Source organism: Rattus norvegicus, chromosome 15 (assembly GCF_036323735.1).
Source record: "Rattus norvegicus strain BN/NHsdMcwi chromosome 15, GRCr8, whole genome shotgun sequence".
In the NCBI taxonomy this organism is placed as follows: domain Eukaryota; kingdom Metazoa; phylum Chordata; class Mammalia; order Rodentia; family Muridae; genus Rattus; species Rattus norvegicus.
Window position 1 is genome coordinate 72,106,448 of NC_086033.1, and position 72,089 is coordinate 72,178,536.

Here is a 72,089-nt window from a genome sequence, read left to right on the forward strand (position 1 = left end):
TCATTTTCACATCTCCTGCTATATTTACATTTGTAGCAACTATTTTATGATCTTAAAGAAAGATATTCAAGAGAGAAGTGAGCAGAAATAAATTCCAATACAAAGGATGCATTAATGTGCCATTTAAATTCCTCATCCACAGTCTACATATTGGCACAAGGCCAGTTGTTGTCTGCCAGAAACAGTAAAGTTATAAAGGTGGTGTAAGTTTTCCCTTTTGAGTTTGTTTTTATTTGCGTGTTGTGTGCAGGAATTGAGAAAGCATGCTTTCAAGGAATTTGCTAGCTCATTAAATATAGACTATTCTTGTACATCAGAGTCAGAAAGCCTTCCTTATAAAGTCCTTTGAGCCATAAAAACATTACACTCTTTAGTCATTTGCTTTGGGATGATGTATTCATTTCTGTTTACAATGAAAATGTAAAATGCTATGTTAATGTAAAGACATGACTCCTTTTCATTTCTTTTCTTTTCTTTCCTTCCTTCTTTCCTTCTTTCCTTCCTTCCTTCCTTTCTTCCTTCCTTCCTTCCTTTCTTTCTTTCTTTCTTTCTTCCTTCCTTCCTTCCTTCCTTCCTTCCTTCCTTTCTTTCTTTCTTTTCAAATCAGAAATCGAGTTTATTGAAAGGATTTCAAGGGAATCAGAAGATTGCCAGGGGATACCAATGTAGGCCATAAAGCTGGCAGGGAAGCCTGATGATGCCAGCAAATGGGCCGCTGATATTGCTACTGAGCACTGAATATAAATTGATGAGAACACTAGTACCTGGGTACTGAACGTGTCAGTAAACCCTCTGCCTATCGTCATACTGCATCCTCTCCACTGCCACAAGAGGACCTCATAATCTTTCATTGGACTCATGTTTCTAATTTAAAGACAAGGAAGGTAGTCTGAAAGATTTTTTTAATTCTTTCTTTGTTTCTTTGTTTCTTTCTTTGTTTCTTTGTTTCTTTCTTTGTTTCTTTGTTTGCTTCCTCCTCCTCCTCCTCCTCTTCCTACTCCTCCTTCTTCTTCTTTTTGGTTAGTTTTGAAATACTTTATTTAAGTACACAGATTTAAACATTTCACTTAAAAGTCTTTTTGTCCCTCATTTTTCTTTCCTTTTATTAAATGTTTTCTCTATTTACGTTTCAAATGGAATCCCCTTTCCCAGTTTCCCTTCTCGAAACCCCCTATCCCTTCCTCCCTCCCCCTGCTTCTATGAGGGTGCTCCCAAACCCACCCATCCATTTCCTCACCCATCCATTCCCTCTGGCCTCCCTGCTCTAGCATCTCCCTACACTGGGGTATCAAGCCTTCACAGGACCAAGGGCCTCTCCTCCCATTGATACCAGACAGGGCCATCCTCTGCTACATATGCTGCTGGAGCCCTGAGTCACACCATGAGTCACACACTTTTGATGGTGGTTTAGTCCCTGGGACCTCTGAGGGTTCTGGTTAGTGGATATAGTTGTTCTTCCAATGGGGTTGGATACCCAGTTAGTTGTTTCAGTCCTTTCTCTACATTGGGGGCTCCATTCTCAGTCCAGTGGTTGGCTGCAAGCATCTGCCCCTGTCTTTGTCAGACTCTGGCAGAACCTCTCAGGAGACAGCTATATCAGGCTCCTGTCAGAATTTTCTACAAATGATGTTGGTTCAACTGGCAGTCAGCATGTAAAAGAATGTAAGTCAATCCATTCTTATCACCTTGTACAAAGCACAAGTCCAAGTGTATCAAAGACCTCCACATAAAACCAGATACAGTGAAACTAGTAGAAGAAAAAGTGATGAAAAGTCTCAAACACATGGGCACATATGAAAATTTCCTGAACAAAACACCAATGGCTTATGTTCTAAGATCAACAATAGACCAATGGGACCTCATAAAATTGCAAAGCTTCTGTAAGGCAAAGGACACTGTCAATAGAACAAAAAGACACCAACAGATTGGGAAAAGATCTTTACCAACCATACATTTAGTAGAGGGCTAATATCGAACATATACAAAGAACACAATAAGTTAGACTCCAGAGAATCAAATAACCCTATTAAAAAATGAGGTGCGGAGCTAAACAAAGAGTTCTCATTGGAGGAATGCCAAATGGCCAAGAAGCAAATTTTAAATGTAAATAAAAATTAACCAATAAAAAAAGAAGACAGCCAGTACGAATACAACTGACATATAAAATAATAGTCACTTAAAAGCAGGTAACCATGAGACACATGATTCATTAATGTTATAACACATAATGCCCAATTGCAGAAATGTTCAACATCCTTAGTCATCAGGGAAATGCAAATCAAAATAGCCCTGAGAGTCCACCTCACACCAATCAGAATGGCTAAGATTAAAAAAAACAAAAAACAAAAAAACAACCTCAGGTGACAGCAGATGCTAGCAAGGATGTGGAGAAAGAGGAACACTCCTCCATTGTTGGTGGCATTGCAAGCTGGTACAACCTTTGTGGAAACCATTACTCTCTACCACACATTTGTTAAGAGTTTCCATCACAGTGGTTTGCACATGCTAATAATTAACTTAGAATCAGTAAGAATGTACTGGTGTAATATTAAAGAAATATTTCAAACAATTTCACATGGTATCATATAACTAAAAGTTATATGAGTGTAAATTTGTGCTGCCTTAAATTAGGTAATGTGAGTCTGTTGGGCTAGCAAAAGTTCAAAAAGAGCAAGAAAGCATGAGTTTACTCAGCAGTAAGCATCTGAGATATCAGTTACATAGGGAGAATAAATGTTACTTTTACATCTGTCAGTCCTGTTGCATCTGGAAGGCACTGTTTATATGTGGTTTGCATTACTACTAACCCTCATTATCTTCTTGTTTCCTCTTCCTTGTATTGCCTTGAGAACTGAGGGAAGGGGCTTGAGGAAGACATTTCATTTAGTACTGAGTGTCCAAAGGACTGATTATTTCAAAATTATCTCATTCTCTATAGATTGTTAAATGGTAGGTTTCTGTGTTGGTTACCATTCACTGAGAAGAAATACCTCTGATAATGGCTGAGACAACCTGTATTAATATCCTTATTCACAAATTCATGCCAAAAGTTGAGAAGTGATTTGATCATCTGATAGCAACATCTAAAACCTAAACAATATTTTTCAATCCTCATGGATTAAATAGCAAACTTTATCTTAATTATGATATTTTTATATTAATACTTAAGGTTTCGCACTTCTTCTCTTCAATTTACTGTTTCCTAAACCTGTAACCATATTTCTTTTACTTATTTTTATATCTGTTCAATTGAAAATATGTTACCTAAAAAACTTTCAAATTATCATAGAATTATTTTTCTGATCAATTGTCACTGTCTTCTGTGATTATGTGGATATAGTAAAACACAGAAAAAAATTCAGGATGGCACATCTTACCCACTGGATGGTGCCTTGTGTTCTAGAAGGAAGAACTGAGTCCCACGTGGGGTGAGAGGATACGTTTTAACAGTGTAACTGCTTCCTATTAGTTCTCACCTTTGAGGACACCACTACTTGGACAATGTGGCAGCATAAAGAATTGCAAAATGTTTCACCAACTACTTCTGATAGAGGAATAATATTTCAAATATTTAAAGAATTCAATAAGTAGAAATCAAGAAAACAAATAACCCAAATAAAATGTGGTACAAATCTAAAATAAAGAATTCTCAAAACAGGAAACTCAAATAGCTGAGACACTATAAAGTAAGTATTCAATATCCTTAGCTATCATGGAAATGCAATTCGAAATTGCTTTGTGATTTCATCTGATACTTGTCAGAATAGCTCAGAATAATAAAGCAAAGGGAAGCTCAAACAAGCATGGATGTGGAGTATTTTGGACACTCTCCCATTGTTGTTGGGACTGTAAATCTTAAACAAACAAACAAACAAAATGATCAAGTCCCAGAGGGGTTCTGTGGGCATTCCCCAAAAACCTAGCCTCTTCCCAATACTCTAGGTTCTACTCTCCAAATAAAAGGCAAGGCCAAATATCTAAAGAGAGCACCTACACAACTTATTGATGAGGAATAAATCTAATGTATGCCTACCTAGAACCTTCAGCCCTGTGTTGTAGGGTCATTGATAAATAATAATGTCTCAATATGCAACCCCTAACACTAAACCAACCATAATCCCGTTGAGTTATAATGCTGAATTGTCTGCAATACATGCTAAGGAAATGGTGGCACAAGGATTGTTGGGGTAACCAACAAATATCTGCTTAAAATTAAAGCCCACTCCATGAAAAGAAACACACACCTAACATTTCTTAGATGAGCACAATCCAGAAGACATTTTGCTCTTTTAAGCTAACAGCTGAGAAACTTCCTCCTAAAGTAGATAGAAACAAGTATAAAGTACAAAGGACAAGTACAGAGACACACGGCCAGACTTTATGCAGAGTGGTAGACCATGCAAAGTCACCTGTAAATGGAATTTTTATTTCTAATCCCATCCTTGAGAGCTCAGAGAACTCCATGGAAGAGAAAGTAGAAAGAAAACACAAGCCAGAGGAAGTAGAAAGTGGATGAAGTGTGGGCTCCATGGCCTAATCATTTGTCAGGCAAGACTTCCCTTTTGATTTTAGATGCCAGGAACTCATATAAAAGCTTTATCCAGTATGAGCTGGGACTGCAGTATGAGAAAATGAAGAGATTTGAGACAGATTCAGGACAAGTTCCTCAAGCTTTCAGGCCAACTAGCCTGATTTTCAGCAAGAAATAGCTTGCCTCATAGAATGTGAAAGGGAAACATCACACTGGAGGAGGAGGTCTTATGTCTCATATGTGTGCCCTAGCATAGGTGTGCCCCACTCACAAATTAATAAGCACAAGCATGTAAATATACCCATATATACAGACTTTAAATATACACATACTCACATACCAAATATTTCTGGTGACTAACAGATTATAGATACAAGGTCATTAAGAAGCACACTCATATCTATATGGTTTTGCAAGCATTGAACAAGCTTTAACTTTATTTATTGCAGACTTCAAAGGATGAATCTCTAGGTTAAAGTGTTCAGAATTGGAGCTGTGAACCTACAGTTGCCCTCTAGTAGACCAATACTGTTGTACAGTCTCGTGTTGTTCACTGAGACTGTGAATGGCCTCTTCTTTAAAGGACCCACCAAGATTGTACTTGGAACTGGAGAGATGGCTCTACAGTTACTAACTCTAGTTTCTCTTCCAGAGAACCCACTTTCCATTCCCGCCCCCATATAGTGATGACTCAGTACCAGCAGTAACTCAAGTGTCAGAACATCTTTCACTCTCTCCTGGCCTCTGTTGGTGCTGCATTCATGGGGCACAGAGACACACTGAAAAAAAAATAAAGAAAAATACCCACATACACAAAGAATAAAATTTTTTATTTATGTATTCATTTTTACACTCCAAATTTTATTTCCCTCCTGGTCCAGCCCCCAAGGGTTCCATATCCCATACCTCCCTTGCCCAACACCCTGCCCAGTCTCCACAAGGATGTCCCCACCCCACCCACCCCATCTAAACATCCGGGGGCCTCCAGTCTCTTGAGGGTTAGGTGCATCTTCTCTGACTGAATCCAGACCTGGGAGTCCTCTGCTGTATATGTGTTCCAGGCCTCATCCCAGTTGGTGTATGCTGCCTGGTTGGTGTTCCATTGTCTAAGAGATCTCAGGGGTCCAAGTTAATTGTGACTGCTGGTCCTTCTACAGGGTTGCCCTCCTACCTAGTTTCCTCCAGCTTTTCCCTAACTCAACCAGAGGAGTCAGCAACTTTTGGTCATTGGTTGGGTTCACGTATCTGCATGTGACTCTTTTCAGCTGCTTGTTGAGTCTTTTGGAGAGCAGTAATGATAGGTCCATTTTTGTGAACACCCCATAGCTTCAGTAATGGTGTCAGGTCTGGGGTCCTCTGCTTGATCTGGAACCCACTTTGGGCCTGTCGCTGGACCTTCTTTTCTTCAGGCTGTTCGCCATTTCCATTGCTGCATTTCTTTCAAACAGGAAGAATTCTGGGTCAGAGTTTTCGCTGTGGGATAGCAACCCCAACCCTCACTTGGTGCCCGGTCTTTCTGCTGGAGGTGGATTCAATTAAAGAAAAGTTTTGATTTCATGAAATGAGTTCTGTTTCCCTCAACCCTTCAAAAAGAATAATGAGATCCCTTCGTTCTTATAGTTAACCATTGCAAATAGATGTAAGGTTTCAAATAATATAGAATAAAGGCACAAATAAGTTGTTTGTGCACAAGAAAGAAAGGGAGGGAGGAAGGAAGGAAGGAAGGAAGGAAGGAAGGAAGGAAGGAAGGAAGGAAGGAAGGGAGGAAGAAGGTAAGGAGAATAAGAGAAAAAGGGTCTCTCAGTCAACTGAGCAAACCTCATATGAACTTATAAAGACTGAAACATTAAGCACTGGGCCTGCACAGGTCTGTACCAGTTCCTTTGCATACATTTCATGCCATCCAATTTCGTGTTTTTATGGGCTTCCTGAGTGTGAGAACAAATAGACTTCTCATTCTTGTGGCTTCTGTTGAGCTCTCTTTCTCAGTTTGTCTTATCCAACACCTATCAGTAAATTGTTATTTTATGTTTATATATTATATGTTTATATATAGGAGGATGTTTTCCTATAGAAGAACATAAAGGTATTGTGCCCAGGTAGGAGAGGAGAGAGTGAAACTGGGAGGTGGAAAGGGAGCAGGATCTATAATCAGGAATTATGTGAGAGGAAAAAAACCTATTTTCAATAAATGTAGAAAAAGTAAAGGGAAAACAGTGAGAGTATCATGATGATGATTTCACTAAAAGAATAAAATTTAAAAAAAATAAGGAGAAGAAAATAAAAGTAAGTGCTCTAGCATCATTTCCTATTGTATTATGTGACAAGTACCAAGCTATATAAAACTTCCATTCTCAGATTAGATTACATCTAATTGATTATATGCTGCCACAGAATTGTAATGAGTCCAAAAAGTCATGTTCTCAATTGACTATGCTGTGCATACATACTCACTTTACATAAACAGAATTAGAATGAGAACCATTTCCTTCAGTTATTTCAGGAACCGCTTTGGCTCATCCTATCCCGTGTAGGCAGACAACCAATCTATTCAAAATTGTCCAATAACTCCTGCTAAAATCACTGTAAGCGTTGCTGTGCATCTCTTTCCCCCAGTCTGACAGTTTGGAAAGGAAGATAGCACATCTTAAACAACGGATCTGCAAATACATACTGCAGCGAGAGCATAATAGGATTGCAACTCACTGTTCGTTTTACTTATCAGCTTTCTGCATGCGGGTGATTTAAAATCCTTGTTAAAGGAGTCAGGAGATTTATTTATAGTTTTTCATAGTAGAAATGAACGCGGTTTGAGTTCTGGCAGGTTTAAATGTGAAATATGTTAAAAATATGTCTGCTATTTGATCTGAGATTAAAAAAATAGACACAAAGTAACAAAATATTTGAACTTAACAATGTGACTATATTCAGGAGATAAGACCTGACATTGATAACAAAATATTTATGTTAGTGGGTTAAGGCATCATTCCCGACACTTTTTCCATTTCTTTAGGTATCAGAAAACATACTGAGGTTTTAAAGGCTGATGGATGTTCACAGTGAAAGTTATTTTCAGTGTATATTAATTTGAGGCTAATAAAAACTAATTATTTGCAGTTTAATGTTATAATAAACATGTAGATTATAAGAAATTCAGAGAATAATTTCACCCCTGATTTTTTGCATACACAGACATCTGTAACAAAATATATGTTGCATATCTGTGAAAAGAGCTGTAATAATTCTCATAAATATTTGTATTTCAAAAGATTTCATTTCATTAGACTAATTTCCATAGGCTAGTATAGGTCACTTTAAAAATATTTCCCAACTGTCCAAAAGCAAGAGTAAAGTGCTAGCCTCACATTCATCACAAGTAAATCTACCACTACCATGAATTCTTGCTTAATGGTTATTCAGTTGGTAATAAATAATATTTCTAAATATATAATCATTATTATATAACTAAGAAAATCACTTTTAACACATCTTTGCTATAGACTAAGTGACTCTTCAACATTTTTTAAATTGACAATTTTATACATGAATATAACATTTGTCAACTGATTTCCATTCTCTAACTTCTCCCATATGTGCTCCCCCAGTAAATCTATCTATCTATCTATCTATCTATCTATCTATCTATCTATCTATCTATCTATCTATCCATTTATTTATCTATCTTTGATTTATCATCTATCATCTATTTTATCTATATCTACTTACACGTATCCATCTACCTACTTATCAATAATCTATCATCTGTCTACCTATGTATCAATCTATCGATCTATCATCTATCTATCTGATTATAAGTCAAAGGGTATACTTAGTGTTATCTGTATGATCATGATTGTAAGACCATCTACTTGAGCATGGGAAACATTTCAGAAACTGCATCTTTATTAAAACACAATTATTTTTTCTTTCCCAGAAGCCATTAATTAACACTAGTGTCTCAACTTTTGCTGGGAATTTATTATTCCATTCATCATTCATCATCCATCCTGATATTTTGAACTTCTACAGGTTTTCTTGTAATCATACCTATGATTTCCTGGGTCAAAATGTCCTGTAATTGCTGTTTCAGAAGATCCACAAGTATTATTTTAGTAATATTTATAGTTTTGTTTAAACCAATCTAAGAAAAGTAAATTCTAGGGTGGCTTATTGCCTGGAGAAGTCACACATGTCTGTACTCCCAGTATATAGGGACTAAGGAACTAACTAAAGGCTAATCAGTGCTACATAATGAGAACATTTTCCTTTTTTTTAATTAATCTTTTTTTTGTTTACATTCTAAATGAAATCCCCCTTCCCAGTAACCCCTGCCCACCCACCACGCACCCCGTTCCACCAATCCCTCCTCCCCTTTGCCTTTATGAAGGTTGTCCTCTCCCCACTCACCTACTGCTTCCTCACCACTATATCATTCCCCTACACTGGGTTATCTAGCCTCCATAATACCAAGGGTCTCCCCTCCCATTGATGCCAGAAAAGGCCATCCTCTGCTACATATGCAACTGGAGCCACGGCTCTCTCCATTCATATACTTTGGATGGTGGTTTAGTTCCTAGGAGTTCTAGCTGGTCTGGTTAGTTGATATGGTTCTTTCTATGGGTTTGTAATCCCTTCAGAAACTTCAGTCCTTCCTAGTTTTTCACTTGGGTTCCCAGTACTCGGGTGCTTGAGTGTAAGTATCTGCATCTGTAATGGGCAGGTGCTGGTAGAATCTCTCAGGGAACAGCCATACACCAAGTCTTTCTTGGCATCAGCAATATCTGGGTTTGGTTATCTGCATATGGGATGGATCCATAGGTGGGACAGTCCCTGGATGCCCTTTCCTTCATTCTTTGTTCTTTTTTTGTCCCTGTCTTTCCTGTTAACAGGAACATTTCTGGGTTAAAGTTTTTGAACTGTGTGTGTGGCCCCATCCCTCAACAGGCAGCAGTGTCTATCTACTAGAAGTGGTCTCCACAGCTTTTCTCTCCCCTTTATTGTGTCTTTTGGCTAAAGTTACCCATAGCATCATTTATGATAATTAAAATCTGGAAATAACCAAAACGTGTCAGTAAGAGATTGTTTGGATAATCTATAATCCAGTTACATAATCACTTATCCTGTAGTCAAACAGCAGTAAGGACACACTGTGTTGGACTGCCAAGAATCAGGATTATTAAATCAAACAATAAAATAAAAAATAAGGAATCTGGAAGCTGAGTGTGGCACCACTCAAGAATCTTTTTCAAACAAAAACATACACCATATACATGGGGTAAGGGAGCGAAAGAATGGCTATTAGGTTGTCTGCTTTGCAGGTTTAATGATCTCAGTTCAGACCCAAATTCCTCACAGAAAAAGCTGATCTTTGTAATGTGCACCTGCACTTCCAAAGATAAAGACAGGTGGTCCTAGGGTTTTGCTGCTCAGTTGTTTAGATAGTGATAGATGTATAGATGATCTATAAAGTCACAGTGTGGATATAGGAATTGACTAATATCCCCTTCATAACCTAGAGAATAGGCATTTTCTTAACTCACAAGAACTATTATTGTACCTCAATGTCAACTCTTATCTTAATCACAACATCTTCTCCAATAGAGAAAAAAAATCCTTCAAATTAGCTCATAAGTACCAAGTACTTATTGAAAACATAGATCAATGGACTAGAATTGAAGACCCAGAAATGTACCCACATATCAATGGTCACTTGATTTTGATAAAGGAACTAAAACCATCCAGTGGGAAAAAAGACAATATTTTCAACAAATGGTGCTTCTTCAACTGGAGGTCAACATGTAGAAGAATGCAAATTGACCTATTCTTATCAGTTGTACAAAGCTCAAGTTCAAGTGGATGAAAGACCTCCACATAAAACCAGATACACTGTTAGTTTCTAATAGTTCTTTTGTGTTTTAAAATTTATAACTTTTTTCTCTAGTGGAATTCACTTTTTTTGTATCTTCAAGACATATTCTTTCTTTCCCATGAGGAGAGTTTTAATGAAAGGAAGAGACAAGGGAGAGGGACAAGAGAGAGAAGACTAGAAGAGGAGAGGAAGAGAGACCAACCAAGAACACATGGAGGGAGGAGGGGAGGGGAATGGGGAGAGAAGGGACAAAGAGGAAGAGGGGAAGAACAAGAGAGTTCAAGACATATTCTTAACATTTACACATGGATTAAAATATTTTACTTTTAAATTGGACTGATTGACTAAATGTCCAATTATAGAAGATAAGTTTGAGCCACTCCATTAAAAATTACCATACAGTGTTTCTTTTTTCCAGGTGGCTTGTATTTTAATATATTTCCTATTAGTTTTACTTGGCTTATTATACTTTTAATGCACATTAACTTTCAGAAAACATTTTAAAATATTTTGCATATTTTATATAGACACATGGTGCGTTTTTTAAAAGTTATTTATTTGCTTATGTTATGAGTACACTATTGCTGTCCTCAGACGCACCAGAAAGGGAATCGGATCCCATTACAGATGGTCGTGAGCCACCATGTGGTTGCTGGGAATTGAACTCAGGACCTTGGGAAGAGCGGTCAGTGTTCCTAACCGCTGAGCCATCTCTCCAGCCCCACATGGTGCGTTTTGATGATGCCCATTTCTTATATCCTATAGTGCAATTCTTCCCCCATCAATCCACATTCTTCATTCTTAGGTTTTCAAAATCCTATTTAGTTAGGGTCAGTGTGTGTGTGTGTGTGTGTGTGTGTGTGTGTGTGTCTGTGTGTGTGTGTGTGTGTGTTTGTGTGTGTATGTCTCTCTTTATGTCTGTCTGACTGTTTTCTGGATCATCCTGTCCTCTCTGGGTTTCTAACTATAATGACAATTTAGTACTTTGATAGAAGTTTCCATCTGGTTATTATACTCACCTTCATACTAAAATAATTATGCAATTATCACTTGGTTTTGAATTCGCAAAGGTTTTCATAAAAATACATAAATTTCCATAAAATAAATAAATAAAATAATACATAAAATATTTTAAAAACTTATGAAACCTTGTAATAAAGAATTGCCATTCTTAATATATACCCTTTAAATGTACAAACAAAAAAGCTATCAAAATAACGGAAGAATACAGGAACATATATTGAAATGAATGAATACTTAAAAATGTATCAAGAGCCAAAAAAATTGGTTGGTGGGTACAGGTACCTGCAGCTAAGCCCAACTACCCATATTTCATCCCCAGAGACAACAGGGTTAGCCAACAGAAACAACTTACCTATAAATAGTGCTTTGACCTTTAGACACAGAATAATACAGAGACCTACAGAAACATATGCACACACACACACACACACACATACACACACACACACATACACACACACACACACACACACATGGAGAGGGAGAGGGAGAGGGAGAGGGAGAGAGAGAGAGAGAGAGAGAGAGAGAGAGAGAGAGAGAGAGAGCAAATAAATGCAACATTAAACCTCTTTGAAATAATCTAATAGGTACTAGGGTGGTGAGACAGTGGTGAAGCATATGCACTACTCTTGTAATACAATTCTCTTACAGAGGACTGAAGGTGATTTCCAACTCACATGGTTGGCATACAACTGTATAAAAATCTAGCTCCGGGAAATACAATGACCAATTCTGCCCTCACAGAGTCAACTTTACACATCTGCATATGCAATCAGAAAGGTACATACGTACACGTAACTAATAAAGAAAATAAATCTTAGTCAGGAGGGAGAGCTTAGTGATTAAGAGTACTTGCTTCTCTTCCAGAGTAGCTTCTCAGCATATGGTGGATTACAGACCTCAATAACTCCATTCACATGGGATCTGATATCCTATGCTGTGCACAGTGTGCTCAAAACAAATACTCACTTATATAAAATAAAAAAGTAAACTGATTCTGAAAAATATTTGAAATGTAAGCAGTAAATCTTAAAGTATTTTTTGTTCAAGAGTAATTAATGTGTTAGGCCTGTTACAACAACATGCTCAAATATCATGAATACAAAAGTAAAATATATTATCTTTTTTCATAATATTTATATATATAAACATTTACATATGGATTATATGACTATATATGTCATATATGAATATATATATATATATATATATATATATATATATAGTCAAGGACAGCATGAGCAACTTTGTAACAGCCTGTTATCTAGAGATAAAATTGATAAAAATGGACTATGGATACGGATCACTTCTAGAGTGCCTATGTAGAATGTAAAAAATTCTGTTTATTCATGAATACATAATAAAATTGGAATTTTTACTGACAGCTTTATATAAGAAGAAAATCCTCATAATTTATACATGCAAATATAAAAAGAAGAAAGCTAAATTCATGGAAATGCTCATTTCTACAAATCTAGCTACACATATCACACACACACACACAAACACACGCACACACACACACACACACACACACACACACACACACACACACACACATTGGCATACCTGAAAACTTCGTAGAATTGATGCTACATCATAACAATGAGGCCAATTGTCCAATGATTCCTCACTGTGTATAAAGTAGTTTATTTCCATTCTGTTGTTTAGTAAATGAACTCTCAGTCACATTGATGCTTGTTGCTAAAATATTGGTGTCTATAAGATATATTTAATATAAGAAAATGAAGTGATTAAATATAATGTACTATTTGGACATTTCTTTCACTAAAATTCTTTTTGCAATACTATTTAATAGATATTTGTTCATACTATAATTCACCATATTATACTTAATTAATTTTAATATTTTTTAATTATATAATCATATAATTATTTCAATTGACTAAATATATTTAATTAATTAGTATAAGTTAGAAAATACTGTTTAATACTACTTTGTTCACAGTATAATTTATTTTCAAAACTTAAGGACAATCTTTTTAAGTCTTGTCATTATTTGTAATGTTAATTGTTAATCTCTTACTATATTTCCACAGTGATCAAAGCATCTCCACTGATGTAAATTCCATTTAAAAAAGTCTCTTTCTTGTCTCTCCTTTAACAAGCTATATCTATTAAAGTGAAGATATATAAACAGAATATCTGTAATTATCTTTAGCCACTAAGAGAATATGAAACAGAAAAAAAAAAAACTCACAAATTTATAACAGGATAACAACAGCCAACGGTCCCATTCCTAATATGTAGTTACATATTTGTATCTACCAGATCTGTGTGCCACCTGCAATGTAAGTCTACAATTCTTGACGTTATTCATGATAGTTGGGACCAATTTACTTTAAACTTTTGCTAATGTTGATATTCTGGCCTCTTTCTAAGTTTATTAATAAGAATTCCTCTAAGAGTTATTTTACTTTTCTTTTTACAAAATATCAAAAGTCTCATTGGCAGCTATTGCCTTATACAAAGAAATTTTTAAGGCAATAAACCATAAAGTTTAAATTATGTATTGATCATTGGCTATAGAATGGACATAATGTTGTCAAGCTTGAAATTGGTATTAATCTCATCCTGTATTTAAATTTGAAATCCTAAGTAATCAGATATTTTTATCAAGTAGCAGTAAGATTTTTATCGCAATAATTTTTCATTCTGAGAAGTAGGTATAGACATTGGTTTTTAAAATCACTATGTCAATTTTTTTAAACAAATGGGTTATCCTCCAACCTCTGCTGTTCCACTCACAGGACGGTGCAAATTTAGTTATGTTCTTCAAGGGTCTAGCTCGAGTGAAGTGGGAATGATGCACTGGTTTGCTTAATCTCATCAGCTGCATTAGCAGCTAAGCAAAGTGTCAGGCTGTCTGGGAACACCGTGGAGCCAGGAATCGACTTCTCTCCAGCTACGAAAGTCTTAGAATAAATTTCTTCAAATATTAGCACAGGAACTTTGAAAAGCTGAACCCTCAGCTTTCACGTTGACACGAGCTGCTTCACCTTGCTTTCACCTTGCATTTTTGGGATGGAAGAAGTCAACTTCCTCAAATTTTATACTCCAACCTCTTCTGCCCAATTTCTTCTGCTTAGTACTTGTTCTGGAACTTTCATATAACTCTCAGCAAATAAATAGAGCCAGGCCCCTGGTCGGTGTCAGGCATCAGCTTAAAGAAATATTGGAGATGCTCTGATCTTCGATCCACACCACTAATATATTCTTCATATTACAAAGTAAAATGAAATATGATATTTTATGGACACTGTGGTAGCACTTTATTTTACTTCAGGAAGTTCTTTTTTCATGTGTTTTGACTAAACATTGCTAGTTATCGTCTTTCTCCTATTTAACATTTCCATTCATATATTTGTTACTGCCTCTGGTTGTAAGCAGCAATCACATATTTTCCTTTCATTTCAACTTAGGTCATTACAAAGTTACACATGGACTAAATTTTAAGTTTTTGGTGTTTTAAGGAGAAGTTGAGTGTGGGAGCTGCTGACCAGTAAACTATGAAAAGTCATAAATTTGTCAGTTGACTATGCTACCTCTTTGGATGTGCTTAACAGCCCAAAGAGTTGCTTTAGTTGCCTTAGCTATCCTTGACCATAGGACCCTCTAGTAGTTAGAGTGATAATGGGAAGACCTGACGCATTGTGAAAATTATGAAACTCTTATAAACAATCATAAAGAAATAGTAAGCGTCTCCTGTAGGAAAATTAAAAATAATAGACAGTCCGAGTTTTGGTTTGCCATCAGCAGAGTCCTCATAAAGTTACAATAGGAAAATTAAGACACAGTAAAACAGTAAGTATGGAATGTAAAACAACCAAAAATACTATGTCCAGATGCATACAATAAAATAGAAAATGTCATCGGAAAATCTGGGGATTAATTACATCCATAAGCACTGCAGTGAAGGATAAAACATAAAAACTTGGGTAAGGACATATTTTAGATATATTTTAGAATTGAGAGTGGGAAATCAGCATGTTGTAACTTAGGAAACTGATTAACATATAATAAGTTTATATATTTTATCATGTTTTTCTAAATATATTGGAAATCTTTCACAAATTCAATTTACTTTTGTATTGCAAAAGTATTTATCCAGATACCAAAATGAGTCACAGCTCACAGACTTGTGTTTCTTCATCAATATTCAAATTTATTTTATGTTGCTTTAAGGTATACTAAATATATTTTAAATACTATTTCATAACTTACCATCAAAATGATACTTATGTGTATTATTGAGGAAAACAAAGTATTCAAAAATGCTATAATATTAAGCAGACATAAAATATGTGGAGAAAATAGGACATATGAATTAAAGTTATGGTTGTCCCAATTTCTGCTTCTACTCAAAAGAATTTATAGATGGTTATGGCTTTCATTGCTCTGTCCTTAATCTGTCTCTTAAACAAAACAGGACCTCAGTTGGTCAGTATTCAATTACTAACAATTACATAAACCTTCATTCTTGAGATATGTGACTGGATGTTCATCACGCTTTATGGATTTGTGAGAGTGTTTCATTATTTTTTATAACCAACTATGACATAATGGAATGCACCATGACCTAAATAATTGTCTTGCATTCCCAATTGTCTCCTAGTCCCATTTTAGCAGTCATATGAGTATCTCTTTTTGGGAGATTGTTCATGCCAGAAACAGCTCATTTTCACGTACTTTTCTCAGAGGTAGAAACCATAACATTCACTTGCTAACTAAAGGGATGTGGGGGGAAGGATTTGTTTCATTAGCTGTAATACCTCTTTCATATCAGCTGAACTTGAATTGCTGAATGAAAGGGAAGGGAGTGTATTCAAATGATGATTAGAATGACATGCCCTAAACCAATTACCCATTTATCTTTTATTCATTTATCAGAGAAAATTTCTATGCACGAATTTAGAAGAAACAGTTTCAAAGCCTACACTCTCATTTAAAGACGTTCTTCTAGCAAACAAACAATTGAGTTTACAAATATTTTCTAAAGCATCTCTCATTTCTCTAACATTTTTATGTTGAAGCATGTACAGTGCTCCTTATTTTCAAAGTAATAAGTTTCATGGTGACCTCATAAAATGTCAGAGGATAAAATGCTTGTTGTCTATACATGAGGCAATGCATCTAGATCCTGAGCAACTATGTGTTATAAAAATTCAACCTTGGCAGTCTAATTAAACAACTCAGGACTTTATAAAAGCAGAGACAGTAGGATTCCCAGGCCAGTCAGTGTAGCTAGTAAGTGACATCCATGTTCCTATAATGTTATATAAATGTTCTCTGTTTAGCAATTCAAACAATAAATCAAATAATAGGAACTTGACAGTGGAAGACATTTGAATTTGATCTCTGTTCTCTCCACGTGCACATAGGTCATATATACCAATAATGTATGCTTGCGGATATATAACCAAAGAAAGTAAGATTCATGAGTAGAAGTATGACTGGATGTATTTCATAGGAATGCCATTAGATTGTTTCAGAAAATAATCTGCATTTGTTTTGTCCCTATATCACATCTTTCCATATAATTAAAATTATCATGTCTGGTAGCACCATGATTCACTCTCTCAGAAGCTTATGTCATTTGTTGCTCTGGGCTCAAGTCTCCTGCTAATCCAGAATCTCATCAGTATCTCTGAGCATTCAGCAATACTAAAATAATGATCATTTTGGAGATGATCCAATGCAAATTTCCCCTCTTTAGCTTTCTGTAAGTTGTCTGCTGTCATTTGCAATATTTTACTCAGATTTTTTCTGCTTTCTTCCATGTTGGTGTGGTTTCTCTGTCTCTAGTCACATATAAATGTTATTTTATTTGCCAGATATAATTGATGTTTTTAGAGGCTTATTTCTAAATAAACTCACTCTTTGCAGCTCTTTCTAAATTCTGTTTAGCTGTTTCAATGCCGTTGAAACTCCTCAGTGCCCAAACTCCTTAATATGCTTACTGATTCAGATTGCCTTCTCTTGGCTTTTGGCCAAATTGCTCTGTTTGGGCTCAAACTAGCTGTCAATCTCTTTTAATTTTCTGGCTCCTTCTCATTCTGTGGCTCATTCTTTTGCCACCTGCAACCTGTCTTTCTTAAACTATCCTGGTAAAATCATACCCTTCTCCCTCTCTTTTACATCACCTCTTTTTCTTCTGCTGTTCTTGGGGAAGTTGGACATTAGTTATGTATGATTCCTTTTATCAAATCTTTCTCTGATTCATCACCTTGTCTTCCCCTCAATTAGATATCAATTTGGTGCAGCATCCACCTTCTTTCCATATGTGTTCTTAACACAGGCATACTGCTTGCTAAATTAAACTGCTCTAATGAAATTGTAATAAGCAACCACAGTTCTAATGTATCTTTCAATCTTCAGAGTGATACCAGTCATACACTTTAAATATTCCTTTTAGAATTAAAGCTGTATTTAACCTTTACAAATATGAATTCAACTTTGGTGCCATAATTTCACATATATGTTCTGCTGTGTGTGCCCAAATATTCAGTTATTTAATTAGTAAAAGATCTTTAGGAAAAAAGTATCTTGTTTATATCTCTTTTTTGATTAAAATGAAATGAAGGCTTTCTTCTAAATGAAAACAATGACCGAAGTTAGTCTAAACATATGATCTTTTTATATTAACTTCTAGACTTGGTATTCAGTTCCAATTACAATAAAAAGAACAACTACATTGTAAGCTTCATCATACATATACTTCACTAGTTCTACTGTAAGTATTTTCTGATGCTGCAATAACTAAACTAAACCAATGGTGCTTCACCTAAATAAAGCAATCCAAATCCCTGCATTGCAAGAAATCTGCTTTCATACTTCACCAAGCAACTTATAACTAGAGAGAGAGAGAGAGAGAGAGACAGAGACAGAGAGAGAGAGAGACAGAGACAGAGAGAGAGACAGAGACAGAGACAGAGAGACAGAGAAACAAAGAAACAAGATAAAGTGGAATAGTCAAACACATAGATTTAAATTAGTACAGTGCAGAAATTTTAATTTTAAGTGTAGAAAAAGTAACTGAGGAGAGATTAAACTTCTTCAGAGAAGTGATTCATATTGATAAAATATATACACACTTTAAATATGCATCAATTCTGAATGTAACGGAATACTTATAATTGACTTTAAGATAATATAAATAATTAAAATGGCTTTTAAAGTAGGGCAGTAAATAATTTTCCAAGGAGCATGAGAAAATATAAAAGTTATAAATATTTAGCTCTTAGTAGAATAAAGAGTAACTCTTTGAGATAAACTGTGTAAAGATCTTCAGGGAAACTTTGAGCAACATATAGGGGCATTAACATCAAGCAGGAATAATACTTTTGATGGTACCCTAAGTCACATGAAAGGAGTTGAGGACCTGACTAGTAGGTTGAGAAAAATAAATGGTAATGTTAACTTTAATAACATAATATTCATTGTAATTTCACAATTGAAAATTTTGATTAATAGTTTATAGAAAATATTCTAAAAGTAAATTTTAAGTCAAATATATGACCATGTGAACATTGAAGACAGAGGAACAAGTGACACAATTATTGATGTTATGATGTACTTACATACAGGAGCCCAGCATGTCTGTCCACAGAGAGGCCCAAGAAGCAGCTGGCTAAGACATAAGCAGATACTTACCTCCATCCACTGAACTGAGTTAGGGGACTCTTATGGTTAAATTAAGAAAAGGCTGGAACTAGATGTGCTGTGTCATTTGTAAGAAATATATGAACACACTTGGATATGACATTATGTAAAATTTTGACCTAGAAATATCAATACTGCTTACTTAGGTAATATTAAAATGTAAAATTTAAGTCAAATAGAAGAACATATTCAATATATCTGTTGTACAACATTATAGGTAATACTAATGCACTTTATTAATGGAAGTCTCCAAGCAATCATTTTTAAATGTCCATGTTCCATGTGACACAATATTATATGTTAATGCATATAAATTAGCTTAATTTAGCTCTTTAAAATCTCTAAACATTATACAGGATAAATATGTAGAGTTTTTAATTGGTCCATCTACTCACAATAAATTTTTGAAAGTACATTTTTTAAAATTTACTTATTTATTTTTATCAGATATTTTATGTATTTACATTTGAAATGTTATCTCCTTTCCTGATTTCCCCTCTAGAACCATAGTATCCAATTCATTCTCGCCCTGCTTCTATGAGGGTACTCCCCGACCCATACATCTACACACTCCCATCTCACTGTCCTGGCATTCCCCTACACTGGGGAATCAAGCCTTCACGTAATCAAGGGCCTTTCATTCCACCGATAACCAACCAGGCCATCCTCTGCTACATATATGGCTGGAGCCATTGGTCGCCAAATGTGTACTCTTTGGTTGGTGCTTTAGTTCCTGGGAGCTTTGTGTGGGTATATGTTGGGGGGTCTGGTTGGTCTGTTGTTCTTCCTGTGGGGTTGCAAATCCGTTTACCTCCTTCAGTCCTTTGTCTAACTACTTCATTGGTGTCCCTGCACTCAGTCTAATGGTTGGCTGAGAGCACTTGAATTTGTCAGGCTCTGGCAGAGCCAGCCTCTCAGCAGACAGCTATATCAGGCTCTTGTCACCAAGTACTTCTTGGCATCCAAAATAATGTCTGGTTTTGGTGTCTGTCTATGGCATGGATCCCCAGGTGGAGCACTTTTAATAAATGTCTATGCTTATTTCATGCTCATCTTCAATGATATTTTTCAGAGTAGGCAGGATGCTGAAAGCCCTGGATGAATGTTGACAGATTAATGGAGAAAGAATGTATTACATGTACTTAGTCTACGTTGGGAAAGGAGATGCTGCAACTTGTAGCAAAACTGATGAAACTGGAAGACCGTGTGCAAAATGAAATTAGTTGGATATACAAAGACAGCTAGAGCATGATCCCAGTGTGTCATGCCATGTAATTAAAAATGTTGTTTACTAACCAGTTGATGGATGAACATGAGAGGGCATACATTTGAACCTGAGTGTGAGGAATATATGAGAGAGTTTAAAAGGAGCAACAGATGGAGGTCATATTTAAATTATAATCTCAAAAATTAAAAAAAGAGATGTTCATTAAATGGCATACTTTTTATCTTATTGTAGTGAATATGGTTTTTAATATTATATTGCATTCATGGATTTGAAAGAGTAAATTACAAATGTTCCTCCATACAAACATAACTATTCAGGCTGATGGATATGTTTCTTGAAAATCATATTACTTCACAAGTTGAGCATTTATCAGCTATCGAACAAAGATTATTCTAAAGTATACTCAATCTAGCCAAAAATCCAGTATAGTCAGGAAAAAGCTTAAAATTTCCACCCTTGCTGACAGGAGCCCGATGTGGATGTCTCCTGAGAGCTTTGCTGATACAGATGTGGATGCTTGCAGCCAACCATCAGATTGAGCACTGGAACCCCAATGGAGGAATTAGGGGAAGGACTAAAGGGGCTGAAGGTGTTTACAACCCCATAGGAAGAAAAACAATATAACCAACCAGACAACACAAGCACACAGGGATTAAACCACCACCCAAAGAATACACATGGAGGGACCCATGGCTCCAAGTGCATATGTAGCAGAGGATGGCCTTGTCTGATATCAATGGGAGGGGAAACCCTGGGTCCTGTGAAGACTTGATGCCCCAGCTGAGAGGAATTACTAGGGTTGTAGGGCTGGAGTGGGTGGCTGGGACGGGAAGCACCCTCATGGATTCAGGGAAGGGAGTAGAATGGGAGGTTTTCCTAGGGGAAACTAGGAAATGGAATAACATTTAAAATATAAATAAACAAAATAACCAATAAAAACATCCACACTTAGCCAAGGAGCTACAGAAAGTTGACAGTGCCTGAGGAAGTATATAATGTTGGGACGACAACAAGGTAATCTATCCTTCAAGAGATGACCCTATACCTACACACACACACACACACACACACACACACACACACACACACACACACACAGTGCTAACTCTTATCAGAATTTGGTAGGCATTGGGGTTTTTACAGAACAGTTGAAGGAAAGTGGGAAAAACAAATGATCATGATACAGTCTATAGAACTATAAAATTAATAAATTTAAAAAGTAATAGTGAGGAATGAAAGACTTTCATACAGATCAAAGGTGAATCCTAAATAAATAAAAATTACATTAATCATAACCACTGGGAAAGATGGTTGAAAAGAAGCCATATACAGGAATATGAAACACATGAAAAAATAAAAGAACACCATAAACATTTGTCAACATCAAAAGTTCTATCAAAATCAATGAATATGAGTATAAAATGAGGCCAGTTAGCATGGCTTGAAGCATGTAGGCATCTTCTGAACGCAGATGCAGAAGGAAGTTGCTAAAAGATGGATTTTATCAACATTTCATACCCTAATGGTTAAACTTTCTACATTGAATAAGAAGAAAGATACTTGAATACACTCTAAATAGAAGGGAAAATAGTGAAAATGTCAAGAAATTGCCAATCATTTAAAATATGAATATCCTAGTAAGAGCACCAGTGGAAGGGGAAGCCCTGGGTCCTGCTAAGACTGAACCCCCAGTGAACTAGACTGTTGGGGGGAGGGCGGCAATGGGGGGAGGATGGGGAGGGGAACACCCATAAGGAAGGGGAGGGGGGACGGGGATGTTTGCCCGGAAACCGGGAAAGGGAATAACACTTGAAATGTATATAAGAAATACTCAAGTTAATAAAAAAAAAGATTTTCAATTTATTAAGTGTGGTATATACAAAATTTTCAGCAATTTTTGAAAACAATATACTAAGAAATATGAGTAAAAGAGGAAAAGATAACTTACTGCCATCAACATGAAATATATAAAGTAAATTACTTATTGAGGCTTAGGAAGTGGTCTTGAGTCTGACTTATATACAGGAATATATACAGGAAATCTTCACGCTGTATATTTAGATTATTATGAGTTAAGTGCATTTTTTAAAGGTTCAATGTATTTTTAAATAGTGTGGCAATTTCTAATATTAAAGCAGTTAAGAAATATTTTAGACATATATTTTATTGCATTATTATATTATAATTTTACATGTGAGTTTATAATATGTCTATATATTTTGCTATAAATTATGTGTCAATATTTTATAGGTTTTTGAACATCAATATTTTGCAATAAGCAGACACTTAAATAAAGGTATTTTGTTTAATAATTGTGTCCCTACTTTCAAGCACGGAAGAAAACAAACCGTGCTCTTTTCCAAAGGACTTTGTATTTGTTGGAGCTTCTTTTGGATATATGCCCAGGAAAGGTATAGCTGGGACTTGAGGTAGAAATATTCCCAACTTTCTAAGAAACCGCCAAATGGATTTTCAAAGTGGCTATACAAGTTTGCACCCCAACTGAGGCCCATCTCTTCTAAATGAGCCAATCACTGATACTCTGATATGTGTGCACAGCACAACCTAGCATAACTGTCTCCTGAGAGGTTTCATTCAGCAGCTGATGGAAAGAGGTACAGTGACTCTCTCTTATGAGAGAGTGAGGGATGGGATTGAAAGAGCTTGCCGCTGAATTGTCTTCTCCTAACTGGACTACCTGCTTGTGCCTTGGTGGGAGAGGAAGAGTTTAGTCAGGCTAAGGTTGGATGTCCCAGGGTGGGGTGGTACCCAAGGGTGGCTTCCCATTTCTCTCATAGAATGAATGGGTAATAGTGAGGAGAGGAGTGACAGGCCCATGCTCGGGATTAAAGAAAAAAATTAAAATTCAACTTGGTATCAGATTACATTAATTATCATAATACTAATAATTACAGACATGATGGAAGAAGATTAAAACATTGGTTAAAAAGTGAGGAGTGAAACATAAACTTCCTCTGAAGTTCTGATGCTAATTTCACACATATGAGCACAGAAAACAATTTTACATTGTCAAATTTGTGAAAGTAAACTTGACCAAGATTTCTCCCTGTTTTAATATTTTCAAATAAGCTTTTAACTTACTGTGAGCTTCGTTACAATGGTACTTTTTTGTGTAAGTTAATTTTTATGGCTAAAAATTAATCATCTAGAATGATTTATTAAAAGTGCAGATCTGAAATGCCCACAAACTAGTGGATAATCTCATGTAATCTGCATTTTTACAAGCTCCCATATAATATCGGTATTCGAGTAAGTTTTAATACCACTGATAAGAAATTCTCTGACATTCAGAAATGTAATTATGTAAAGAAGTATGAGAATATAGTGCACAATCTCTTAATTCTGTGAGATATGATGTCATCAGGAGCACTGATATTCATAGATAGGGGTAGTTAAAAATAAAAGTATCATCAGTAAGCATATATATATATATGTATATATATATATATGTATATATATATATATATATGTTATGTTTGTAGCTCTCCATTACCATGAAGCATAAGCCAGATGGTAAATGTTCCACTTACAAAAGTTGGGGAATTGAATGATTCTCATGTGAAACTCCCTGGAAAATAATTTGTGTCACTCAAGGCACCAAAACATACTGATAAATTGTGCTCAGTCTTCATGAAAATGATTGGATTCAAACTGAGAAACTTGAGCATGTGGCATTATACAACAGACAACACCTCATCTGTTATAACAAAGTTTTCTTACAAATATGTTGTTCCAGAAAGCCAAAATAAAGCTATTGGATCATTACTCTTTCAACTGTTATAACTTTTAAATAAAAGTGTTGGATTAGTGTTAGAATCTCTATAATAGAAACACACACAAATACACACAAAAGCACACACAAAGTGAGAGGGAGAGAGGAAGAGAGAGGGAGAGAGAGAGAGAGAGGGAGAGAGAGAGAGAGAGAGAGAGAGAGAGAGAGAGAGAGAGAGAGAGAGGAATTATAATTGTTAAGATGTTAACAAGGGGTCAAGTCTTGGCAGGACCAAAGACTTCTCCCATCAGTGCCCAACAAGGCCATCACCTGCTACATATGCATACATATCGGTCTGTCCATCTGTACTCTTTGGACGGTGGTTTAGTCCCTAGGAGCTCTGGTTGGTTGCTATTGTTCTTAAGGGGTTGCAAATCCCTTCAGCTCCTTCAATCTTCTCCTTAAATTCTCTAAGGAGGACCTCATTCTCAGTTTAATGGTTGGATGCTCGCATTCACCTTTGTATTTGTCATCCTTTGGCAGATCCTATGAGGAGACAGCTATATCAGGCTCCTGTCAGCATGTACTTCTTGGCATGAGCAATATCATCTGGGTTTGGTGGCTATATGTATATGGGCTGGATCCCCAAGTGGGACAGGATGGTCTTTCATTCATTCTGTGCTCCAAATTTAGCTCCATATTTACTCCTATGAATATTTTTGTTCCCCCTTCTAAGAGGGACTGAAGCATTTGCACTATGGTTATTCTTCCTCTTGATCTTCACATTTTCTGTGGATTGTATCTTGGGTATTCTGAACGTTTGGGCTAATATCCACTTATCAGTGAGTGCATACCATATGTTTTCTTGTTTTTGTTGTTTTGTTCTTTGTTTTTTGTGATTGGGTTAGGAGGATATTTTCTAGTTCCTTCCATTTATCTATGAATTTCATGAAGTCATTTTTTGATAGCTGAGTAGTACTCCATTGTGTAGATGCACCACATTTTCTTTACCCATTCCTCTGTTGAGAGGCATCTGGGTTCTTTCCAGCTTCTGGATATTATAAATAAGGCTGCTATGAACGTAGTGGAACATGTGTCTTTGATGTATGTTGGAGCATCATTTAGGTATATGCCCAAGAATAGGAGAGCTGAGTCCTCAGGTAGTACAATGTCCAGTTTTCTGACGAACATCCAGACCAATTTCCAGAGTGGTTGTATCAGCTTGCAATCCCACTAACAATGGAGGAGTGTTCCTCTTACTCCAAATCCTCGCTAGGATCTTTTGTCATCTGAGTTTTTGATCTTAGCCATTCTGACTGGTATGAGGTAGAATCTCAGGGTTGTTTTGACTTGCATTTCCCTGATGACAAAGGATGCTGAACATTTCTTTAGGTACTTCTAGGCCATTAGATATTCCTCATCTAAGAATCCTTTCTTTAGCTCTCTACACCATTTTTAACACAGGAAATTGGCTCTCTAGATTCTGAATTATTTGTATATATTGAATAATACCCTTCTTTGGTATGTAGGATTGGTCAAGATCTTTTCCCAATAAGTATAACAACTACATCTGTATTCTATGCCAATTTAAATGTTATATTGGAAAAATTCAAAGTAATAAAAATGTTGGGATATGGGGCTTATGGCCAGGAAACCAGTAAAGGGATTAACATTTGAAATGTATATTAAAAATATCCAATAAAAGAAAAATAATAATGTTGAGGTTTTTATAAAATATAATATTCTATTATGTCTAAATATTTACATATATAGCTCTTTAACTTTCATAATTTTTAGTTCATTGTTTTATTTTTCAATATTTCTATTTTATTTTCCCACTTATTTCTCCATACTTAATGTTATGTGTATGAGTGTTGCATATCAATGAGTGTGGGGCTGTTAACAGGTTCATGTGATGGTTGAGACCAGAAGTTCAGTCAGGTGTCCTCCTTCATATCTCTTCCCCTGAGTGTGTGGGGAACTTGTCTTACTATGCTGAGAATTAATTGTTTGCCTGACTGGCTGACTAGAAACACCCACGTTTCCTCCTGTGTATTCCTACCTTCATACAGATGTTAATCTTACATTGCCTTTTCCAGGTTTTTATTTTCGTTTTCTGACTGTTGGAGATTTGAAATAAGATCCCCATTTTTGTCCAGTGTAGAAGTTAGTCCTGGTTTTTCCACCCAGCACCATGCTCTGAGAAAAAAAACTCAGAATCAAAATGTATTTATGAATCCTGTGGGTGTCCATATAGCTATGTTCTTCTCTGACTAGATCTTAACTTAAATTGACCCATTTATTTTAACCTACATTCTGTCATTTGGCTAGTTACCTGTGCTCAGGAACTATACATGGATCAAATGTCACACCTTCCTGGGAGAATCACACATGCCTGGCTGTTTCCCAAAATTCCTTTTGCCTTCCACATCTTTCACCTACTCCCTCCTAAGCCAAAGGCCATTAGATTTATTATTGATTGGTCCCGTATCCATTCAGACATAAGATACTCTTTCAAATGTTCTGGAAACACATTACCACTAAGCCATCTTCACAACCCCTCCATTCTTCATTTTGAGTAAGGCATTTCTTACCACTTGTTTTCAAATTATTAATAACTTATAAATCATTACGCAGATACAGTTCTTGATAACATTCATCGGGATCCCACTTCACAAAATTTATATATTATAGAAGAATTTACACTGTTTCCAAATGTCAATGTTTATGAAGCGATAATTAGAGCAATAGATTCTTTTTAAGTCAAGACATTTGATAATATTATTGCTATGTTTTCTGGAAGTTTGTGTTATCTGTATTTATTTACTCCTTTTAATAAACATTTCTATTTTTTCTTTATTTGAAGAACTGAGTAGATTTAACTGAAAATGATAACAGGAAGAAAGACAGTAGGTGTGAGGTTTCTAAGGCCCTGTGATTTAAATAGTAAGTACTTAATGGAAAAGCTGCTTATGCTACAAATGCAATTAACCTTGAAAGGTTATTTTAATGGTAGGGAGAATTTATCTGTTTGGATACTCTGGAGTGAACTTCTCCTTTCTCCAGTGAAAACTGTGAAATTGGCTAAAATCTCTAATAACTGTTACACTTTAAACTAAAGTATTTCCCTTTGTCTCTGTAAGAATATTGCTTAATGTCTTAAATTCTAATCAACAAATTTTGCTAAAGGATTCCTCAAAAAACTACAAAATGTTTTTCAAAAAAAATGCAAAACTATCTTTCTTCTTTGTTTTACTTTCTTGGTTCTTCAAACTTGTATGTCCATAATTAACACCACACACACACACACACACACACACACACACACACACACACACACATTATATATATATATATATATATTATAATAGATAAAATGTTGGAAAGTATTTCAAATTTTCTCTCTCCACATATTTCTTCATCATTCCTGAGATATATCTTAGAAATTTATTTCTTTTTTTTTCATTTCTTTTTTTTTAAATTTATTTAATACTTAATAATAATTCTTTGGTTTCCGGGCAAACATCCCCCTCCCCCCTCCCCTTCCTTATGGGTGTTCCCCTCCCAACCCTCCCCCCATTGCCACCCTCCCCCCAACAGTCTAGTTCACTGGGGGTTCAGTCTTAGCAGGACCCAGGGCTTCCCCTTCCACTGGTGCTCTTACTAGGATATTCATTACTAACTATGAGGTCAGAGTCCAGGGTCAGTCCATGTATAGTCTTTAGGTAGTGGCTTAGTCCCTGGAAGTTCTGCTTGCTTGGCATTGTTGTACATATGGGGTCTCGAGCCCCTTCAAGCTCTTCCAGTTCTTTCTCTGATACCTTCAACAGGGGTCCTGTTCTCAGTTCAGTGGTTTGCTGCTGGCATTCGCCTCTGTATTTGCTGTATTCTGGCTGTGTCTCTCAGGAGAGATCTACATCCTCCTGAGATCTTTTACTTGCTTGGTTAAAGTCACACTGAGGTACTTTATATTATTTGGGTCTATTATGAAGGGTGTCGTTTTCCTAATTTCTTTCTCGGATTGTTTCTCTTTTGTGTAGAGGAACGCTACTGATTTATTTGAGTTAATTTTATACCCAGCCACTCAGCTTTAGTAGTTCTCTGGTGGAACTTTTGAGATCACTTAAATAAACTATCATATCATCTGCAAATAGAGATATTTTGACTTCTTCTTTTCCGATCTGTATCCCCATGACCTCCTTTTGTTGTCTGATTGCTCTGGCTAGAACTTCAAGAACTATATTGAATAAGTAGGGAGAGAGTGGGCAGCCTTGTCTAGTCCCTGATTTTAGTGGGATTGCTTCAAGTTTCTCTCCATTTAGTTTAATGTTAGCAACTGGTTTGCTGTATATGGCTTTTACTATGTTTAGGTATGGGCCTTGAATTCCTATTCTTTCCAGGACTTTTATCATGAAGGGGTGTTGAATTTTGTCAAATGCTTTCTCAGCATCTAATGAAATGATCATGTGGTTCTGTTCTTTCAGTTTGTTTATATAATGGATTACGTTGATGGTTTTCCGTATATTAAACCATGCCTGCATGCCTGGGATGAAGCCTACTTGATCATGGTGGATGATTGTTTTGATGTGCTCTTGAATTCGGTTTGCCAGAATTTTATTGTGTATTTTTGCGTCAATATTCATAAGGGAAATTGGTCTGATGTTCTCTTTCTTTGTTGGGTCTTTGTGTGGTTTAGGTATAAGAGTAATTGTGGCTTCATAGAAGGAATTCGGTAGTGCTCCATCTGTTTACATTTTGTGGAATAGTTTGGATAATATTGGTATGAGGTCTTTTATGAAGGTTTGATAGAATTCTGCACTAAACCCGTCTGGACCTATGCTCTTTTTGGTTGGGAGACCTTTAATGACTGCTTCTATTTCCTTAGGAGTTATGGGGTTGTTTAACTGGTTTTTCTGTTCCTGATTTAACTTCGGTACCTGGTATTCGTCTAGGAAATTGTCCATTTCCTGTAAATTTTCAAGTTTTGTTGAATATAGGCTTTTATAGTAAGATCTGATGATTTTTTGAATTGACTCTGAATCTGTAGTAATGCCTCCCTTTTCATTTCTGATTTTGTTAATTTGAACACACTCTCTGGGTCCTCTCGTTAGTTTGGCTAAGGGTTTATCTATCTTGTTGATTTTCTCAAAGAACCAACTTTAGGTTCTGTTGATTCTTTCTATGGTCCTTTTTGTTTCTACTTGGTTGATTTCAGCTTTGAGTTTGATTATTTCCTGCCTTCTACTCCTCCTGGGTGTATTTGCTTCTTTTTGCTCTAGAGCTTTTAGGTGTGCTGTCAAGCTGCTGACATATGCTCTTTCCTGTTTCTTTCTGCAGGCACACAGCACTATGAGTTTTCCTCTTAGCACAGCTTTCATTGTGTCCCATAAGTTTGGGTATGTTGTACCTTCATTTTCATTAAATTCTAAAAAGTTTTTAATTTCTTTCTTTATTTCTTGCTTGAACAGGTTATCATTGAGTAGAGCATTGTTTAATTTCCACGTATATGTTGGCATTCTTCCCATATTGTTATTGAAGACCAGTTTTAGGCCGTGGTGGTCTGATAGCACGCAAGGGATTATTTCTATCTTTCTGTACCTGTTGAGGCCCGTTTTTTGACCAACTATATGGTCAATTTTGGAGAAAGTACCATGAGGAGCTGAGAAGAAGGTATATCCTTTTGCTTTAGGATAGAATGTTCTATAAATATCTGTTAAGTCTTTTTGGCTCATGACTTCTCTTAGTCTGTCTACGTCTCTGTTTAATTTCTGTTTCCATGATCTGTCCATTGATGAGAGTGGGGTGTTGAAATCTCCCACTATTATTGTGTGAGGTGCAATGTGTGTTTTGAGCTTTAGTAAGGTTTCTTTTCCTTATGTAGGTGCCCTTGTATTTGGGGCATAGCTATTTAGGATTGAGAGTTCATCTTGGTGGATTTTTCCTTTGATGAATATGAAGTGTCCTTCCTCATCTTTTTGATGACTTTTAATTGAAAATTGATTTTAATTGATATTAGAATGGTTACTCCAGCTTGCTTCTTCTAACCATTTGTTTGGAAAGTTGTTTTCCAGCCTTCCACTCTGAGGTAGTGTCTGTCTTTGTCTCTGAGGTGTGTTTCCTGTAGGCAGCAGAATGCAGGGTCCTCGTTGCGTATCCAGTTTGTTAATCTATTTCTTTTTATTCGGGAGTTGAGGCCATTGATGTTGAGAGATATTAAGGAATAGTGAGTATTGCTTCCTGTTATATTTATATTTGGATGTGAGGTTATGTTTGTGTGCTTTTCTTCTGTTTGTTCTGTTGCCAAGACGATTGGTTTCTTGCTTCTTCTAGGGTATAGCTTGCCTCCTTATGTTGGGCTTTACCATTTATTATCCTTCGTAGTGCTGGATTTGTAGAAAGATATTGTGTAAATTTGGTTTTGTCATGGAATATCTTGGTTTCTCCATCTATGTTAATTGAGAGTTTTGCAGGATACAGTAACCTGGGCTGGCATTTGTGTTCTCTTATGGTCTGTATGACATCTGTCCAGGATCTTCTGGCCTTCATAGTTTCTGGCGTAAAGTCTGGTGTGATTCTGATAGGTCTGCCTTTATATGTTACTTGACCTTTTTCTCTTACTGCTTTTAATATTCTTTCTTTATTTTGTGTGTTTGGTGTTTTGACAATTATGTGATGGGAGGTGTTTCTTTTCTGGTCCAATCTATTTGGAGTTCTGTAGGCTTCTTGTATGCCTATGGGTATCTCTTTTTTTAGGTTAGGGAAGTTTTCTTCTATGATTTTGTTGAAGATATTTACTGGTCCTTTGAGCTGGTAGTCTTCACTCTCTTCTATACCTATTATCCTTAGGTTTGATCTTCTCATTGAGGCCTGGATTTTCTGTATGTTTTGGACCAGTAGCTTTTTCTGCTTTACATTATCTTTGACAGTTGAGTCAATGATTTCTATGGAATCTTCTGCTCCCGAGATTCTCTCTTCCATCTCTTGTATTCTGTTGGTGAAGCTTGTATCTACGGCTCCTTGACTCTTCTTTTGATTTTTCTATGTCCAGGGTTGTTTCCATGTGTTCTTTCTTGATTGCTTCTATTTCCATTTTTAATTCCTTCAACTGTTTGATTGTGTTTTCCTGGAATTCTTTCAGGGATTTTTGTGTCCCCTCTCTATGTGTTTCTACTTGTTTATTTATGTTTTCCTGGAATTCTTTCAGGCATTTTTGTGATTCCTCTCTGTAGGCTTCTACGTGTTCTCTAAGGGAGTTCTTCACGTCTTTCTTGAAGTCCTCCAGCATCATGATCAAATATAATCATCTTTGAAACTAGATCTTGCTTTTCTGGTGTGTCTGGATATTCCATGTTTATTTTGGTGGGAGAATTGGGCTCCGATGATGCCGTGTAGTCTTGGTTTCTGTTGCTTGGGTTCCTGCGCTTGCCTCTCGCCATCAGATTATCTCTAGTGTTACTTTGTTCTTCTATTTCTGACAGTAGCTAGACTGTCCTATAAGCCTGTGTGTCAGGAGTGCTGTAGACCTGTTTTCCTGTTTTCTTTCAGCCAGTTATGGTGACAGAGTGTTCTGCTTTCGGGCGTGTAGTTTTTCCTCTCTACAGGTCTTTAGCTGTTCCTGTGGGCCTGTTTCTTGAGTTCACCAGGCAGGTCACTTGCAGCAGAAAAGTTGGTCTTACCTGTGGTCCCGAGGCTTAAGTTTGCTCGTGGGGTGCTGCCCACGAGCTCTCTGAAGCAGCAGCAACCAGGAAGATGTGTGCCACCCTTTCCGGGAGCTTCCATGCACTAGGGTTCCAGATGACGTTTGGTGTTTTCCTCTGGCGTCCAAGATGTGTGTGCAGAGTGCAGTCTCTTCTGGTTTCCCAGGCGTGTCTGCTTCTCTGAAGGTTTAGCTCTCCCTCCCACGGGATTTGGGTGCAGAGAACTGTTTATCTGGTCTGTTTCCTTCAGGTTCCAGAAGTGTCTCAGGCACAGGGGTCCTGCCGCTCCTGGACCCTCCCCTACGGGAACCCAGAAGCCTTATACAGTTTCCTCTTGGGCCAGGGATGTGGGCAGGGGTGGGCAGTGTTGGTGGTCTCCTCTGCTCTGCAGCCTCGGGAGTGCCCACCTGACCAGGCGGTGAGGTCTCTCTCCCACTGGGTTTGGGAGCAGAGAGCTGCTGCGGGCTGGGATCTGAGGGTGTGGGACTTCCAGTAAACACAGGAAGTGCCCGGTCCTAGAGGAATTTTGCCTCTGTGTGTCCTGAGTTCACCAGGCAGGTTTCTTGCAGCAGAAAAGTTGGTCTTACCTGTGGTTCCGAGGCTCAAGTTTGCTCGTGGGGTACTGCCTAAGTCCTATCCGAGGCGGCAACAACCTGGAAGATCTGTGCCGCTCTTTCCGGGAGCCTCCGTGCACCAGGGTTCCAGATGGCGTTTGGTGTTTTCCTCTGGCGTCTGGATGTGTGCAGAGTGCAGTCTATTCTGGTTTCCCAGGCGTGTCTGCCTCTCTGTAGGTTTAGCTCTCCCTCCCACAGGATTTGGGTGCAGAGAACTGTTTATCCTGTCTGTTTCCTTCAGGTTCCGGTGGTGTCTCCTAGAAATTTATTTCTTAATAATATTGTCTCATTTACTCTATGGCTTCTCCAAAACAGATTTCTGTTGTAAAAGAATTTGCCTTACTCCTACATTTTAGTATTTTGTGTTTTTTCCATATGAAGTTGCTTATAAATTTTTATGTGTGTGAGCAAACTGGCATTTCTCTTTTTGGAAAGTTACTCTAATATTAATCAAGTATTTGTAACTATTTGTATTAAGGTTTCCACTGCTGTGCAGTGACACCATGACCAAGGCAACTCTTATATCAAGAATCGACAAATGGGATCTCATAAAACTGCAAAGCTTCTGTAAGGCAAAGGACACTGTGGTTAGGACAAAACGGCAACCAACAGATTGGGAAAAGATCTTTTCCAATCCTACAACAGATAGAGGCCTTATATCCAAAATATATAAAGAACTGAAGAAGTTAGACCGAAGGGAGACAAATAACCCTATTAAAAAATGAGGTTCAGAGCTAAACAAAGAATTCACAGCTGAGGAATGCCGAATGGCTGAGAAAAACCTAAAGAAATGTTCAACATTTTTAGTCATAAGGGAAATGCAAATCAAAATAACCCTGAGATTTCACCTCACACCAGTGAGAATGGCTAAGATCAAAAACTCAGGTGACAGCAGATGCTGGCGAGGATGCGGAGAAAGAGGAACACTCCTCCATTGTTGATGGGATTGCAGACTGGTACAACCATTCTGGAAATCAGTCTGGAGGTTCCTCAGAATATTGGACATTGAACTGCCTGAGGATCCAGCTATACCTCTCTTGGGCATATACCCAAAAGATGCCCCAACATATAAAAAAACACACGTGTTCCACTATGTTCATCACAGCCTTATTTATAATAGCCAGAAGCTGGAAAGAACCCAGATGCCCTTCAACAGAGGAATGGATACAGAAAATGTGGTACATCTACACAATGGAATATTACTCAGCTATCAAAAACAACGACTTTATGAAATTCGTAGGCAAATGGTCGGAACTGGAAAATATCATCCTGAGTGAGCTAACCCAATCACAGAAAGACATACATGGTATGCACTCATTGATAAGTGGCTATTAGCCCAAATGCTTGAATTACCCTAGATCCCTAGAACAAATGAAACTCAAGACGGATGATCAAAATGTGAATGCTTCACTCCTTCTTTAAAAGGAGAACAAGAATACCCTTATCAGGGAATAGAGAGGCAAAGATTAAAACAGAGACTGAAGGAACACCCATTCAGAGCCTGCCCCACATGTGGCCCATACATATACAGCCACCCAATTAGACAAGATGGATGAAGCAAAGAAGTGCAGACCGACAGGAGCCGGATGTAGATCGCTCCTGAGAGACACAGCCGGAATACAGCAAATACAGAGGCGAATGCCAGCAGGAAACCACTGAACTGAGAATAAGACCCCCGTTGAAGGAATCAGAGAAAGAACTGGAAGAGCTTGAAGGGGCTCGAGACCCCATATGTACAACTATGCCAAGCAAGCAGAGCTTCCAGGGAGTAAGCCACTACCTAAAGACTATACATGGACTGACCCTGGACTCTGACCTCATAGTTAGCAATGAATATCCTAGTAAGAGCACCAGTGGAAGGGGAAGCCCTGGGTCCTGCTAAGACTGAACCCCCAGTGAACTAGACTGTTGGGGGGAGGGCAGCAATGGGGGGAGGGTTGGGAGGGGAACACCCATAAGGAAAGGGAGGGGGAGGGGGATTTTTGCCCGGAAACCGGGAAAGGGAATAACACTGGAAATGTATATAAGAAATACTCAAGTTAATAAAAAAAAAAAGGAAAAAAAATAAAGGACAACATTCACAGTTGACATACAGCTTCAGTTCATTTTCCTTAACGTGGGAAGCATGGAAGCACCCAGGAAGGCATAGTGCTAGAAGAGGGTGTGAGAGTTCTACATTTTTTCTCAAAGGGAACCAGGAGCAGACTGTCTTCCAGGCAGCTAGGAGGAGGGTCTCAAAACCCACATCTATAGTACTTTACTATTTCCAACAAGGTCATGTGTCCTAATGGTGCCACTATCTGAGCCGAGTACATTCAAATCACCACTGTACCAGAATGCGAAATAAACTGAATATGTTCCAAACGCTATTTACTATCTATTTTATACAACTAAATGGCCATTAGTCATTGCTTCAATATATGTGTGTTTGTATGCATGCATGTGTATCTGTATGAGTGTGTATACTCATACATACACACATATGTGCAAATGCATGTTGTGTCAATGTTTAAAAATAAAAAATGCTATACCAGGACATGCTTTAAATATGAAATATTTTCACAAAATTTCATGATATTAAGGTATATTTTCTTCACTGGAAATAATAGGAATATAATTTAATATTGTTTTCAAGTCAATATGTAGCCTTCTTTTATTCCTTAAAATTCTTCATTAACTAAAAAACAGCTGGATTTCATATACATCTACTTAAAGAGTAAATAATTATAATTGCTTATTAGAAGAAATACTTTTCAAATCTTCATTAGATGGTGAAAAATACCTGTTTCTCAATGATTTCCCATATATTGACCCTTGGTAAGTATGAGTAGATTAATAATTGATATCTTCATCTCAAATTATACAAACTCATGGGCAACATCCTATTTTTAAAAACATATGCAGTTATTGGCTATTTCTACCAATATCATATGTTCACATTAAATCTAATTTTGAAAATCAATTAAAAATATTTTTCAGACTTGTTTCTACCATATTCCTTGTATAGTCACTAATAAAATCTTTATAGTTTCCATAGGAATTCTGTAGGACCCTTCTAATCATTTTCCCCTATTTCTTCCAATATTACCTATGTAGTTAATAAATAATATACTAGTCTTAGTGATGCTGCAACCAGTATTTTATTCTGCTTATTAAAATCCCCCATAATTTGTTTCTCTGAGAGCAAGATCTAAATCCCACGAGTGCCTTATGAAATTTTACAAAAGCCTGCTACTCACCTTCTGACAAGCTCATCTACCCATGACAATCACTCTTTCATTCATGTGCCATGGAAACATTGCCATCTCAAGAAACATTGTACATTGCACTTATAATCTTTGATATTCTGATTTTAAAGTGATCTATATTTTTTAAAATATTATTTCTTAAACTATATTAACCATTTTCTCATGCATTGCTCTTTGATTATATCTGATGCTCCCTCAAAGTAGTCCTAGACTTTCCCAGTCTTCCTACCCAAGCAAATTTATGTTCTCTGTCTTATACTATCTTTCTCTTTCTCAATGAAAAACAAAACTAAATAAAAATTTAAATATACAAGAAACCTGAAGTATAATATTAGTAAGACCAAAAATTTAAACAAACAAAACAAAACAAACAAAAACCCAGAGACAGAAAAAAAAAGAAAAGAAAAAGGAAAAAGTACAAAATGTGTTTTATGTTAGCCAACTACTGGAGTATGGTGGATTTCAATCTTTGCTCTTTTTCCTCCACGAAGATCCGTGAGCCTTGAGGGGAGGGTTTTTGTAGGGAACTCTCATCAAGAACTGAATGCTAAAAAAAATCTATACCTCTTGTATAAACATACAATTGTAGACTTTTAATTCTATTGAAAGAATAAGATTCTCTGATGCACGTTGAGATATGCACTGATGTATGAGAATAAAAATGTGTCTGTGTTATTAGAAGTTATTCATTAGAGGTGTTTCTCTGAGCCAATGACCTATCTTGTTTCAGGATAGCCACTTTAATAGTCTGAATTATGGGTTCCATTTCAGAGAGTTGACTTTAACTCCCATTACCTTGTGCCACAATATCTTATTGATATTTCATTGCAGTTAGCAGCATTGTTCAAAATTCTGTGACAGGATGATTGCTTTTCTTCTTCAACCTGCATCATATGCATCCGAAGATTATCTTATCTGGCATTAATGGGAGGGGAGCCCCTTGGTCCTGGGGAGGCTCTATGAGTAGGTAGGTGAGGGAGCCTACTCATAGAAGCAGAGGGAGAAGATAAAAGGTTTGCAGAGGGGAAACATGGAAGGGGGATAATATTTGAAATGTAAGTAAATAAAGTAACCAATAAAAATAAAAAAAGAAAAAAATAACATGCAATGTAGTCTTTAACACACTAAACACAAATTAATGGGTTTGAAATTTCTAGTTGGAAAAAATTTGTTTTTTCCATATATAAAGTCTTCACTAATAATATATAAGTCTCAAATTATGAAAAGTAACAGATAATTTTGATAATAGTTCATGATTTTTCTTTTGAACAGCAACTATGACCATTGCCCCCAGTGAAATACAGAGCATTGCTCCCAGTGGAGATTGTAGTTGGTGGTGTAAGATGTTCTGTTTAAGCTTAGTGCCCACCAATACATTATGACTGCATTTAAATTCTTCTGTATACATGTATACAGTTCATGAAACTTTTACAATATATCTCCACATTGTTTTCCAAAAAGCATTTACTGTTAATTTTCCCTCCCCATAGTTTTTCCATTATCTTGCCACCCCTTCCTCTCCATTTACTCCTAGTATTCAAGATTCACTGTTTTCTCCTCATAAAAGAGCATTATTAAGTTTTATCTTCAGACATGTCTGTAGTTGATATGATATGATGCCTGAAAACTGACCACCAACTTTAAAAGTATGGAAAGAACTGCAATCTGACATAACCCCATTGGACACATTCAGAGAACACACAGTTTGTAAAGTTTCAGGAAGTGTCTTCTTGTAAGCACCTTATTTAAGGCCTTGCATCATCCTTTAACCTTGGTTGTAACTCTTCATAAGTTGACAACATATAACTTTCCATGTCCTTGTAGTAGGCTGGAATGTAAATACTGCAATATTAAAATTCTCATGCTTGGAAATATTTCACAGCAAACAGGGCATTCTTTGATAAATGGGTTTTATATGGAGTGCTAATTTAAGTTTAAAATGAAAAGTTCCAAACTAAAAGGTGCAATGTCACTGTTCAGATAACCCTATGTCATCAAACTGCTAACATAACTACAAATACTACCTTAAATATTAGGATCATTACTTGGGGTCATTTACATCAGAATCCTTTACATTATGTTGCTTCTATTGAAAATTATTGGTTCTGTATGCAGAAATTTATTAATTTAAAGTGTTATATCTACTGTCATAAATGCTTTCCAATTCAGAAAAGTTGGTGACGATAATTTATTCCACAGATGTATCTTATTTATAACTCAAGGTATTAATTGGAAAATAAACCAGATACAGGCTGTAACCATTTAAATCAACAACACATTTTTGTTGGTAATGTTAGTCATCAGTTTCAATTTTTAAAATTTGAGTGAAGTTTTGTAAAGTATAACAGCAAGCTTTAGCTGTCATTGTAATGGCATAATTTTAAGCATTAAAATTATATATATATATAATAAAATATGATAGAATATCACTTTCTAAGCTGTAAGATATAAAATCAGAAGCTAATTAAAGATATAATATTTTATCAAATATATCACCTACCATTTTTAGCTGCCTTTTAAACTAGAATTGTCAAAAATTAAGGTATCTTAAATATTTTAGATGAATGATGTACTTTGCTAGAATTCATTTAAAATAAAAATGATTTGCAAAGAGAAGGCATGAAAAGTTTAATAGCCTTCCAAATGTAGGAAGATTTTAATACTTTCATCAATTTGGTTATTAAAATCAACCCAGTCATTTCTGAGACCAGGATAATGTGTCCTTAAACATCTTTCAAACTTTAACATGGTGATAATCTCTATAGGTGAATGAATGCCTATTTTACTGGTATCCTTGATAACAATAATGCCAGTTTTATACATATATTCATTTTAAAGTCTAGCTTGATGTCTGAAAATTTTAAGAAACATGGAATATTTCTATACTTTTTAAAAAATATTTATGAAATAATGTGAATTGGAATAAGTAAACTAAGATTACAAGATCTACCCTCCATCACTTTATATGGGTTGATACCCTAAGCAATTGAGGTCTCCAGTAAAACAGAGAGGAAGAAGATTCTGAAATTGCTTTCTTGTTTGCAATTAATTGAAAGGAATTTTTTCTTTTTGGATTCCAGTCCACAGATTGCAGTGGCTTCCGATGCCGAATTTGATATCAGTGTCTCCTCCCTCTGGTTTGTATGTCTTTGTCCTTCTATTAACAGTTCCTCCATTGACTTTTCTGATTTGAAAATTAAAGTTGGCTATACTCCTCACTTGTAGATTTCCAAGTGCTTTAAAACTCTTAGCTCACATGCTTTGTTCAGATATGACCCAGTAACAAAGTGACTGAGTGATTCTCTTGCCACCTGTGTCCTTGGCAGGCTTCCTGTATTATACTGCACCCATTTCTTGATCTATAAAAAATTTTCGTTATATATTTGCTTCTAGTACAGCCTAAGCAATTTCAGTGAAAATACTTATGAGAGAAAATAACAAAATAAATGGCAATGATTAACTTTTTTTATTTCTATGAAAAACACATTGAACTAATTTACTTCTCCAATCTAAAAGGAGATTTCCAAATGCTATGGAATAATTCAATACATAACAGCCTCAAATAATTAGTCAATAACTATAATTCATAATTTGTATATCTTTAGCTGAGAACAGTATGCCCCATACTCCACACAATTATTATTTAGTTCACTTTACACTTTTTGAAGAACATCAGTAAACAAACCCTTAAATAATTTTCAACCTTTAAAATGGTGATGATCTCTATAAATGAATAAATGCCTATTTTACGTGTATCCTTGAAAATCATACCAGAATTATACATATAATTATATTAATGCATAGCTTGGTGTCTTAAATTTTTCAAACACATGAATCTGTCTCCCTGTTCCCATTCAATGAATGAAGCTATGGTTTTTGTTGAGTAGAGGAAGGTTACTGATATGTTTGAGTTAATTTTATACACAGCCACTTTGCTGAATTTGTTTATCAGGCTTAGTAGTTCTCTGGTGAAACTTATGTTGTCACAAATAGACAAGTAAATCATTTGTAGATGTTACTGTCTTAATTTGCCATATCATTTACATACATGGAAACTCAGAGCAAGAGACTAAGTGACCTGTTCTTTATTTTACTGAGCTTATAACTTAGACAGAAGAGAAAACTTGACAGAAAGGCTTGCTTGTCATTTGTACAATGGACATACAAGACAATACTATCCATGCCTTTGTATCAGAACATGGTTTTAAGGCTAATAAGGCTATTGGTTCAAGTGTTAATATTTAATAGTTAATATTTTTAGAAAAAAATCATATATAAAAAACATTTCCGGGATGCCATATTCTGAATTCTGAGGGTTTTGCCAGACAAAGTGATACAGCTAAATTTAACCTGGTAGTGTAAGTCATGTCTCATTAACTAAAACGTAAAAATTCAGAAGCAAGTCAAAATAAAGTAATAATGCTCTTTCAGATAGCATTAGAAAAGAGCAGATGTCTGAAGTTATATGTAATATAATGCATGTAATTATAATGCTGATATATCACCCGTGACCAGTATTCTGGCTATTTGATATGATATTTATGATTTCATGAGTTTAGTATTAATTTTATCTCATTTCCGACAAAGCCAGTTGTTAGAAGAACGATTTTCCTAATAAAGAATATAATTACAAGTTCTAAAAGTGTGACCAAGCAGCATTTTACATCCATTAGCATCATCATTAACAACCATTTTATCACCCCAATATTTGTTGATGTAGAAGAAATGCTATTTAGTGTCAGATATTCTGAGACAATGCATTTCTATATATCTTTAGAATTGAATTAATACAAGAAGCTAGTATCATTCCTGTTAAACTGCACCCTCATTTAACCTATAAGTTTCTATGGTAAGTTATTTATACCTTTCTGTATTGCACCTTGCTCTCTTCTTGATGGTACGATATTATACTTCTGGTAGCTAACTATTAGGACACTATGTGGCACTATGTATTTTCTCCTGACTATGAAAATAAGGCATATCAGTTTCTTATAATTTGAAAAGTTTCTGAGTCTATATTCTGAATTTCTGCTGTAGCAATGAAGAACAATGAAGCAAAACATGTGACTGATGGAATATTTTATCATTTCCTTTCTATTGTCAGTTCTTCAAAAACTCTCATTAGAAACAGCATAGGTATCAATATCTAAAGTAAAAAAAATCATTAAAGTTTAAATCAATGTTCTTAGACAAGGTATTGGTATTATACTCTAATAAATAAGAATGATTAAAACATGTTTTCTCACAAATCTAAAATTATTGGTTATAAAATTCTTCTAATAAATTAGTAGGGCCATAATGTCCAAAATCTGTTTTAATATGCTTATTTCATTTATTATTTAGTTAAATAGGAAAATACTTTCTTCTATATAGATATTGTTTTTATTTTCCTTACATAGAAGGATGATATGAGAGCTACAATCAAGCTCTCTGAATACATGGCATAAGCTGATCCCAGAGCATTACTTTGTCCGTTCTAACTATACCAAGGCCTAGTCCTAGAATCTTCTAAACTCATGTCAATCTAATCTTCTTAGGTGACTAATTCTATTTAGTTTTTCTAGGCTGCTGATTAAATTCCTTTGCTTAGCCTCATACTAATTTTGGCATGATAGCCTAACCTGGCTTGTTCTCATTGCTTGGTTTGTTCTGTCTTTACCAGTGTTGAGCTTATTCTCTCTGTAGCTTTTCTCTGTAAAATTATCCCAATAAAATTGCCATACCCATTTACCACCTACCACATGACACACCTTTATTCTCTCTCACTACTCTTATGTAACCTGTCTTTCCTGTGGTGTTCTCATTTGATTTGAGTGTAGCCTATTTGGACTCTTTCAAATCTCTCTCTGATTCAACACTTGGCCTGCCCCTCAATGAGATGTTACTTTCAAACATACCTGCTTCATTCTATATACTAACCTTACCTCCATTGTTAGCTATTAAATGTTGATATTAAGGGCATGCCTTTATTCCAGCCAGATCATACTGCAATTCAGAGTGTGTCTCCATTTCTCTTGGTTCATATCTTTGGATAGGTTCCCTGGCCATAGCAGCCATATTGCTGGATTAAAGTTTCTGTATACCTCTATTGGAGAATATAGATTGGAACTCTTTCTTTCCCTTGCCCCAATATGAATCTCTAGTTTTGCTTCCAACCCCGACCAGCAGGAAAGGAGCGACACCACGACGTTCTTCTCAAATCAGTTTATTCAGGAACCTTTTAGCATGCAAGCAGCAACAATCTCTCTCCAGTCCCTGAGCATTCTCCCTTATAACCTCCCTCAACTCTGCCTCAACCGTCCAGTCTGCATAACCTCCATTCATAGGTCCACGTCACATGGCCTGATCTATCATCATGGTGCGCCTGTGCAGCTCTCACGATGGGGCGTGGCTTACTTTCTGGTGCTAGTTGTAAGACTCGGCAGGAGTCCCGGGTGCCATCTTGGAATTGCCGCTACACCCGCTCCCCACACTCTAGTTACTCACAATAGTTTTATTCAGTATAAATATCTGTGATAGTTTGGGAAAGTACAGATTTAATCATAGTCAGCAATACAATAAAAGATAGGGGATATAGAAGCACAACTAGTTTTAGTATTGGAAAAAAACAGTAAACTCTCAGTATTCAGCAAATCTAGAGACAATAATGTTTGGAGACTGAAAAGCAGCAGAATATTTAAAACAATTGCCTGATTAGTAAACTGTAAGATGTGGTAAAGCAGTATCAGCAACAATATTAGCTTTTTCAGATTCCTTTTTTAATTTATAAATAGTTATGGACATAGCTAAGTACTTTACTAGAATTGTGGCTATCTTCTAAATTTAAAAAAAATTGCTTACCCCAATCTCTATCAAAACCTGATCACTCAAGAAAATTATGCCGTCTTTATTCGCATATTTGAGGTCTAAGAAAGCCCAGTTTTTCAGTTCAGTCACATGAAGGATGAAAGGCTTTTCATGATGGAAGGAACTTAGGAGCCAATCTTTAGAAAAGGCTCCAAGGTTGAAAATTCTGCTGCATACAGTAAAGCAGTAGTTGAAGCATAAAGGTTAAATTGGGTTACTAAAGATCAGCAAGCAGGCTGAGGCATAGAAAATCAATGCAACACAATACAAGTATATAAACTTTTAACTATATTTCTTATCTCTTTTTTCCCCCGGTATTTTGTTACTTCAGTAGCATTCTGTTTGAAGAGGTGATGTCACACCTTAGGAGATTTTTAACTTTTCTACCATATATGTTTTATGTTTTATATCATTGGACTTGAGACAAAAAAATCTTATTATCTAGCACAGCTGAGCTTGAGATCATCCTCCTGTCTTCACGTTCTGAGTGCTGACATTATGAGTATAAATCTTTACCAGTTACATACTATAAAAGCTATCCTTTTTCCTCCAATTTTTTGTTTCAATATGTAAATTAGATAGCATAAACTGAACTGAAACTCTTTAAAAAGCTTGGACTGGATTTAAACTTATGATCTTCTTGCCTCTACCTTCCATGGACTGTGACTATAGCCGTATACGACAACATTCAGCTAAATAATAGAATTCCAAAACTAGGTACTACAACCCCACTGAAGTCCATAATTTGAAAAAAAAACTAATTTGTGCTATTCTTTAATGCATATAACTTCAGCACACAGTTATAAAAATACTTTAGAACTTATGGTATTTTGTTCTAAATAAATCAACAGCTGTAAGTCTTCAGAAGTAAATAGTATCATAGAAATATATAACTCAAAGAAAGATATAAAATTAAAATTGTAATTTCAGGGTTAAAAAACACATTTTTTGAATAAAAGTACTGTCAAACAACAAGTATAGACAGTTACAGCTCTTCAGTTTGCAGAGGTTTCAAGGCCAAGTGCATTACATATTATAAAGTACAAGAGCTGACCTTAAACCAGATATACAAAGAAGTCACATTTCCTGTATAGGATTTTGAACATTTACATTATTTCACAAGTCAGCCAACAAAATAGCAAAGGCAAAATTGTTCTTAGAAATTTCTTTTTCTTATTTCAGAATAGAAAGGTTAGTCACAGAAGTAAATCTATAATTAAAAAGACAATAATAATATTTTGAAAGCGAGTTGAATACAGTGCAACATACCTTAAAGTGTACATACTATATACTAAAGAATATGTGCAGAACTTGTCTAAAAATTTTAAGGTATTTGAAATAGCTTTTTAAGTATTTGATAAGTGTATTTATACGTGTAAGAGGTTTTAAGATGAGAAAAATTAAAATGATTTTTAAATTCTTTAAATCAATACAAACAAATAAAATGAAAAACATGCCTACACTTTATGAGTAGGAAGGGGAGGGTGGATGGGGAGGATAGTGTGAGGGAGTGTCTGGGAGTAGGGCAGTGAGTGGGATGTAAATTGAATAAGTAAAACATAATTAACGTCAACCATCTGGTATTTGAGTATATATATATATATATATATATATATATATATGTTTTATTTCCAATACCTTCATGACTATTTGAGCCTATAGAGATTAGAAATAATCACAGGATTTCCTGGAATCTGAATCACCAGCCGATGTGAGCTACCATGTGAGGGTTATGAAATGAAACTTGATCCTGTAAGAATAGTAAGAGTTCTTAAGTGCTTATTCATATCTCCAGCTCTCACATAGTAGTTTTATGTATTTGTTATTTATAAGATTTACTTTTAAATCAATATATCAATTTAGAGGGTTATTTTTATTGTTTAGGAAATGGTATTTGCTATGTGTTTTCATGACATCTACCTGATGGTATGTGAGTGTGTTTTGCTTTTTCGTGCTTGTGAGCCAATATCTGTGTGTGGATGGCAAAGGGCACCTTGTACTATGACAGTGCATCCTTTAAAACTTTAATCTTTCTAGTGGACACCTATTTGTATTAAATTCAGTATACAATTTATTTTTCCATGAAACTGAATATCTTCTTTTTAAAAAGTGGCAATCAAGTTTAGATAAATGTATCATTTCTATTATTTTAATTTTCAGTGGATTTATCTGCTACTGATCATCAGAATGTTTAGGACAGTGAATGACTCTCTAAACAGATGAACACTTTCACGAACAATTTCAGTATGGACATAAATCCTCAAAGCAAATGTTCTGTAAATACAACGTTGTAATGGAGAATCTCTTTGAGTTATTAATTCCTTTTTTTTGCCTTTTGAATTGAATAAGTTATTTATTTACTTCACATCCCTCCCTTCCCCCACAGTCTTGCTCTCTTGTCTCTCTGTTCCCCATCCACAGCTTCTTCCCTTCTTAGAATAGGCGAGACCTCCCACGGATATGAACCAGCCTTGGCATAGCAAATCAAAGTAAGACTAGGCATATTCCCCATTGAGCCTCTTTAGAGGAAAGAGATCCAGAGATAGGTGATGTAGTTAGAGACAGCCACTGCTGCTGCTTTAAGTAACCTATATGAGAACCCCACTGCACAACTATTAAATATGTGCAGATGGCCTGCTTCAGAGCCATGCATTCTCTCTGGTTGGCAGTTTAGTCTATATGAGTTCCTGTGGGCCTAGGTTAATTGGTTATGTAGGTTTCCTTAGGTCTAATTGACTCCTCTGTCTCATCTAATCCTTCTTCCACCTCCTCTAATGATTCCCAAAGCTCCACTTAAAGTTTGGCTCTGGGTGTCTGCATCAGCTTCCATCAGCAGCTGGGTGAAGACTTTGGGATAGTTTGTATATGCTTGAGCTAGGGAGTGGCATTATCAGGAGGTGTGGCCTTGTTGGAGTAGGTGTGTCCCTGTGGGTATGGGATTAAGACCTTTGTCTTAGCTTACTAGAAGCCAGTATTCAGCTAGAATCCTTGAGAAGAAGATGTAGAACTCTCAGCTCCTCCTGTACCATGTTTGCCTGGATGCTACCATGTTCTTACTTTGATGATACTTAACTAAACCTCTGAACCTGTAATCCAGACCCAATTGAACGTTGTTAGTTCTAAGATTTGCCTTGGTCATAGTGTGTGTTCATAGCAGTAAAACCCTAAGACAGAAGTTGGGGCCAGGAGTTGTGTTTTGCTGTGATAGACCTGGGCATGCTTTTGGTTAGAAGAATGTAGATTTTTGGGACTTTGAATTTGGAAAGTCATAAAATACTTTAAATGGGGATAAATAGGCCAACCTAATAAGAATGTGGAAGATAATGGTGCTGAGGGTTATTTGAAATGTGTAGGCCTACTGGCCCAAGAAGTGTGAGTGGAGAAGAAATTTAATATGTGGTTGAGAAACTGTTTTTGTGATGTTTTGTGAAGAACATTGCTGCTTTTTGCCATTGTCTGGAGAAACTGTCTAGGGCTAAGGTAAAGAGATTTATATTAATTACATAGACAAAGGGAGTCTCAAAAAAGTCGATTAGAGACTTGGTTCTCTGGTTAAGTCTCATGAAGAGCATTTTGAACAAATATAGCAAGCTGAGAAAGGAAAAATCCTAAATGTTTAGTTTGAGTATTAAAGGGACACCAGGAAGTGAAATGGAGCTGAATCCTATGTTCGAGAATATTAAATTGAATTAAGGGTGTAGTGACCTTTGTGCAAGATTCCACCTAGGTGAGTTTATATTCAGGCATGGTAGTACAACCCTTTAATCTCAGGAGGCAAGGACAACCCGATCTCAAAGTTCAAGACCAGTCTAGAAGACCAAGTTCTAAGTGAAGAAAAACTTAAATCCAGGCTTTAATTCCAGTCTTTAGGAGGCAGGAATGCAGATCTTTGAGTTCAAAATCAGTGTAAGGAGCAAGTTCCAGGATAGCCAAGCTTAAGCAGTGAAGGAGATGGAAAACAGAAAGCTGGTGATAATGTAATAGAATAATGGGGGCCATGTTCCAGCCCCACCAAGCATCAGAACTTGGCAGTTTTGGACATGTGGCTCTGGCTTTAAAATCCAGAATAGAAGGGACTACTGGGGTATTGATGCTGGTTAGCTGGAGAAAAGAAATGACTGGTGATTAAGAAGAGACCAGCTCTTTTTGGTTGGGAGACCTTTAATGACTGCTTCTATTTCCTTAGGAGTTATGGGGTTGTATAACTGGTTTATCTGTTCCTGATTTAACTTCGATACCTGGTATCTGTCTAGGAAATTGTCCATTTCCTGAAGATTTTAAGTTTTGTGGAATATAGGTTTTTATAGTAAGATCTGATGATTTTTTGAATTTCCTCTGAATCTGTAGTTATGTCTCCCTTTTCATTTCTGATTTTGTTAATTTGGACGCACTCTCTGTGTCCTCTCGTTAGTCTGGCTAAGGGTTTATATATCTTGTTGATTTTCTCAAAGAACCTTAGTGCAGAATTCTATCAAACCTTCATAGAAGACCTCATACCAATATTATCCGAACTATTCCACAAAATTGAAACAGATGGAGCCCTACCGAATTCCTTCTACGAAGCCACAATTACTCTTATACCTAAACCACACAAAGACACAACAAAGAAAGAGAACTTCAGACCAATTTCCCTTATGAATATCGACGCAAAAATACTGAATAAAATTCTGGCAAACCGAATCCAAGAGCACATCAAAACAATCATCCACCATGATCAAGTAGGCTTCATCCCAGGCATGCAGGCATGGTTTAATATACGGAAAACCATCAACGTGATCCATTATATAAACAAACTGAAAGAACAGAACCACATGATCATTTCATTAGATGCTGAGAAAGCATTTGACAAAATTCAACACCCCTTCATGATAAAAGTCCTGGAAAGAATAGGAATTCAAGGCCCATACCGAAAGATAGTAAAAGCCATATACAGCAAACCAGTTGCTAACATTAAACTAAATGGAGAGAAACTTGAAGCAATCCCACTAAAATCAGGGACTAGACAAGGCTGCCTACTCTCTCCCTACTTATTCAATATAGTTCTTGAAGTTCTAGCCAGAGCAATCAGACAACAAAAGGAGATCAAGGGGATACAGATCGGAAAAGAAGAGGTCAAAATATCACTATTTGCAGATGACATGATAGTATATTTAAGTGATCCCAAAAGTTCCACCAGAGAACTACTAAAGCTGATAAACAACTTCAGCAAAGTGGCTGGGTATAAAATTAACTCAAATAAATCAGTTGCCTTCCTCTATACAAAAGAGAAACAAGCCGAGAAAGAAATTAGGGAAACGACACCCTTCATAATAGACCCAAATAATATAAAGTACCTCGGTGTGACTTTAACCAAGCAAGTAAAAGATCTGTACAATGAGAACTTCAAGACACTGAGGAAAGAAATTGAAGAAGACCTCAGAAGATGGAAAGATCTCCCATGCTCATGGATTGGCAGGATTAATAAAGTAAAAATGGCCATTTTACCAAAAGCAATCTACAGATTCAATGCAATCCCCATCAAAATACCAATCCAATTCTTCAAAGAGTTAGACAGAACAATTTGCAAATTCATCTGGAATAACAAAAAACCCAGGATAGCTAAAGCTATCCTCAACAATAAAAGGACTTCAGGGGGAATCACTATCCCTGAACTCAAGCAGTATTACAGAGCAATAGTGATAAAAACTGCATGGTATTGGTACAGAGACAGACAGATAGACCAATGGAATAGAATTGAAGACCCAGAAATGAACCCACACACCTATGGTCACTTGAATTTTGACAAAGGAGTCAAAACCATCCAATGGAAAAAAGATAACATTTTCAGCAAATGGTGCTGGTTCAACTGGAGGTCACCATGTAGAAGAATGCAGATCGATCCATGCTGATCACCCTGTACAAAGCTTAAGTCCAAGTGGATCAAGGACCTCCACATCAAACCAGACACACTCAAACTAATAGAAGAAAAACTAGGGAAGCATCTGGAACACATAGGCACTGGAAAAAATTTCCTGAACAAAACACCAATGGCTTATGCTCTAAGATCAAGAATCGACAAATGGGATCTCATAAAACTACAAAGCTTCTGTAAGGCAAAGGACACTGTGGTTAGGACAAAACGGCAACCAACAGATTGGGAAAAGATCTTTACCAATCCTACAACAGATAGAGGCCTTATATCCAAAATATACAAAGAACTCAAGAAGTTAGACCGCAGGGAAACAAATAACCCTATTAAAAATGGGGTTCAGAGCTAAACAAAGAATTCACAGCTGAGGAAAGCTGAATGGCTGAGAAACACCTAAAGAAATGTTCAACATCTTTAGTCATAAGGGAAATGCAAATCAAAACAACCCTGAGATTTCACCTCACACCAGTGAGAATGGCTAAGATCAAAAACTCAGGTGACAGCAGATGCTGGCGAGGATGTGGAGAAAGAGGAACACTCCTCCATTGTTGGTGGGATTGCAGACTGGTAAAACCATTCTGGAAATCAGTCTGGAGGTTCCTCAGAAAATTGGACATTGAACTGCCTGAGGATCCAGCTATACCTCTCTTGGGCACATACCCAAAAGATGCCTCAACATATAAAAGAGACACGTGCTCCACTATGTTCATCACAGCCTTATTTATAATAGCCAGAAACTGGAAAGAACCCAGATGCCCTTCAACAGAGGAAGGATACAGAAAATGTGGTACATCTACACAATGGAATATTACTCAGCTATCAAAAACAACGAGGTTATGAAATTCGTAGGCAAATGGTTGGAACTGGAAAATATCATCGTGAGTGAGCTAACCCAATCACAGAAAGACATACATGGTATGCACTCATTGATAAGTGGCTATTAGCCCAAATGCTTGAATTACCCTAGATCCCTAGAACAAATGAAACTCAAGATGGATGATCAAAATGTGAATGCTTCACTCCTTCTTTAAATGAGGAAAAAGAATACCCTTGGCAGGGAAGGGAGAGGCAAAGATTAAAACAGAGACTGAAGGAACACCCATTCAGAGCCTGCCCCACATGTGGCCCATACATATACAGCCACCCAATTAGACAAGATGGAGGAAGCAAAGTAGTGCAGACCGACAGGAGCCGGATGTAGATCGCTCCTGAGAGACACAGCCGGAATACAGCAAATACAGAGGCGAATGCCAGCAGCAAACCACTGAACTGAGAATAGGTCCCCCGTTGAAGCAATCAGAGAAAGAACTGGAAGAGCTTGAAGGGGCTCGAGACCCCAAAAGTACAACAATGTCAAGCAACCAGAGCTTCCAGGGATTAAGCCACTACCTAAAGACTATACATGGACTGACCCTGGACTCTGACCCCATAGGTAGCAATGAATATCCTAGTAAGAGCACCAGTGGAAGGGGAAGCCCTGGGTCCTGCTAAGACTGAACCCCCAGTGAACTAGCCTATGGGGGGAGGCCGGCAATGGGGGGAGGGTTGGGAGGGGAACACCCATAAGGAAGGGGAGGGGGGAGGGGGATGTTTGCCCGGAAACCGGGAAAAGGAATAACACTTGAAATGTATATAAGAATTACTCAAGTTAATAAAAAAAACAAAAAAAAAAAAACAAAAAAAGAGACCAGCATCATTGAGGTGAGCTCTTCTGGTAGGTGTTTTCTGAGAGCACAATGAAGCTGTGTTCTAGATATAGCTAAGCTTGTAACTCACTCAGCTGTGTTACTTGGTAATGTGTAAGAGTCACCCAGGTGGTACTGGTTTTGAAGGCATGCAGGGGTCAGGAAGAGCAGCTGAGACTTGTTACTGTGAGAGGCCATGGAGGGCCATTGGTGATGGGGCAGCCTCAATTGCAGTTGATGGCTCAGGAATGAAGGTGTCCTGCAAAGTGTTTAAGGCTTATTATCATGAAGATAGCCTATGAGAGGCTATTGGTGAAGACAAATTGCAGCAGAAGATCCCTGTGTATTAGAAATGCCAATTGTGATAATTACCAAGAATAGCAGCTTCAGTGGAGTGGAACCAGCCCAGAAGAAAGAAGTTTGTTGCAACTAACAAAGATAAAAAGGAATTGGAGATCTGAAGACTGCTTTGACATCATCTATGAAGTTGAGACTTTGGAATATGCCCAGGTGGTTTCCTGTCTTACTTTGGGAATTACAGTCATGTGATTAGATGGATATCAGAAGAAACCTTGATCTTTGGACTTTTAACATTGTTGAGATTGCTATAGACTAAGGGCACTTTCAAAGTTAGATTAAATGTATTTTGCATTATGCTATATTTAGGTATGGGCCCCATAGACTTGTGTTTGGAAAGCCAATGGGGGTCAGGGAATGGAATGTGATGTTTTGTATATGCTTGGGCCAGGGAATGACACTATCAGGAGGTGTGGCCTTATTGGAGTAGGTGTTTCACTGTGGGTGTAGGCTTTAATTTCCTACTCCTACCTGCCTATAAGTGAGCTTTCTGCTAGAGGTCTTCAGATGAAGATGTAAAACTCTTAGCTCCACCTGTATCATGCTTGCCTGGATGCTGCCATATTCTCAACTTGATGAACCTAGTCTGAAATGCTGAACCTATAAGCTAGTACCAATTAAATATTCTCCTTTATAAACTTGCCTTGGTCATGATGTCTGTTCACAGCATTAAAACACTAATTAAGACTGTCTTTCTGATGACAGTTATGCTAGACTCCTTTCTGAAATTATAGCAGATATTATTAGTATTTGTCAGGGATGGGATCAAAGGAGATTGCTCAAATCTCTGAAAAGGGGTAAGAGACTAGTCATCAAGGTGATGGAGTAAAGTGACTGGGTTGGGGGTGGGATGGATATCGAAACAGGGGGAATAAGGTAGGGGGAAGATGGAGGAAAAGAATATTGGAAAACACTACTGGATTGTGGCAGACATCCATGGTACAAGCCAGAAACATATGACAATGTAAATTCTCAAGAATCTACAGGGTTACCTGGCAGTGTGTGTGTGTGTGTGTGTGTGTGTGTGTGTGTGTGTGTGTGTGTATGGGATTAACCTCCATCTTCTGATCCCCTGCCTCTCAAAGTCTGCAATAACAATCCTAGCATATGCAATTATATAGTACTGGACTTTAACTTAAGACTCTATGCATTCAATTTAAACTTTTGAAAAATTGACAATACTTCAACCAACCAGTTTAGGTGTACAAATATGCATAATGATGAGAAAAATATAAAATGATGTGAGATTGTTAAAATCCCTTTGTAGTGTTTTAAATTATAAATATTGATTTTCTTATAGTAAATTGTGATTTCAGTAAAATAAAAGGGGGGGAGGAGGTTTTGCCATGATGTAACAATTTATTATACCTTAGCCTTGTGAAGCCATGTCCATGTCATCACGCACCTATTTGAAAAATATCAATTGGTATTTAGAAATGTTCATTAATTGTTTTACTCTTATTTTCACTTTCTTATAACTTCTCAGTCAGCTTTGGATATAATAATTGCTTTGTTTTCTCTTTAAAATAAACATGTAATATTAACATGAAAGATAGAGAATAGTCTTAAAGAGTCTGTGTAGGTATTTGAATATTCATAAGTTCTTAAAAATACAGTGTTTACAAGATTTAGTTCTAGAATTGAAAGGAAAATATTTCTCTTAACATATGGTGCATGCAATTTTAATATGTAGCATTTTAGATGAAAAATTATATAGAATAAAGTTGCAGATTATAGGCCAGAACAATCCCTGTGGGAACAGTTAGAACAAACATAATATAACACTACATGGTACTGTTGACAAATTCTATTGTTCGCTAAGTAATAATCTAAAATCAAATGCATCGTTTAACACAGTATATAAACAAAGTCACTTAAACATGTCATTTCATCTGGCAGAAAACATTTAATACTATAATGACCTAAAAATGTGTAATTTCATGTTAGGAAGAAATTGCAGTGCTTCTAGTTGGTCCAAGTACCAAAACTTGTCAGGCTACTCTGGGTCTCTTTATTCAAAATAATTTTCAGAACAATAAAAGGTGGATTCCAATATCAGAATCAATAATTTCAGAAGCCTTAAAGACTTTAATTCTGTATAATTTGTACTATCACTTGGAAAATAATTGTATCCTTTGGTGACATTTATTTAATAACAATGTTTACAAATCATTAATATTTTCTAATGAGAGAAGTGATAGTTAGTCTACATCTTCTCAAGATCACCCACACTTGTCCAATATTTTTAGGCTTATTATTAAATATTTGGATAGTTAGTAAAACTCTTGTCTAGAAGGTTTTAAGTCTTTGGTTAGAGCACAGAACTGTGTAAATGAAATATAATTCCATCCCTTGATAGGCAGAATGTTCAGAAACTCAAGGTCACCCTCATATATATTATTAAACTTAAAAGAAAAAAATGTCAAAAGAAGTTCGGTGAAATTTTTCTAAGTGGTGTGTATAGCCTTGTCTGTTGAATGTTAACATATTTCAATAATAAATATCACCCTACCTCTAGAAGTTTTCCAGGTATGGCTACTGTGTCACATGTGCACCAGTAGGTGACAGAGAGGAGAGAGACTATGTCGATGCTCAATACTCTGTCCCGTAAACATATTAATGTTTAGTAATCTAACACTCCATGAAAAAAAAACTAAAAGAAACGAATTAAAAAAAAATGAGTCTGAGTTGACCCATGACAGGGATCTAACCTGAGGCAACAAGCAGTCCTGAAGGATTTCCACAGGTCCTGACTGGCTCCCAAGTCATCGAACCAGTCAGAGAGTAGAAGAACCTCACCTGGGATTTTGGGTTCAGGATTGGTGTGAGCCTGAGATAGATGACCTCTACATGGGTCAGACAGACAAACCTGGGCAAGCATTGAGCACAAGAGCATGGTTGAGCATGACACCACAGTCTGGTGCCAGGGGGCCCAGACAGGGAAGTAACCTGAGATTACCACTCTGCAGACTTGGGGAAGCAGACTGTGCTTGAGATGACCCCTGCTCAGTGCCATAGAGCATGGGCACAAGGCATAGAACTCCAGAGACAACTTGACATGACCCCAGACATTCAGGAGACACGTCATCATGAAGAGGAGCAAATATGTGGTAGAGAAAAGGAAGAAAAGGAGAACCAGAAACAGAAAGGTACAATGAGGAGGCAGAACTGGAGATTGGAGGGTGGTGGGAACAGCCTGATGGATATAGCAGGTGATATCACCTGGTATCATGGTGGGAACCTGGATGCTACCCTGATACAGTTCTGGGTCTATGGCCTTGTATTAGCAGGAGTTTGTTACTACTAACAGCCAGGCCTATATCTGTGGTCTGGATTGCTGCCTGGGGATATATTGCTATCTAAGAATTATACAGTATTGGCCCTAACCCTTGCTTGACCATCATGGGAAAGCTGGTCCTGGAGGCATAAAAGAAAAGCTATCCCGCACTTACTGCAACATTTAGGAAAATGGGTCCTATATCTTGCCTGAGCAGCATGGTAGAGCTGGCCCTGTTTGTGGGTTTTGCAGATAAATTGACTCCAAGGCATGAAAGTAACCGAGAAAAGAGTCAGCTTAGCCTCTTGCCTGCTGCTGCCCTCTGGAAATTGGGTCCTGAATCTCAACAGGTCACAGGAGATCTGGACCTGAGAGTGTGGGCATAGATTAGGCAGCCATGAGGGCCTGAGAGCAGGGGAGCTGTTTCTGCCCCTTTTTGGCTGCAGGAGTGGTTGGGCTAGCCAGGGCAGGGCAAGAGAGCCCACCTCACAGATGTGGGTGAGGGGGAACTGTTAGGCTGAGCAGCTCAGATACCTCTTCGGCCTAGATCCAGGGCTTTGAATTAGCCCACCCCAACACCTACCTCATTGATGAGCTGCTGAAATACATGAAGGAGCTGGTCCTCCAAATCCAAAATCACAGGATCTCTAAGACATAGAGCAACAATATTATATCTGAGAGCAGTCCCAGTGAGTTTCTAGAATCAATGGTGTAGTAGAAGTCAGAGGCCTCCTACTCATTTCAATGAATAATTTGTCAACAATGAAGTCTGGACAAAATGGTATACTGTGGTACACACTGTCACATGTTACAGCTTCTACAGCAGGGCTTCTTTTTCTTTGTTGGGGGGAGATTGCAGGGGCAGGAGAGAAGAATGGGGTTAGGGTTCCTGATGTAAAATTTACAAAGATCCAATGAAACATTAAAAAATATACATTTTCACAAAAATAATGATAAAATGAATGTTCACTAAAGTTTACTTTTATCATTTCATTATTTAATGTAAATGTGATTCAAAATAAATCTTTTCATTGAGCTGTTTTTGTCAGGGTACTTAATACAATGAAACTAAAACAAACATAAACAATGAGAAATCCTTCAGAGCCTATAGGCAATAATGATAGTATGTCTAGAAAGAGTGAGGTTAGAGCCCTCTAAAGGAAAAGGGCAAAAGTTTGTAAATTGGCTCACAGAAACTTGACCTGTAGTTCTGAAAATGCTGATACACATCTGAGTATATATAATTCAATGTCTTACAAAGCAAGTCATTCATTAAGGACATCAGCAACTGCTCCTTTCTCAAAACCTTGGAGGTATCATGCATGTCTTAAGTTCTGTGCAAGGAGAGTATATCTATAAAATATAACATAAGTTGGTAAAGATAATGGTGAAATTCAGACAGTGGTGGTAAATTCCTGTCTAACTCAATACATGTTATCAGAAGAGTCTCTATGAAACATTAATTTTCAAATATATTTATAATATATAATATAAAGTATATGTAGCTTTTGGAGTTTCACCCAATACCAAAGGAAAGGAATGGAAAGGAAAGGAGAAAGGAATGAAGGAGGAAGGGAAACAGAAGGAGAAAAAAGAAGAAAGGAAGAAACAAAGAGGAAAAAAAGCAAATATTAAAAAATAAAATCTCAACACTGTCAAGGATATCAAAATTACATAAACATTCACAGTCACATGTAATGTATAGAATATTGGCAGAAAGCCAGTCACCAGGAGCATTGACCCTCCAGAGAGCAGAGGTCTGATAATCATTTCTGCTCTGAGTAACACACCTGAAGCCCCCAGGACACACATAAACCCAGGAGCAGTTTTGGACAGAACCCTTCCAGTTTCTGCCTGAACCCAGAGTTAATCAGGTTCCAGGACTTTTTGTACCCAGATCCCACTGGGGGAAAGTCAGTCTCCAGGAGTGCTAACCCACAAGCTTCCAGGAAGGTCAAGCCACTGTCATAGAGAGTAGGACCAGCTAACACCACAGCTAGCCTGATGGTGAGAGGAACCTAAACAACAGAAAGCAAGACTACTTGGCATCATCAAAGTCTGGTTGTCCCACCACAGCAAATACTGGATATCCAAACACACAGGAAAAGCAAGATGTGGATTTAAAATCACATATCCTGATGATGATAGAGGGCTTTAAGAAGGACAAAATTAACTACCTTAAAAGCAAGAAAATACAGGTAAACAAGTAGAAGCCCTTAAAGAACAAACACAAAAATCCTTTAAAGAATTACAGGAAAACACAACCAAACAGGTGAAAAACTTGAACAAATCAATCCTGGGTCTCAAAATGGAAATAGAAACAATAAAGAAATCACAAAAAAGAAACAACCCTGGAGATAGAAAACCTAAGAAAGAAATCAAAACTCATAGATGCAAGCATTATCGATAGAATACAAGAGAAAAAAAGAGAGAATCTCAAGGGCAGAAGATACCATAGAAAACACTGACACAACCATCAAAGAAAATATAAAATGCAAAAGCTCCTAACTTAAACTTAAGGAAAATAGGTATAGAAGAGAGCAAAGATTCCCAACTTAAAGTTCCAGAAAATATCTTCAACAAAATTATAGAAGAAAACTTCCCTATCATAAAGAAAGAGATTCCCATAAACATACAAGAAGCCTAAAGAACTCTGAAAAAATTGGACCAAAAAAGAAATTCCTCCCACCACATAATAGTAAATACACCAAGTGGACAAAACAAAGAAAGAATATTAAAAGCAGTAAGAGAAAAAGTCAAGTGACATATGAAGGAAGACCTATCAGAATTGCATCAGACTTCTCAACAGAGACAATCAAAGCTAGAAGATCCTGGGCAAATATCATACAAACTCTAAAAGAAAACAAACGCCAGCCCAGGCTACTATATGCAGGAAAACTCTGAATTAATATAGAAGACAAAAACCAAGATATTCCATGACAAAACCATATTTACACAATGTATTTCAACAAATCCAACCCTACAAAGTATAAAAAATGGAAAACTTCAGTACCAGGTGGAAAACTACACATTAGAAAAAGCAAGAAAACAATCTTCTTGCAACAAATTGAAAAGAAAAGAGCCACACAAATATAATTTTACCTGTAACAATAAATATAACAGGAAACAACAATAACTATTCCTTAATATATCTTAACATCAGTAGACTCATTTCCCCAATGAAAAGACATAGACTAACAGACTGGATACAGAAAGAGGATAGAGCATTTTGCAGCATGCAGGGAAGACACCTCAGTGTCAAAGACAGACACTAACTCAGAGTAAAAGGCTGGAAAACAATTTTCCAAACAAGTGGTCCCAAGAAACAAGCTGGGGTAGCCATTCTATATCGAATGAAATCAACTTAATCAGTGAGATTATCAAAAAAGATAAGGAAGGACACTTCATATTAATCAAAGGAAAAATCCACCAAGATGAACTCTCGATCATAAATATCTATGTTCCAAATTCAAGGTCACCTACATTCATAAAAGAAACCTTACTGAAGCTCAAAGCACACATTGCCCCTCACACAATAATAGTAGGAGACTTCAATACCCCAATCTCAGCAACAGACAGATCATGCAAACAGAAACAAAACAAAGACATAGAGAAACTAATAGAAGTTATGAACCAAATGGATTTAACTTATATCTATAGAACATTCCATCTTAAAACAAAGGAATAAACATTTCCTCAGCACCTCGAGGTCCCTTCTCCAAAATTGAGCATATAATTGGTTATAAAACAGGCCTCAACAAATACAAGGAGATTGAAATAATCCCATGCATTCTATCAGATCACCATGGACTAAGGATGGTCTTCAATAGCAACAAAAATGACAGAAAACCCATGTATGCATAGATTTTGAAAAACACTCTACTCACTGATAACTTGGTCAAAGAAGAAATAAAGAAATTAAAGACTTTTTAGAATTTAATGAAAATGACAAGACAACATATCCAAAATTATGGGACACAATGAAAGCAGTGTTAAGAGGAAAACTCATATTTCTGATTGCCTCCAGATAGAAACTGGAGAGAGCATACATTAGCACCCTGACAGTGCTCCTAAAAGCTCAAGAATGTAAAGAACAAAATACATGCAATAGGAGTAGATGGAAGGAAATAATCTCACTGAGGGCTGAAACCAACCAAGTAGAAGCACAAAGAACTAAATGAAGAATCAACAAATCCGGGACTTTGAGAAAGTCAACAAGATAGATTAACCTTAGTGAGACTAACCAGAGGTCACTGAGAGAGTATTCAAATTAACACAATGAGAAATGAAAAGGGAGACATAACAATAACATCTGCAGAAATTTTAAAAAAATCATCAGATCCTACTTCAAATGCCTATATTCAACAAAACAGGAAAATCTGGATGAAATGGACAATTTTTTAGAAAGATACCAGGTACCAAAGATGAATCAGGATCAGATAAACCATTTAAACAGTACTAAGCAGTTATTAAAAGTCTCCCAACCACAAAAAGCTCTGGACCAGACAGGTTTAGTAGAGAATTCTATCAGAATTCACAGAAGACCTAATACCAATACTGTCCAAACTACTACACAAAGTAAAAAACAGAAGAAACCCTACCATATTCCTTGTATGAGGCCAAATTAATCCTTATACCTACACCACACAAAGACCCAATAAAGAAAGAGAACTTCAGACCGATTTCCCTTATGAATATCAATGAAAAAATATTCAAAAAATTCTGGCAAAATGAATCAAAGAAAACAACAAAATGATCATCCATCATGATCAAGTAAGTTTCATCTCAGGGATGCAGAGACAGTTCATTATATGGAAATCCTTCAATGTAATCCGCTATATAAGCAAAATCAAAGAAAAAAACACATGATCATCTCTTTAGACACTGAGAAAGCATTTGACAAAATTCAACACTCCTTCATTTTAAAAGTCTTGGAAAGATCAGGAATTCAAGGCCATTACCTAAACATAGTAAAAGCAATATAGAGCAAACCAGTAGCCAATATCAAACTAAAGGGAGAGAAACTTGAAGCAATCCCACTAAAATCAAGGACTAGACAAGGCTGCTGACTTTATCCCTACTTATTCAATGCAGTACTCAAAGTTCTAGCCAGAGCAATCAGACAACAAAAGGAGTTCTCAGGAATATAAATTGGAAAGGACGAAGTCAAAATATCACTATTTGCAGATGATATGATAGTATACTTAAGTGACCCAAAAAGTTCCATCAGAGAACTACTAAGATAGATAAACAACTTCAGCAAAGGGGTTGGGTATAAAATCAATTCAAAGAAATGAGTAACTTCCTCTACTCAAAGGATAAATAGTCTGAGAAAGAAATTAGGGAAATGGCATCCTTCACAATAGTCACAAATAACATAAAATACCTCTTTGTCATTCTAACCAATCAAGTGAAAGGTCTGTGTGATAAGAACTTCAAGTGTCTGAAGAAAGAAATTCAAAGAAATCTCAGAAGATAGATAGATCTCCAATGCTCATGGATTAGCAAGATTAAAATAGTAAAATGGCCATTATGCCTAAAGCAATCTACAGATTGATGCAATCCCCATCACAATTCCAATTCAATTCTTTATAGAGTTAGAAAGCAATTTGCAAATTCACTTGGAATAGTAAAAAACCCAAGATAGTGAAAACTATTCTCAAAAATAAAAGAACTTCTGTGGGGACCACCATCCCTCACCTCAAGTTTTGTTACAGAGCAATAGCAATAAAAATGGTATTGGTACAGTGATAGGCATGTAGATATATGGAAGAGAATTGAAGAGCCAGAAATGAACCCGCACACCTAAGTTCACTTGATCTTAGAAAAGGAGCTAAACCATCCAGTGGTAAAAAGATAGTATTTTCAACAAATGGTGCTGGATCAACTGGAGGTCAGCATGTAGAAGAAAGCAAATTGATCCATTCTTATCATCCTTTACAATGCTCAAGTCCAAGTTAGTCAATGACCTCCACAGAAAAACAGATACACTCAAACTAATAGAGGAAAAAGTGGGGAAGAGCCAAGAACACATGGGCACTGGAAAACTTTCCAAAACAGAACATCAATGGCTTATGCTCTAAGGTCAAGAATCAGCAAATGAGACTTCATAAAATTGCCAAGCCTCTGAAAGGGAAAGGACACTGCCAATAGGATACAATGGCAACCAACAGATTGAGAAAAGGTCTTTACCAATACTACATCCAATAGAGGACTAATAGCCAATATATACTCAAGAAGTTATTATAGTCCAGAAAACTAAATAATCCTATTGAAATTGGAACTAAAATATATCGCCTTGAGTGAGGCAACTCAGAACTAAAAGAACATGCATAATATATACTCACTAATAAATGGATATTAGCCAAAAAAAGAAAAAGAAAAAAAAAAGAAAAAAAAGTACAGCATAACCAAGAAACAGTCCACAGAATTGTAAAAGCTCAACAAGCTGAAGTCCCCAAGTGAGGACACCTCATTCCCACTTGGAAGGCAAAAGAAAGCAAGCAAAAATGGGGAGGGAGGGAGGAACTTGGGAGGGAAGGGGGAGAGGGAAGGAGGAACATGATCTGGTATTGGGTCCAGAAAAAGAACTGAAGGCCTGAGGGACAGCAAAGTAATAGACACAGGCAAAACCTGGAGGTTAGAGTTTGTTGTTCCCTCCAGAAAGTACCAGAAAGCTAGGATGTAACAGAGTCTCAGGACTCAAAGGGAAGGACTTTAGATGAAATGCCCTAAAGTAGGGAAAGGAATCTTGTAGAGCCCACCTCCAGCAGAAAGACAGGGCATCGTGTAAGGAATGCAGTTGCTATCCCATAGTCAAAAATTCTGACCCATAATTGATCCTGTCTGAAAGACCTACAAGGATGGAAATGGGAGGAAATTGAAGGAAATGAATTACAGTGACAGACCCAAAGTGGGATACAGTTCAAGGTGAAGCCCCAAGGCCTGACATTATTACTTATGCTATGGACTGCTCCCAAAAATGGACCTATCATGCCTGCCCTCTGAAAAATCCAACATGAAGCTGAAAGAGTCAGATGCAGATATTTTCACCCAACCAATAAAGAGAAGGTGGTGACTCCTGTGGTTAAATTAGGGAAAAGGTGGAAGAAGGTGATGAGGAGGGTGATCCTGTAGGAAGACCAACAGTCTCAAATAACCTGGACCCCTGAGATCTCTCAGTCATTGGATCCCCAATCAGGCAGCATACATCAGCTGATATGAGGCCCCCAATGCATATACAGAAGAGGACTACTGGGTCTGTATTCAGTCAGAGAAGATGCACCTAATCTTCAAGATCCTAGAGGTCCTAGGGAGTTTGAGAGGTATGATAGGTTGGAGGGTAGGAGCAATGAGGATATCCTAATGGAGACGGGGTGGCCTGGAGGAGGTATCTGTTGTGGAACAGTCAGAGTGTATACCAGGAGGGAAATAAATCTGGAGTGTAATAAGAAAGATTAAAATAAAATAAAATAAATAGAATATAAAAAATTGTGTACAGAGCAAAAAAAGAAAAATTCTCAACTGAGGAATATCTAATGGCCGAGAAGCACCTAAAGAAATGTACAGCATCCTCCGTTATCAGGGAAATACAAATCACAACAACCCTGAGATTCCAATTCAGTCCAATCAGAATGGCTAAGATAAAAAACTTAGGTGACCTTAGGTGCTGGTGAGGATGTGAAGAAAGAGGAACACTCCTCCATTGTTGGGATTGCAAGCTGGTACAACCACTCTGGAAATTAGTCTGGAGGTTCCTCAGAAAATTGGACATAGTACTACCTCCTGGTCATATACCCAAAAGATGCTCCAACATAGAGCCAGGATTGCTCCACTATGTTCATAGCAGTCTTATTTATAATAGCCAGAAGTGGGAAGAACCCAGATGTCCATCAACAGATGAATGCATACAGAAAATACAGTGCATTTATATAATGAAGTATTACTCATCTATCAAAAACAATGAGTTCTTGAAATTCTTATGCAATCGAATGGCACTAGAAAGTAAAGTCCTGAGTGAAGTAGCACAGTCACAAATTAGCACACATGATATATACTCACTGATAAGTGGATATTAGCCCAAAAGCTCCGAATACCCAAGATATAATTTACAGACCATATGAAGCTCAAGAAGGAAGAGCAAAATGTGGATGCTGCAGTTCTTCTTAGAAGAGGGGACAAAATACTAGAGGTGGAAGGTTGGAGCAACTTGGGAAGAAGAGTGAAGCTAGAGGGGAGAAAGAGAGACAGAATCAGGTATGGGAGGGGACAGGGATGATACACAGAGGGTCAGGAATTTGAACAGAGTTATGTAACAATGGGGGATGGAGAAGTGGGGGTAGCCACCAGCAAGTCTCAGATGCCAGGAAAGCAAGAGGATTCCAGGAAAAAAAAACAGGGATGGTATTATATGAAATATCCAACAAAATGGAGGGCAAACCTGTAGAGACCATATCCCGAGGTTAGGCATGGTTCCTGTTTGGCGGATGGGGCCAACCACTCATGTTCAAATTTTTAACCCAGAATGACTCCTGTGTAAAAGAAATATGGAGACAAAGTGTGGAGCAGAGATTGAAGGAAAGGCCACCCAGAGACTGCCCACCTGAGGATCCATCCCATATACAGATACCAAACCCAGACACTATTATGGATTCCATGAAGTGCTTGCTGACAGAAGCCTGTTATATCTGTCACCTGAGAGAGTTTGCCAGATCCTGACCAATACAGATGCAGATGCTCCAAGCCAACCATTGGACTGAGCACAAAGTCTCAGGAGGTAGAGAAAGTACTGAAGGAGCTGAAGGGGTTTGTTGCCCCATATGAAGAACAATAATATCAACCTACCAGCACCTCCTCCCCTAAGCTCCCTGAAACTAAACCATTAACCAAAGATTATACATAGAGGGACTCGTGGCTCCAGATTCATATGTACCAGAGGATGGCATTTTGGGGCATCAACATGGTCCTGTGAAGGCTTTATTCCCCAGTGTAGGAGAATGCCATGATTGTGAGGTGGGAGTGGGTGTGTGCGTTGAGGAGTTGAGGAGCTCCCTCATAGAAATACAGGGGAGTAGAATTGGATAGTGGGGTTCCAGAAGGGAAACTTGGAAAGTGGGTAACATTTGAGATTTAAGTACATAAAATATCCAATAAAAAACAAAGATTAAAAAAAAGAAAAAATGAATGGATTTTAAAGATTCCAGGTTGACTCATGTCAAATATGCCACATATATCTAACAGTAGATAGGTCATAGTCTTCTGATGGTCATGAAGGGAGTATCTATCACAGGACCAGTGTTAAAAAAAAGTTTGATGATTCAGCATTTCAAAGATAATACAGATTTTTACTGACTTTTATATTTCTCATTTGACCACAAGTTTAGTTGCAAAATAAATAATTAAATATATACTAATATCAATTATGCACATAGAAATTACACCTTTGTATAATGATAATGTCAAATGTAGTCATGGAGATTTTACAGCCAGTTGTATTAAATAATGACTGACTGCAGCTCATTATGAAGAATATACTTCTATACTTTTGTGAAAGTTTTATGCAAACATCAATTATTGCATTATTTTTGCCTGTATGCAATTTCACCTTAACTTTTCTATTATTTTGATTTATATTCATTAGGAAACATACACAGACATACACAAACACAAGTGTAGAAACCTGTAAGAAAGGTGACCGCTCTAAATCAAACTCTGCGGACATGAAAGAGTGTTTTACTCAGAATATTCTACTTTCATATGAAGCCTTATTGAATTCTTAGTGACGTGAAGCCTAAAGTAAATAAGTCACTGTCAAGAAACAGATGTTTAAAAATGATCAGTCATAGTATTTGAATACACATATTGCAAAACATGTATAATTCACCCTTAGTGAATTAGTGTTTGTATGCTAGTTTACTAATCGTATGTTAGTATTTCTAATCAAACATTAAAGAAAGATACATAGAATGAATAATCTAACAACTAAGAGAACTTTGAAGCCACAAAGTGTTTTCAATATCCACATTCTGTTCCAGAGTATATAACAAACACCTTTTCTAGTTCCCAGCACATGATGGATGTGGAATTCATTGCACTTAAGAGGCCACTTTTTAAATTCATTGAAATAATCACAGAACTTGTAATTGACTTTGAATTTTCTTCTAGATTGTTCAGCCTCTAATCACTATCTAGGACACAACACTTTACAAAGGTTAGAGTTCAGCGAAGTCACTAGCACTCTAATTTTACATTGGCAGAGTAACTTCCCTAATGCAAATTAATGAGAGTCCAAGATTATATATTCAAGAACAGCACTAGTTTTTACAAGCATGTGCAGAAATGTTTCTCCAGGTACTTCAGTTTTATATTCTTTCTACACTCATGTATACACAGCATTACTTTCCAACAAAATTACCCAAAGACACAAAGAGAAAAATCAAAATAAATCATAATAAGATTTTCTCTACTTCTCTATTTAAACTATGTATAATTGAAAGCTTCTTTAATTTTTAGCACCCTACCAACTGATGAGTTCATATTTATAGTTTTGAAATATTTAAATTTCCACACTTACAGGTTTAGATATTAGAAAATAATGTTCTCCTAGATTTATCACTAGCATGAATTATTCATCCCTTCTGCCTGTGAATTTCTTTTGTGTGTGTGCAATATTTTTCATGTAAGTTGGAGCATGAATAATATAGTGTAATTTCATTGTTTGATTGTACATTATTTCCCAAATAGATTCTATCAGAAATTATAATTTTGACTTTGAATATAATCCATTCTTTACTGGAATGAGATAAGTCTTGTGATAAGAACAGAAGACCCCTCAAGTTGAATATGAACAGTTATATCTAAAATGGCTTGAGGCAGAAATCACCACGGGGCAATGCTTCCTAAACATGTTTGTTGTGGTATTTCCAGTTGTTTTTAATTCTCTTCATAAGTATGCCCAGAGAATAAAGTAACACAATTAAGTTATTCCTTTTTGTGGTACTGAAAAATTTCAACTCTCAAGCTCCCCTCAATTATTGAGAATGAATACCAACAAACCAGGAGGGCCTTCTGTAAGGAAGTAAATTATTTCTGTACATGAAAAATTCTTTTTCTTGGTCTTGTTTGTGGATTTTTTTAAAAAAAATCACCCAAGAGTGTCACACCTTACATGTATTTCTTTAGGTATGAGGACAGGGAGTGCTCCAATTCCTCTTGGCTGGGTGGGTAGAATACGGTCCATCCTCTTTGGACTTTGACTTGGTTGTGACTCTCTACTGAGAACCTCTGCAGCAATGTATTCATCTTTTAAACTTAGGTTTCTTTTTGTTTGTTTGTTTTGTTTTGTTTTTCTGTCTCCACTTTCATTTTGTTTTTTTGTTGTCTCTATCCTTGTCTTTAACTCCTTCACTGTGGAATAACTTGATCTCTTTGATGGGATATTGGAGTTTGTTTGCTCTCCTCCAAGCAGCTCTGTTGATTGCCCTTGGAATGCAGACCTGTCCTTGACTATCAGTTTATGTTTATAGTTTTGTTTCATTGCTTAAGTATTTGCTCTGTTTTTCATATTTAGGAAGAATGGTTAAAACATCATGTACTAGTCATTTAACCATTAACAAAAAATATAACTCAAAAATAAACTCAAAAATAAACTTAAAAATAAACTCAAAGAGTTTTTGTAAAAATTAGAAGTCTCAATTTGGACAAGAAAAATACAGAAACTGCCCTTGGAGCCCTGCCCCTGCAGCTGGAATCTAGGACTGCTGGAGAAGCCAGGGGTTTCCTGTCTATAAAAAAGATGATTTCTAGTTCTACCCCCTCTCTGTCTCTCTGTCTCTCGTCTCTCTGTCTCTCTGTCTCTGTCTCTGTCTCTCTGTCTCTCTGTCTCTGTCTCTGTCTCTGTCTCTGTCTCTCTCTCTCTCTCTCTGTGTGTGTGTGTGTGTGCATGCGTGTGTTTGTGCGATTTTTGCACTCAGGAGGTGGCAATGTGCTCCTCCCTTGAAGTGAGAGCTAAAACGTAAGAAAATTTTGTCTGTTTACTGTAAATGTGTAAGCGTACGTGACAACTCCATATGTTTTTCTGTCTGGTTTTAAAAGTATATATATGTTATGCATGTCTTGATTACAATTATTGGATTATATGTTATTGAGTATAGTTGAAAATCTGTAATATCTGTACGAAAAAGTTAGCTTAAAACAATTAACTTAGTGTTGAAGTCATTTTGGGCAACAATACATGGCACGAACCAACCTAGGGAAACAGATCTCAAAACATAGTTTTAAATTGGGATAATATTTTATATAATTCCTCTCCGAAAAATTAGATTTATGAAAGATAAGATTGAAAATAATATATTTCTTTAATGAATGATGTATTAAAGCTTGTCCTCATCCATTCATGTACAAGTACTTCTTTGCTGGCAGTCAAACTCTGTAACAAAAATAATACATTTTTTATTGATTCTAGAAAGACTGGATTGCTTACACTATGAAAGAAATAGGTTTTGTGTTCCTAAAATTGTGGTTATGTTCTATGACTTCACTCTCAAAAAATATATTTCATTTGATATTGTAAAGGCAACTTCTAAAACATATTCACATATAAAAAGCTATGGGGCATTTTGAAATTTATTAAATGTTCTATTACAATTATAATATCTAATTAATAATATATCATGGTTACAATAAAGGAGGAAATTGTAATGAAAATATCTATAATGGTGAGATGAAAACTATAATGACTTCAGAAAGTATAATGGACAACATCAATCAAATTATTGACCCATGTAATGGAGACAATTATCAGGAATAAAAGCACAGACACCCTGATGATGGCTATGGATCTGGTGATGGAAACCATGGATACAGAAGAAAAGGGTTTAAAATCATACAGAAATGGGCTATAGTTCTTAGCCAGAGGGAGAATGAAGAGTTGTCAGGAAACTGGAGGTTACTTTGAGACAGTCGTCCCAAACATATTAGAGAAACTATAAAAATCTGCTACAGAAGGCACAATGATCCATGGAAAAGTAACGTAGTTTTACAAGAAGGAAATAATTCTTGTTCAGGACTGTCATAGCCACAATTTGCAAAAAATACAACTATTAACTAATGAAACATGATGTTATTAGATATGCATTCCTGAGGTTTTTAATCTGTTGTAGCTTTGTCTTTTTTTTTTCTTCTCATTATGTCAAGTATATTGCACTGTAAACTATGGGAAAGATATCAGAAGTAAAAAAAAAATAAGAAACTTGTTAGTTTAACATTTTTCTGAAGTTTACAATATTAAAAAATTAAGAATCACTGATTCTTGAAATCCACTCTCACCTCAATTCCTTTCAGTTTGCCTGAGGTCCAGCAAGGCTCTAGCAGTCCAAGGAGCTGATATGAACTCACAACCAAATTTTAAAAAGTTTTTTGACTCTTTATGGAACATGTTTATAGTTTATATTTTTATTTTGATAGTAGAAGAGTTTCCATTCAAAACTATGTCTTAAGGCTCAAACCTAACAGGGATTGATAGTGTTAAAAGTGGCCAATTCCTTTAACATGTTCAGAAATATAATTAATGTCATGCTAAGTATTAATGCATATAATTAAAAGGTTAAAGCTTTATTTATTTAGTCTCCTGTTTTATGTCTGTAAGGTACAATTTAGAGCAAAAAACTTGAAACAGACACAGTTTGTTTAATTCAGATGTGATAGGTTTGTACTAGCCATGAAACAATCAGAGATCTGTGGAATATTTCATTTAATGTGTTTTCAACTTACCATTACAGAAATAAACTCCCAAATGCTAATAGTGCCCCCCCCAAGTTCTCCAACACAATATGGGCACAAAGACAAAGGACAAAATCAAAATTATGTACAATAATCAATGGGCATAACTGCGCCAATGCCTTACCAGCGAGGAGGGCCTGGCCTGAATTGAGGACAAATATATGACAACTGGAGAATTGATTGCCACACATTTCTTTAGACGGGGTATGGCCAGTCTCTTCTATGTTCCTCCTTCACAAGAAAAAGCTTCCTCATCTTCTGGGCTTGAATGCCAAATATAACTCTGCCTTGGTAACATAAAGACATGGAAGCCTAAGATAACTCTACAGATAATAAAATATGGCACTATGTCATTTTATTAATATATAGGCCATTTCAATTATAATTCATTCTTCTTCAAGTCTCTGGTCAAATTAAATGACTAAATTGCTTGTATCTTAACAGCTAAAAGAAAAACAGAAGGCAACTAGGTTTTTACTATTATATTAGTTCATTAGTCAATTCATTCATTAATTAAAACTACTAGGTCTCTTATTGGAAAGGGCAAACTGGTTTGCCTGGATCACAGGCCTCATATTAATTTGCTGCCCTCAATAATAAATAACACTGTGCCTCAAAATTAAGAAATGGATAAAACAGTATAAAATTTGAAACATTTAAAATCTGAGCATCTACAAATATTTATAGTTCCAGAAAAAATGTTAAAAATTGATAAATGCAAATGATGAAGATTAGATAGTATAAAATCTTGGATTATGATAAAAATGATTTGAAAATAAAAATGTTTCACATGAAAGGTATTTAAAATTGGTAAGTACAAGTTATTAATGTTGGAAAGTCTAAAATGTTGTTAAATTGGAGGACCTAAGAAAATGATTTAAGATGTACATAAAACGGAACATGTTTCATACATCTTCCACCTTCCTTGCATGCTAATATTATTTGAATGTTCAGAATTTTAACATTGATAACCTGACTGCTTACAATTCAGTCTCAAGCTCAAGATTTTAAATTCCCTTCAGTTGTCTTTGGAATATAGACTTTAAATATGATTTCAATACAATAGTAAATACTAAAGTATTTCCTTTTGTAAAATAAAGTTCACATAAGCTCCAGAGAATAAAAAAAATAAAAAATCATAAGATTCTAATTCAGCTGCCACAAATCAGATGGACTCTAGATAAGTACACCTACCTGTTCTTCAAAATAGGATTTTTCCCTTGGTCTTGGGCTTGCTTGCCTTCCCCAATTACTGGAATCTTTTAACTTCAGTTCCTAGTCTATATCAGTTTCAGCAGAATTTCCCCAAGCTGACAGACGTCATCTCGGGATCACCTTTGTGGCTGCTGAAATCTGGACTTGTTGAAAGCTGATATTAACAGGTCCAGTTGACATGACTGTTCCCCGTCTTTCAGCTGTATCAGTTATCAGAAGATTCTGATAAATGACTTGCCCAGCGTTCGACTAGCATGTCAACCTTTTTAGGCCCTATGACAACATCCTAATGTCAGGAGGAAACAGTTACAGAAAAAAGATATGTTGTTCGTTGTCCCACCTTATAAACTGAAATGCTAAGTCAAGGAACCCGACTTTGGCACACTTTTAAAAGGGCCCCAATTCGTGATTCTGACCATCATAGCGGATGTGAAGATAGATGGGATACAATCCTGCATTCATCATGCTCAACTGAACTTTGTCTCCTGGAAACACCAGAACCTTGGAACAGTGATGGATCATCACACAACACCCACAGGCCCCGTTTAAAAAAGACTCTGGAGGCCCTACCAGCAGCTGAGTGATACAGATGCATATACTTACACCAACCATTGGACTGAAGTCATGGACCCTTATGGTTGAATGAAGAGAACGATTGAAGAAGCTGAAAGGGAGAGGGACCCCATAAGAAGACCTATAGTCTTTATCATAGTGTACACCTGTCACTTCATCTGACCTAGAATGAATGATTTACTGTGATCAAAAATTTATGCCAAGCCTATTTATGATTTTAATGTAATTATGAAAACATGTGTTATTCCATATCATTGAGCCATTACTTATTATTCTATGATGAGAGGGCACATTCTACTCTTGATTCTAACTTTATAATATATTTTTGCCAAAACAACTAAAACAATTTCTTTTTTTTCCTACTTGAGGTTTTTTACAGCTGACATTTCTCTTTTTTAAATTTTTTATTAGATATATTGCTTTACTTACATTTCAAACATTATTCCCCTTCCCGGTTTCCCATCCATATGCCCCCATTCCTTCCCCTCCTGCACCCCCACATTGGTATTCCCCTTATACACCCCCTTATTGCTCCCTCCATATTCCCCTGTACTGGGGGTCCAACCTTGGCAGGACCAAGGACTTCCCCTTCCCCTGGTGCCCCAACAAGGCTATTCTCTGGTACATATGCAGTTGGAGCATATGTTGCCTGATCAGTCCATGTATAGTTTTTCGGTAGTGGTTTATTCCCTGGAAGCTCTGGTTGATTGCCATTGTTGTTTTTATCAGGTTTCAAGCTCCTTCAACTCTTTCAATACTTTCTCTAATTCCCCTCAAGGGGTTCCTGTTCTCAGTTTGGGAGTTTGCTGCTAGCATTGTCCTCTGTATTGGACATGCTCTGGATGTGTCTCTCAGCAGAGATCTATATCTGGTCCCTTTCAGCATGCATTTTTTAGCTTCATCAATCTTATCTAGTTTTGGTGGCTGTATATATATGGGCCACATGTGGGGCAGGCTCTGAATGGCCATTCCTTGAGTCGCTGCTCTAAACCTTGATTCCATATCCCCTCCTATGGATATTTTTCTCCCTTTTAAGAAAGAAAATATTCTTTTCTAAAATTATTTGAATCAAATCAAAAATTCTATAAAATAATTAATTCATCTAGACAGCATTAATTCAAACAAGCCCATCTTTATGTTGATCTTCAGGAAGTAGGCTAATGCCCAGGAAACTTTAGTGTATGTAATAGTGACAGGAAAAGATGTATCAGCTGCAAGAAACAATCCTGAGATGAAGTCTCTTGGGACCTCATCTCTCAGAGCTCACCCATCATAAGTCATGCAAAAAGGCTAGGGCCACCTCCAAAAATGTCACCTGCTAACCTTAGCCTACCTGAGATGGTTCCTGACGTTCTTCCAACAAACAGTGAGGCCTGTCACAGAAATACCCTGCTCCCTGTACCAACTTTTGTCTTAGTCATTATTCTATTGCTGTGAAGAGACTTGGGCCATGGAAACTTTTATAAGTGAAAACACTTTTTAGGAGATTGCTTATACATTTAGAGTGTCAGTGCGTTATTCTCAATGCAGGGAGCACGTAGGCATTACAGTAGTAGCTAAGATGTAATCATGATTAGGAGACAGAGAGAAAGAATGGTACTGGCTTTGGCTTTCTGAAAGTTCAAAGTATCCCTACCCCTTTTCTTCAACAAGGCCTCAGATCCTGACTCTTCTAATCCTATTAAAGACTTTCAATCTCTGGTAACTAAGCATTCAAATACATAAACCCACACAGGCCGTTCTTGTTCAAACCACCACGCTGGTCATGATTTTCAAACACAGTAGTCACTCTAGCTATACTTAATTTTGTTTTGTACTATATTTTATGTCACATTTTAACAACTGAAACTATGTACTTTTTGATTTACAGGACTTATAATTCTTATGTGAAAAAGATTATTTTAACTGACAAGTGTTTAGTTAATATGTAATACTCACATTTCTATATTAATTACTACTTTAAAAATATGTTGCCTAAATGTACCTAAGACAGGTGAAGAGATTTGTCTTTAAGACATGAATGATGTTACATGGGCACAATACTAATTCTCCTTAACTTGCCATAGATGTTCACTGGACCAACATTTGCTCTCTAGTATATATTCAGAGTGAATGCCCTTTAATATTTTACTGTTTCGTTTCTCCCTTTCAAAGCTACCCTTACATTGTATTCATCCCATAGACAAGAACTAAACATTTCTTCCTAATGCATGTTAGACATTTTTATTCAGTTCCAACCACCTGTGTATCTGAAAGTCAGCATCTTTAGTCAAAGCTGTGTAATGAATGCAGTGTGTGAACCAGACCACTATTTGAGCTCGACTTGAGTATTCATCTCTCCAATCACAAATTCTTTGCAGACGATGAGTCAACACTAATATGTTTGGTACAGTATTATGATTTGCTTTTTTTATACAACATCTCAGTCCGGGGACTAATTCACATCATAGATTTAATGACTCATATTAAAGTGATTACTAAAAAACCAAATCTAGGAAATCGAACTTTAACTTATTAGTAGACATGTTTCTTGAATGAACAGATTACTCCATTTTTTGTCTTCTAATATTTTGCATATTTCTCCAGCATAAAAACAAAATAACACAATGATGAACTTCTAAATTTTATGTCATTGTATAATATAATAAAGAAAAGCATATTTTTCAAAAGGAATTTCTTTTATATCTAAAAGACTAACTAGTATGGAATGTTACAGCTAATGTGAATAGAGGCTTTAATTTACAGGGAGTAATTTGATTCATCTACCAAGGCACTAAAATTTTTAATAGAAGTTACTCTGTCATTATTAGTCATTATTCATAG

At 36.5% G+C, this 72,089-nt stretch overlaps 1 non-coding gene across 1 annotated transcript; it reads left to right on the top strand.

Moving 5' to 3' along the window:
• The first annotated feature begins 52,929 nt into the window (after positions 1-52,929).
• Positions 52,930-53,061, top strand: LOC120097247 (small nucleolar RNA SNORA17). Its single transcript, XR_005494474.1, has one exon. It is a non-coding gene; the product is annotated as a small nucleolar RNA SNORA17 (small nucleolar RNA).
• The last annotated feature ends 19,028 nt before the right edge of the window (positions 53,062-72,089 follow it).